Source organism: Bidens hawaiensis, unplaced genomic scaffold, assembly GCF_021521415.1.
Source record: "Bidens hawaiensis isolate Kalapana, Puna unplaced genomic scaffold, B.hawaiensis_p1.1 tig00027291_1, whole genome shotgun sequence".
NCBI lineage: Eukaryota > Viridiplantae > Streptophyta > Magnoliopsida > Asterales > Asteraceae > Bidens > Bidens hawaiensis.
This window is the reverse complement of record NW_027494402.1, coordinates 100,562-169,014: the sequence shown is the minus strand read 5'-3', so window position 1 is coordinate 169,014 and position 68,453 is coordinate 100,562. Positions and strand designations below refer to the sequence as shown.

At 36.9% G+C, this 68,453-nt stretch overlaps 6 protein-coding genes and 1 pseudogene across 6 annotated transcripts; 5 read left to right on the top strand and 2 right to left on the bottom strand.

Annotated features, from left to right (window-relative positions):
• Positions 1-4,207: 4,207 nt before the first annotated feature.
• Positions 4,208-5,828, top strand: LOC143575070 (protein RGF1 INDUCIBLE TRANSCRIPTION FACTOR 1-like). Its single transcript, XM_077059526.1, has 4 exons — positions 4,208-4,334; positions 4,622-4,819; positions 4,971-5,186; positions 5,278-5,828. Exons 1-4 carry the CDS (start codon positions 4,332-4,334, stop codon positions 5,497-5,499), a joined length of 639 nt encoding a protein of 212 aa, XP_076915641.1. The 5' UTR covers positions 4,208-4,331; the 3' UTR covers positions 5,500-5,828.
• Positions 5,829-20,806: 14,978 nt separating this feature from the next.
• On the top strand, positions 20,807-21,538 carry LOC143575062 (RING-H2 finger protein ATL52-like). The gene has a single exon (XM_077059521.1). The coding sequence runs from the start codon at positions 20,807-20,809 to the stop codon at positions 21,536-21,538; it is 732 nt and encodes a 243-aa protein (XP_076915636.1).
• A 752-nt stretch (positions 21,539-22,290) lies between these two features.
• Positions 22,291-24,016, bottom strand: LOC143575069 (zinc finger CCCH domain-containing protein 56-like). The gene is made up of 2 exons (XM_077059525.1): positions 23,861-24,016; positions 22,291-23,386 (listed from the first exon to the last, which is right to left on the bottom strand). Exons 1-2 carry the CDS (start codon positions 23,997-23,999, stop codon positions 23,136-23,138), a joined length of 390 nt encoding a protein of 129 aa, XP_076915640.1. The 5' UTR covers positions 24,000-24,016; the 3' UTR covers positions 22,291-23,135.
• A 4,216-nt stretch (positions 24,017-28,232) lies between these two features.
• On the top strand, positions 28,233-30,238 carry LOC143575068 (inositol-tetrakisphosphate 1-kinase 1 pseudogene; annotated as a pseudogene).
• A 7,905-nt stretch (positions 30,239-38,143) lies between these two features.
• LOC143575067 (putative membrane protein At4g09580) lies at positions 38,144-40,477 on the top strand. The gene is made up of 4 exons (XM_077059524.1): positions 38,144-38,591; positions 39,432-39,702; positions 39,787-39,957; positions 40,038-40,477. Exons 1-4 carry the CDS (start codon positions 38,362-38,364, stop codon positions 40,164-40,166), a joined length of 801 nt encoding a protein of 266 aa, XP_076915639.1. The 5' UTR covers positions 38,144-38,361; the 3' UTR covers positions 40,167-40,477.
• A 1,644-nt stretch (positions 40,478-42,121) lies between these two features.
• Positions 42,122-43,558, top strand: LOC143575050 (uncharacterized). Its single transcript, XM_077059513.1, has 4 exons — positions 42,122-42,496; positions 42,590-42,914; positions 43,005-43,171; positions 43,250-43,558. Exons 1-4 carry the CDS (start codon positions 42,392-42,394, stop codon positions 43,541-43,543), a joined length of 891 nt encoding a protein of 296 aa, XP_076915628.1. The 5' UTR covers positions 42,122-42,391; the 3' UTR covers positions 43,544-43,558.
• Positions 43,559-43,721: 163 nt separating this feature from the next.
• On the bottom strand, positions 43,722-50,113 carry LOC143575054 (beta-amyrin synthase 1-like). Its single transcript, XM_077059514.1, has 18 exons — positions 49,745-50,113; positions 47,600-47,785; positions 46,814-46,903; positions 46,540-46,728; positions 46,386-46,470; positions 46,139-46,305; positions 45,816-46,004; positions 45,643-45,756; positions 45,444-45,563; positions 45,246-45,368; positions 45,064-45,162; positions 44,907-44,963; positions 44,777-44,823; positions 44,559-44,690; positions 44,279-44,456; positions 44,124-44,201; positions 43,974-44,057; positions 43,722-43,893 (listed from the first exon to the last, which is right to left on the bottom strand). The coding sequence occupies exons 1-18, from the start codon at positions 49,943-49,945 to the stop codon at positions 43,771-43,773; spliced, it is 2,262 nt and encodes a 753-aa protein (XP_076915629.1). The 5' UTR covers positions 49,946-50,113; the 3' UTR covers positions 43,722-43,770.
• Between the last annotated feature and the right edge of the window lie 18,340 nt (positions 50,114-68,453).

Genomic DNA, 68,453 nt, shown 5'->3' with positions numbered 1-68,453 from the left:
AACGGTTAACCTAAAAACCGGTTATTAAAAAACCGGTTAATAAAAAACCGGTTTATAAACCGGTCCTAACCGGTTAGACCGGTTAGGGTTTTGAAAGACAAAAACCGGTTATTAACCGGTCCGGTTATTAACCGAACCGGTTTTTTTCCGGGCCAAAAAAAACCGGTCCGGTTAATAACCGAACCGGTTTTTTAAAAAAACCGATTTGTGCACCTCTACTAGTAAAAGTGAATAACCACACTTATCTATCTATTCTAATAAATGACTACTTATTATTGTCACTTGCACTTGTCACGGCCAAAAAAAACCGGTCCGGTTAATAACCGAACCGGTTTTTTTAAAAAAACCGATTTGTGCACCTCTACTAGTAAAAGTGAATAACCACACTTATCTATCTATTCTAATAAATGACTACTTATTATTGTCACTTGCACTTGTCACTCTTATAGCTCTCTTTATCTTTTTTTCAACTTTTCAATATTGATCATTATATTTTAAGTCATTTTAATATATGAATTGAAGTTTATTTTTCTTGAATGTAAATCATATTCAATTCATTCATTAACATTAATGGTGAAATATAATAAAGTAAGGAAATATCAAAACTGAAGTTGCAGACCTATTAAAATAAAATTTTAAAATCATAGGTAATTTAAATCAAGGTATATAACTTTTTTAAACTGAGATTTGAACAGCAATGCATAATTTTTTATATAAGATTGATTTCAAATTTGGATTCAAAATTTTCTCATATGTATTTGAACTCCGGAAAATGTGTATTTTCTTAATTTTCTCTAACCATTTTATATAAATATTGCAAACATGAAGAATACATTTTATATATATCTCGGTGTTTAGCATTAAATCATTGAAGTTGAATATTATAATTATAATCCATGTGAATAGCAATTTACTATATGAACTATTTATCATTTATTTATATGACTTTTTTGTGTGGTACAAAAGGTTAGCAACAAGAAGATCAATATTTGGTTTTCAACGTTTTCTTTCATAACTTAAGACAAAAATGCTCCAGAAACACATATTTTATGACTTGATTTATACTTTTTTATACATTCAAATATATTTAATTTAATATGCTTTATAATACAAATTACTTAATTAAAAGCATTCAAATTTTTTTAAAAAAATCTGTTTCAATCCATTTCCACTATTTTCGCTTTCCAAAAATCATTTAGGATATGAAAACCTACAATATCGTTTTCATCAGTTATTTCAATATTATATTAACTTAGTAATTTTATTTTTAGACAAATACAATGATTTGAGGTAATATTAGTGTTACCTGTTGGGTATTACATAATTAAAGTGTCTATTATAGTTTATATTCAAAATAATAAAGCTATATACAAATTAATATTTTTTTAAAAAATTTTATTGTTATTTGAACACGGCTTTAAGGTTAGTATGTCTTTATCATTTTTCATTCATATGAAATAAAACAAATCATTTTGTTATATTTAAATTTTGGGTTTTATATGTTTCTTGATTATATAATTGTTAATTTTAATATATAAAATTAATTAAAATTTGTCATATGCAGAATATTAATAACAACAAATAATTTATCATGATTAATCAATTTCAGATTTTAAGAATGATTATATCATCAAAGTTCAGGTAATTTTTTTAGGATAATCATTTTTTTATAAACATGAGCAAATGATCTCAAATGACATCATATATATTAATTGATCAAAAAGTATGTTATTTTATGTTTATGAATATTTTTTTATTAGTTTCATAGATATATATTATAATTTATCTAGGGTCGCGGTATGTGCTTGAATAACCTTATTTGTCACACAGACATCTATACATGGTTATATCAAGAGTTATAAGTAGACATATATAAAGATTTTGATTTTTGATAAACGATGTATATCAACCAATACAATCACAAATGTAGTGTGCAAGGAAAGTTTTACTCCCTCCGTTCAATTAAAAGTGTCAATGTTTCTTTTTTTGTTTGTCCTATTACAAATGTTCACTTTCAAAATTTATTAATCAATTTCTGAATTTACCCTTAAACACACACAATTAACATTAATAACCAATATTGATGGACCCAATTTCCAAGGGCATTATTATCATTTGGTAAGCAAGAAAAATAATCATTCAATCTACCTTAAACTTTATGTTTTTCAAACCATGACACTTATAATGGAATGAAAGTACTTATTTGTAACATATTTGTGTAATCTTAGTTATGTAATTTCTGTAATTTTCATATAAATTGTAATTGTATTAACAATATATGATTATTTTATTGGCTGTAATTCACTTAATGGTTAAAGTTTCAAATTTTCATTAATTACCCGTGTAATACACGGGCCTCAATCTAGTACACTATAAAGATGCGTGACTCGCCTATCAAGGCACAAGATAAACAAACACTTTATTATTGCAACATAAATCTACTCAAAACTTGTTACAATAGTTCTTTGCTGATCATGTACAACTAAGGCCTCTAAACAAGCCCTATATAATCAAAATGTATTAATCATATTATAATTAAGAAAACGAACCAACTCGGTCGATTTGTCAACTTAGGTCATTCCATATATATTCACTGGCTTGTGAATACGGTCCGGAATTATCAATCACCTATCCCGTACATTAAAGTTTAGATTCATGTATATCATTGATGTTTTTCGATTTTGTTTATGGATCAAATCATAAGTTTGATTTTCAATTTTTGAAGATAATTATCAGTAGGGATATTGTTGAATAATTTTGATGAAAATGAGAACTTTGCAATAGAAGAAACCCTAATTTGCAACATATATAATTGAACTTGATGTATGAAAGATTAATGCGCCTAACATCCATGGGTTAGTGGACCATTGATAAAAACAAAATCTTTAAACACCTTAGGTTGAGAGGGTTTTTAAAAAGTTAGATTCAAGTTCAATAAACGACCAAATTTAATTCTATGATTAAAAAAAAATATGCGTGACTAACAATATTCAAAAGGGGATGATAATGGCCAATAGAGGGGCATGAGATGCCACTTCAAATCATGCATACTTTTAAGTGGATGGCTATAAATATACCTTTTAACTATAATAAAATCCCATTACTTTAATTTGTATCTATGATAATTGTTAATCCCTTCCTTTAAAAATATGATACATTAATATATATATTTTTCTTTGATAACTAAAAATATAAAATTACTGACATGAAAGGGAATAAATGTTTAAACAGGAAAATCAGAAAGAATAATCTGCCAATTCGTCTTGTGGCACTACCATATCAATATGCCAATATGGAATGGTGATCTAAGGTAGGAAATAGTTATTGGAAAAATGCAATTTAACCACTTTCCTTAAAATAGAAAACTATATTTACTTTTTAAATACTGATTAAGTTGGTTCTGCATAACAAATGTTAACAAATATACATAGATATAATTACAGTTTTAACTATTAACTTTAATGACTATACTAACATACGTTTGTTTTAATGGTATTCAAGTGTGTAATAAATGTTTTCTTCCTTAAAGGTAGACTATAATGACATTATATAATCAAATCACCTCAATTATATATTTATTTATCCGATCATCAAAATTTGTTAACAAGTTTTTTCAAAACCACTCTTGTAGCTATTTAAACAACTTTCATTTAAACTAGTCGGGTTACTTGTCGAACTGTATATAAAAAAATTAACATATGTGTTTGCTTCTCTACTTCTAAAACCTCATTTACTTTTTTTATTTGCTTTTTCTTACTTCATATTTTATTTATATGTAAATCTACATAAAAAAATAAATATTTCACATGTTTACTTTAAACTTTTCAGTTACCTATAATGCCATCCCACTTTTAATCGGGTTCCTTGTTTCAACCAATAAACCAATTTGAATACATGTAAACTGAAAGTTAGTGATTACATTAATACAAAAGACAACCGGGTAATAAGCTGCGTCGTTATCTATTTTCGAATTGCAAAACCCATTTTTCATAAACTAACTAATATTGGAGTCATTACATGAAAAAAGAAAATATGAAAAGAATGAAGAAAAAGGTGCAAGAAAAAAGAATATGAAAAAGGAAAGAAGGAGGCTGGTTCCTTGCGCCGGACGTTCTCTTTAGGTTCGGTTTGTAATTAATATAGGTTCGTAAGTAGGTTCGGTTTTTGTCTACTCCAATATACATAACAAACTCACTTTGTGTGTGCACATAAGAACCCACCCACCTCCTCCCTCTCATTTTAACCCAAATTGCCCCGATCAACCGGTCACACTCACCTCCGCCTATAAACCGGCAATCGACAACGCCACCAGGCTTAAAAACAGTCGTCTTATGGTTCGTCTTATGCAATTTCATAGCAATTTAGACATCTAATCCCACACCGTTTCAAACAATCATTTGTATTGAGGTCAGACGACTGTTCTGACCAAATGTTTTTAAAGTTTTACCTTTTATAGTCAGAACGGCCGTCTGGATATTGCAGAAACCGCCGTTGTGATCAGAAAGTTTTGAAGTTTGACTTTTTGGTTAAAACGTTTGCGAACGGCTGTTTGATGGTGTGAAATTAAATGTAAATGGTGGAAGTATAACATGACACTGAATTTGGTTTTGTTGTAATGTAGGGTGCAGGAGGACTTGACGAAGAAGATAAGAAATGGCCGCAGTGGTTGAAGCCAATGCTCCGTGAAAGCTACTTTGGTCAATGCAAATTACACGCACATTCGCATAAGTCGGAATGTAATATGTACTGTTTGGATTGTACGAATGGTCCTCTCTGTTCTCTTTGTCTCAATCATCATAAGAACCACCGCATTATACAGGTTAATATTCATCTTTCAGCCATTGATTCTTACTTTTATATTATTCCAATTTCAGGTTTATTGGTGTATTGTTATCCCTCGTTCTGTGGGCTAATAATACAAATAATCATAATTCAAATATAATCCTCTAATATATTTTGAATGTTTACAGATTCGAAGATCATCATATCACGATGTAATTCGGGTTTCTGAAATCCAAAAACACCTAGACATAAGTTCAGTTCAAACGTACGTGATCAACAGTGCGAAGGTCGTGTTCTTAAACGAACGGCCTCAGCCGAGGCCAGGTAAAGGTGTGACAAACACATGTGAAGTATGCGAACGTACTCTTCTCGATTCCTTCCGGTTCTGCTCACTCGGATGTAAGGTAAACTATAAAAAGTATAAATATTATCAACACAACAAATAAAGATTATGTCATCTAGTTGGTAACTAATTTTGTTATTCCGAGTTCTCAGATAGTTGGAACATCTAAGAATTACAAGAGGAAGAATGATGATCATTTGATGAAGTCGGTATCGGATTCGGAGGATTCGTATAGTAGTAACAGAAATGTCCGGCAGATACATAGCTTTATTCCGGCAACTCTGTCGCCGCCGGCGGCCGGATTCCGGGCGGCAAAGAGGAGGAAAGGTATTCCTCATAGAGCACCAATGGGAGGACTAATCATAGAAGTTTAAACATCTATTGTTTAATTACTATTAAGTCCTTTTAGTTTCTAGTTTTATAAAATCCATCCATCTCCAACTTCATGTGTGAGAATTCGGAAATGACCTTATTACCCTTTACCAGTCTGTAAAAAAAGTTTATAGCATAAAGATGTGTAGTTTTAGTCTTTCAGAGGTAGGAAAAGAGGGGTAAATATGTCTTTTAATAAGAATTGTAATTATGGTGTCATGGTCTAAAGTTTGGAAAAATGTGATCCCTTTATAGTGATATATGGAATAATAAGTCTTGTAATATTATTGGGGTTTTATAAATGCATTATTAAATGATATTTTAGATATTCTGTTTTGATGTTAATGTGAGGGTCCATTTTTATTTAAAAAAAGCGGTTTTCATGTGACTTTCAAAATTGGCGACAAGTACAAAGGAATTGACCCGATGTTTAAAAATATCTAGATGTAAAATCATGACCCTTGTTATCGATTTTGGGCTACTTTTGTAGATTACCCTTGGTTTGTCTTATTGAGGTTTTGATTAGTTTTGGTTATTATAAGGTTTAAAAGGATTGATCTGGACATAGAACGGGTAATTGTCAAATAAATACGTTTGGAACATTAAACCTTTGAACCAACACCTACATAACGAACTAACAACGAGTCGTTGTCTCCATGGATGTGCCCGAAACCATCTGGCATGTGGTCGGTTGTGCTGCTAGCCTATGGCATGCATCACTAAGGCGACTTGTAGGTCGGACACATAATATATGATTAAACATATTATTGGTTTCAAGATCAGATGCAACGTTGGTAAAGAGTTCAATACCTTCTACTGTAGATGCTTACCTGTAAACTAATAAAAAACGCTTATCCGTTACTAATTTACTATTCTCGCTAATTACTCTTTAAAAACCAATATTTACTTCTACGTTGGAGTGAGCTAACAAGGAGAAATCCACATACATTGTGACAAAGCAAACGATTGCTTTCTCATACAACAATACAAGACAAAGATCTTTGATCAATGTTATGATGATTCATCACTGTTAAAAAAACTACCAATATTTACTATTTTGATCATATAATTTTTAAAATCTTGCATCATATTTACTAATTTATAGAGTAAGTATATTAAACATAATTTGTTTGGTATGTTAAAGGTTTTTTAAATCAAGTAAAAATGATTCTTGTGCTTAGCATGCATGTCCACGTTTATGCTTATTTTTTTAGACAGTGCCCAATAAAATAATAAAGAGAAAGATGAGAAACGAGAAGAATGTGTGATCCTTGTGTTTAGTATATTTTGGAAAGCCTTATCTAGAGGAACACATGTTTTTTTAATTGTTGGCAATCGTGTGAACGGACCCTGGTAAATATCGAAACGTGGGTTCTTTTCCTAAGGTATATGCATGACGGCCCTCTTTTTGTTCCTTTTCTTTTTCTCTCTTTTAATTGTCTTTTATATGATACAAATGAGGAGGTCGACCATATCTTTTTTTTTGTCGGGTATCAATGGTAGGGATGAGCTCGGGAAGATACCAGTATCAATCCTAAATTTTGAAAATATCTGGTATCGGTATCGAAATGTTTCAGTTCGTATATGTACCAATATTTTATGCAAAATTCGGGGAAGGTACCCAGGGCCGTCCCCGAGAATGATAAAAAAAATTAGGCCTCATGCGAGACAAAATTTGGGTCTTCTCATTATAATATAAACTCATCAGTTATATATCAAAAAACCACAATACGAGTGCTTGGAGATAGTTTTGAGAAAAAAAACTAGTGTCTACACGGCCCTTTAGCGACCTTTGTCTTCCCCCTCTAGCTACTTCTTTTTACGTTTTTGGGCGCTGAAGAGGTATTTGTATTTGAGAACGGGAAAACCAAAAATATTTAAAGTTTCAGTTATTGATGTTATGAAACCATTATTACATTTTGATTTGGCTTTTAAAACCAATATCAAGTTTATTCTACTTGTTTTTAGAAAAATCACGTACAACGTTCTTGGGGTTTTGAAAATTCCATCATTGGAGTTTTTTTCAATAATACCTATAGACAAAAGTTAAATGAAAAAGGAAAAAGAAACAGGTCTATTTGAATTAATTAGACAGAAGACGGTTATTTAATCAAATTGGATTTGGGTCTTATATATTAAACTAGACAAGTGTCCGCGCGCAGTGGCGGACCCAGGATTTTTTGCCAATGGGGTCCCATATTTTCGGTGTTCAAATTTTTCGGGTCGGTCGTTGTTCAGGTCGGGTCGAGGCGAAGAACATAATAAAAAACAATATCATAATAAAACTTTCTTTTCAATCATCACTACCTGAACGGGTCAAAATGGGTTGGGTTGACACATAAACACTTTGTTTTCCATTTCTTAAACATTTTTGAGATAGAACCTAGATCCACCCTTTCATAAGCATGTGTTGAAAACCATTAACTTAAACTAGTGAAAAATAAAACTGATATTTTAAAGTGTTTGAATGTTTCTAAAGAAAACCATGCATAAAGTTGAAAACAATGATATGTATTTTAGAGGTGTTTGAATGTTTCCAAAGTTATCATTGCAACATTAGCAATCAAATGATTGATTAACACTAAAAATTAACACAAAAAACCAAAAACTGAGCCTTGTAAGACTTGAACCCATGACCTTTCAAAGATAAAACAAGGGACTTTCCACCAGACCACATCAACATTAATAGTATGGGTTCCAAGTATTAAATCTTATGGGGTCCTCAAAAAATTTAATATACCGCTTCTAATAAATTTTTAAAAAACATTGGTGTCCCGGGACCCCGATCCACACTATGTGGGTCCGCCCCTGTCCGCGCGATGCAGCGGGAAACACATACATTTGTAATCATATAACAAGTTTATGGATGTTTGTTGTTCGCTTTGAAACCGAAAAACGTTCAAACCGGTCATTGGTTTGATTTCACCATTGATTTTTCCATTAACTTTTGGCCGGTCGTTTTCAATTTTCAAAGGTTTTTTTCCGGTTTTTGACGACAAAACCGGTTACTAACGGTTTGACCCACGGTTTAATTTAAAATCCATTAAAACCAGACAGCAAACGCCCCTACGTAAAATGATATTTATTAAATGAAAAAACTATAACAATATGTTACTCAAATTAAAGATAAAAACATGATCGTTTTTATGGTATAATTTCCTTAAAAAAATATTAGCACATGAAAAAGTTATTAATATTCAAAAATAATGAGAAGGGTTGAGTTAAAAATGAAAATAAAAATCATATAAGAGTGAAAGATTAAGGATCATAGTTGTAACTATTTTTAAAATTTATAAAAGTTAAGCAAAGTGAAGGGGTCAATGATGTAACTATTTAATAACCTCTTTTAATTGTTGACAAGTTTGCCCTTATCCTAGATGCATTAAAAGTTGTACGATATTTTAATTGATTTGTGAATCTCTTAAAACCAAATTGTCTTAATTTACCATTGTTTGGTGTATTATATATAGTATAGATAAAGTTACAACAAATCTTTGGGCCCTTAACATTTGGGCCTCGTGCAGTGGCATGCACTGCACTGCCCAAGAACCAGGCCTGAAGGTACTGTATCGATACCGAAAACTTAATCCGAATAGGTTGTAGTACCCTTTTGCTCATCCCTAATCGGTGGTTACTTGGAAATGGGATTGTTCTTCGGAAGATTGATTATATCTAAATGCCTTACCAAGTTTGCGCGCCTTAACATGCTCGCTTATATAGAAAGCAAGGATAATATACATGATATTTTCTTAAAACGGTGAATGATATCATACTTTCTTCGTTTAATTGATCTAAGATTTGCAACGCGGTGATACTATGCCGATTATTAAATATAAAAGGACGGTTAATATGTTAAAAGGAATATTTATAAGAAGAAAAAATCTTTATATAGTCATGTTAAATGAGTAACTAACTTCAAGTCACATGTACCCTTATCTTCTTCAAGGGTGAAACAATATTTTCCAATTAATACCTATATATCACGTTTGTGCAGTTATTTAAAATTCATCGAAATGGTATTGAAAGAGCTTTTGTAAGAGTCGATCGATAAAGCAGTACGTACTTAGCAGTTCATACAATTGTTAGACCAAGAGCGTCCTTTTTAGAATTCATGTTATAACGCTTATTTCATTTGATATGATTTATACACACATACTATAAAAAATACCTAGTTCAATTCATATAATCAAAATATTGTATGCTTTAGTTATAATTCTTTGTTCTTGTATTGTTAATGAAGGTTGGTTATTGACAAATTTTGGAGCGGATCTAGTAGTTGATGGGCTTGGACAATCGGTGAAATGGACCTTGGTGTAGAAGTTTGTTTTAAAGTCAATGTGGACGTTTATTTTTAGGTTAACCGTAGTAATGTGGCTGACTTGTTTTAATCTTGTCTCTGTCATTGTTTGCTCTTAATTTTTGTATACGTTCTTGGATCTTAAGTTCTAGATTCAGTATTTGTGACACATGCACATACATGAGACTTTATTTTTAATATAAATTATGATATCATATGTTGATTATATCAATCTTATGCATGCTTTCTAAGTTATACAGTAACTTGGCAACCCATAACCATCTCCAACCTAATTGTTTATGAGAGTTCCCACTAATAATTATATTACCAATAGACTTAGGTACAATATTGTTTGATCCATATATGCCTACTACTTTGATCCAAAACTAATTGTCATATCAAGAATAGACTTGTGGAATAATAGATAACTGATATCACAAAAGTTGACCCCAAACATGGCTAATGAGACGTATGGGATGTTAGAATAAATATATATTTTATATATGGCCCTTATAATTATTTATCTTATTATTGATCATTGACCTAAATAACCTTATGTTTATAACTGGTAAATCCTTGATGGACGGAATTACCCTTACTAACATTAATAGGGTTTCCCCTTGGGTGTATATATAGAGAGCTTATTAGAGAGGTTAATAACTAATGATGAATAATAACACCATAAGAATCATCCCCTACCTCTCTCTCTCAAATCGTGTTCATCAAGAACACCTAATCTCCATCCTAACCATACACCCTAAAGGGGAACTCGATCAGATTAAGAAGATGTCAATCTCAAACATCACTGGATTATCAGGTATTACATATTTCCTTGTTTACATTATATCATCGATTATAGAAACTGATCAACATGTGGTATCAAAGCATGATGTTGATTAATCAGTTTCTTCGATGTCCATAAAAACTGGAATTAAAATAGGAAACGAGTTTTTGATTAAAACCCTTATGTTTACGGTTTTGATCATCATCATAAAACTGATTGGATCTGATGTTCGTATTACTTCTAACGAATTGTTAGGTCTGATTAAAACCTGTTCATTATAAAAACCTGATTATTTTCGAAATCTGTTTTACAAAACTTTCAGATTTCGATTCCAGTATTAAATCTGATAATATAATCGAAAACAGTTTCGTAAAATTCTTGAAACTGTTCTTGTTTTTTTCGAAGATGTTCTTGAAGAACATCATAATTTTCGAAAACTAACCTTAATTAGGATTAACTTGGGAAAATGAAATCTGTTAAAGAGATAATATTATCTCTAAGTTTAATTTCAAAATCTTTTAAATAAAATAAAAGATATAATTTTGAAATCTTATTAAAATTAGAGATAATCTAAAACTTTAAAGAAATAATATTATCTCTAAGTTTAATTTCAAAATCTTTAATATAAAATAAAAGATATAATTTTGAAATCTTATTAAAATTAGAGATAATCTAAAACTTTAAAGAGATAATATTATCTCTAAGTTTAATTTCAAAATCTTTTAAATAAGATAAAAGATATAATTTTGAAATCTTATTAAATTTTGAGATAATCTAAAACTTTATAACAGAATCTCCCAAATCCCTTAAAATTAGGAAAAGGTTATCAGGTTGATTATTCTTTTCGAATTCTGCTAATGTTGCGAATCAAGGCATCTATTCACAACAACTGGACTCTAATCGCAACAAATGAAATGTTGCGAAATCGCATGATGTTGCGAGAATTACATATTATCTTGCGAGTAACATGTTGCGAATGTCCACTAATTATGTTGCGATCAGAACCTAGCATCACAGAATGTTGCGAAGGGACATATGTTGCGAAAAGTCACTAATGTTGCGAACCTTAAGATGTTGCGAGTATTACTTAAGATGTTGCGACGAGCTAATTTTGCAAGATGTTGCGAGTATTACCTATTGATGTTGCGATCAGCCCATAAAATCACAGGATGTTGCGAGTACTCTTAATCGCAACAATTATGTTGCGAGTGCTTTAAATCGCAACAATGCTGATTACATCACAACAACTCCATTCGCAACATCTCTCATAACAACATCATTCGCAACATCTCTTATAAAACATCAATCGCAACATTACTTATGACTGCACTGTTCGCAACATCTAAAATCCCCTAACCAAATTCGCAACATCACTTCGAAGAAATCGCAACTTTACTTATATCTTACATGTTGCGAAATGATCAGAAACCCTTATATATAACCTAACTGATTAAGGGGCCCTGCTCCGTTAAATTACTTAACTTAAATAACACTTATAGTTCACTTCTGCCCAACGGTGATGTGTAACCTAATATTGTTATTTAAGTCTAATTAAGTATGTCACTTAAAAGTGTATGTCCTAACATTATCAGACATTCGCATGACTTTAGTTTTGCTTAACTTAAACAACACTTCATGAGTTCACTTCTGCCCAATGGTGATGTGGTAGCTTAACAAAGTTGTTTTAGTCTAAGTAAGCATAGTCATCTAAAAGATGAGTATCCTAAAATTGCTAGATACTCAAATGACATTAACTTTGCCTTAAATACCTTAAATGTCTCAATTCTGCCCAACGGTGATTTGTTACATTTATGTATTGCAAACTTACCTTGTGCATAACAACTTGATTGTTCCAATTCTGCCCAACGGTGATTTGTTACAATTATTTTCGCACAAGAATTTTATACTTAAATAATACATTTTCTGCCCAACGGTGATCTATTTTATTTAAGTATAATAAAATTAATTTTGGTGTTATACTTAAAATTATCACATCTTCATAATGATCCTTACATTAATGATCCTTCATTAATGATCCTAATTTCAGTCTGCCTTATTAGATTACCCATAACATAAATCACTCTAAAATTCTTCTATAAAGTTTGAATCTCAAACCTAAATCATCCACTCTTATTACAAAACCTAAGAAGAGTTTTGCTTCTAAAAGGGTCTTATAAAATTTGCCCTTTTGAGTCTTGATTATCCTTAAAGACTTGAAATTCTTACTGCTCATTCTGATAAAAGTATTACAGAAAAACACTTGAGCATAATCAGTGGGATAAATAAATATGTCTCTTATGATAATCAAGAACTCCTTACATGATTTCTATCAGGTGAGCAATTACGGATTCTAAAATTCCTAAGACTAACGTTTTTTTTTTTTTTTCTATGGAAATAATAGAATCAAAACAATTCCTAAGATGCATGCAAAACACTCTAATTCTAAATAAAAAGGTTAATTGGCATTTGTGAATACATCCTAATATTTAATTCCATGACCCATAAACTGAGAGCTTATACATGGAACTTAATGAAGTCTTTTCAGTGTATTACTTTTCCACCAGTACAATTAGATGCCTTAAGAATCAACTATAACACTCAGAAGTACTAAAGGAAACTGAGTGTGTTGCTAGCAATATATGTACAGGAAAAGGAATGCCTAAAATTGAAAATCAAATGTTATTCACCTTACTACCACTAAACCTTAAAAGAGGATAGTTCTAAAGTCTTGAAACAAAATACAAGTACTGCTTCCAGCTCTAAGTTCTCAAAGGGAAAGTCTCACTGCAAAATCATGCCATTAGACTAGGCACGAGCAAAGAGACTATCCATACCTCAAGGGAACAGTTGGCTAAGAAAGGTAGTTACCAATTAATGATATTTAACTCCACTAATATTAATATCCCTATTAACACATGTTAGTTGAGTTTAGTTTTATACGTTTCCTTATCAGAAATCGATAATAATTAAGATGAGAGTCAGTGACTCATTTAGTGTTAAGGTTGTAAGAACCATAAAAGCTGTTTTGTATTAAGCTTTATGATACCTTAAACATTCTAGAGTTTACTCAGAATTTAGTATCAATACTAAAGCTACATTTTGACAGTTATAAGGTTTTAAATGACCAAAACAAAGTCACTACTAACTAAAACTATCATATTATCGGTCGTTATTATCTGAATAGAAACCTTATAAGATAAAACTAAGCGATGCTACAAATTTCACAACCTTTTGTTATCATAGAAATGAGAATTTAACAAAAGATAAATGAGACTTACGTACTTCATCCATTAAGACCAAAATTTTCATGAGAAATCATGACTCGGTTGACAAAGGATGAATTGCCATTAAATCTCATTCTTAGTGATTTGAAAGCATGTGTTAAATGCCCTAAATATAAACTGGATAAAGGGAGTAAGTGAGGTCCACCATAAGTTATAATTCACTGCTATTAGTGGAGCTTAGAAGAATATCAACTTGTATCTAATCTGTTTCCTACTGGACAAGTTCTTTAAAGAAATCAATTCATATATACTTATCAGTATTCCTTCTAAATATGTCCTTAAAATTTCTTATGAAATATGGACAATAAGGAAATCAAGTCTAAAATGTATGAAAGTTTCCTATGACATGAATCGCCAAAACTTGTATGGACTTTTAGAGGCCTAAAAGATCAGTGGGAGCACTGAGTGTCCTTATATGCAAGAGATGGGGGAGAAACAACTTAATCTACCTCATAAAACATCCCTTGTATAAGACACTGCTCCATTATATCTTGTCTCCTTAACATTTAATGCTACTCATAACAAATTTTGTTGGATACCTAAATATGGGAAAACTTAGATTTCTTACCAAGACTAATTAATATAATCCTCAATTAGAATTTTTTGGTCTTCTGATGTTGACCCTAAGCATGCTGAATTCTTACATATTTCTAAGGTCAGTAGGAGCAGTAAAAGTCATTATCATAACTTGGCTAAGTACAAGACGCGGGGGGAGAGATTGTCGCTTACTTTAACTCCGATTACACCTCTTGTACACCATACTGCACCAACTCTTACATACTTAGAAACTAATATTGCTCCTAATATACCTGAAAATATGAAACTCCTTATAAACCCAATAATCAACTCAGGAGGTCATCTAGGTCTCAAAGGCCTACTAACTTTGATGATTATGTACCCTACCTGACTAAAGATTAAATGGATTTTGGAAGGTTTAATGATCCTACCTCTTCTAATTAAACCATTAGTATCAATCAATCTTCTAAAATAGTATAACGTTTGGGATTTGGTTGAATTACCTAAAAGGTAGTCATTACTAAACTAAATCTGAATGAATAACGTTAATACACTAAAGGTATGATTGATTGATAAAGGTATACTCAAGAGGGAATAAATTATCAAAGAACCTAGTTCCTTGTCTTACAAAAGGTTACATTGAGGATCATCACTGTTCTAGTAGCTTATAATAATTTAGAGCTACATTACATGAACATTAAAACAACTTTCCCTAACACTGGCCTACATGTTCGTAAAATAACCTGTAAGTTCTAAACTGAAGGTTAAGAACACTTAGTTTGTAAGTCAATAAAATCCATGTATGGGTTGATGCAAGAATCAATAATGAAATCATAATGCAACTCTCTTCATCAAGAACTAAGTGGATTGATTTACCTACCTCAAGATGAGTGGGAGCAACTAATGTAAACTTGTCCTTATATAGATGACATTCTTTTGACAAGTATATGTTACATGAGTCAAAGTATTGTTAACGCATATCTTGACCTAATCAATCTCGGAGATACCTCTTATTTAATAGTTATCAAAATACACCGAGATAGACTCATTAGTTTTATATGTTTTACATGAAACGGGTCCTTACACTTGTAACATACAATATTGCTCTCCTTTAGAGGCTAATAGGATAAATGAGATTATTTCCTTATGCATCATTAATTAGATGCCTTAAGAAGGTTCAAATCTATACTCGTTTAGATATTGGTCACATTGCTAAACACTAGACTAATTATTTCTATTGTGAAGCATCTGATAAAATATCACAATATCTCTAAGAAACGAGACACAATAATTTAAAGAAGAAGAAGTGAGAACTAAAAAAAAAAAAAAAAAAAAAACGGTTGACTACTAATATTCTAACTTTGTCAACTTCTGGGTATATCCTTATGTCAGCAGACATTACTATCTCATGAATGAGTCCTAACTAACTGATAACAACGACCTAAGTTATAATGACATAATATGTTGCTGATCATAACGCAACGTGTCACTAAATGTTGTTGGAAAACTTTATCAGTTGACTCATAATTTATTAACTTCATATAAATCCAATATTGAAGACTTATTGTGATAAAGTCAGCTACCCTTATTTCTTGAACAGTAACAGTTCAAGCGGAGCTGCATTAGAATTCGATACAAGTCTAAATTATTGTTCGCTTATGACTTAAGAACAAATAGAGGAAACTAAACTTTTGTATCGAATGCATTCATGATATGCTTATGGATCCACTAATTAAAGGTCTGTCACCCATAAGTCTCCTAAATGGCCAATAATAGAGACGGGTTTTACCAATGACCAAGCGCAACTGCGTATCGTACTATGAATGATTAATTATTAATTTTTCCTCATACGTTGAAAATTTGTTTTGTCTCTAAATACGTTCATGCATGCCTAAAGACGTATAGACACTAATTATACAAATCAACGGTAAGGGCTTATTTGTCAATTTGATCCTAAAGTTAGGTTTTAAATTTGAGTTGTAGTATGATTAATGGGGGTCCTGAGTCGAATATTGATTCAACGACTGTATTTCTCTGCTGCAATTTGGGTTTAGAACTAAAATGAGTATTAACTTCTGATCAGACTAATCTAATGCCCATAATAAATAATTACTAGGCCAAGTGGGAGAATGTTAGAATAAATATATATTTTATATATATTTTATATATGACCCTTATAATTATTTATCTTATTATTGATCATTGACCTAAATAACCTTATGTTTATAACTGGTAAATCCTTGATGGACGGAATTACCCTTACTAACATTAATAGGGTTTCCCCTTGGGTGTATATATAGAGAGCTTATTAGAGAGGTTAATAACTAATGATGAATAATAACACCATAAGAATCATCCCCTACCTCTCTCTCTCAAATCGTGTTCATCAAGAACACCTAATCTCCATCCTAACCATACACCCTAAAGGGGAACTCGATCAGATTAAGAAGATGTCAATCTCAAACATCACTGGATTATCAGGTATTACATATTTCCTTGTTTACATTATATCATCGATTATAGAAACTGATCAACATGGGAGACAAACACTCCAATTAAGTGAAAGCACCCGATTTCTATCATAAAAGTATTTTTCTTACAATTTCTTAGATTTGATGATATACGACCTTGTTTGTTTTATTTTAAAATAAAATACGCTAACTAAATGTTTTCTATTCATTATAAAACTTATAAAGGCTCTATATATAGACTATAGAGAGTGAATTGATAATTTATTAACCAATTGAGTTGTGAGAACCGTTAAAATCAATATGAGCCATCCATTTTATTAATTGCGTGGTTGAGATTAAACCGTAATAACAAAATTGAGCTTACCAGTTTCGATATAAATAATATATTGGTTGCAAACCGCATCCAGAGTCGAGACGTCTATTACGTATCTATGAGTATCCCTCAAGTGAAATGATATCAACAAGTCTTACTCTTACTATTAAGTATTAACAACAAACATCTAAAAAATGCATACAGCTTCATACTTTCACAATTCGATTATATTCAAATTTTAAATACATAATATTACTCATTAAATACAAACAATAAATATAACACAATCGTAATAATTGTAATTAAAAGAAATAATCAGCCTATTTTTTCAATACTTTTCATCACTTTTCCTTTTGCTAGCCTTTACTTTTGCACTATTAGTTAGCCCACTCTCTCAAATGAATAAGCCCAGTTGTCAATCCAGCCCATTTATTATACTTTAAATCCATTGGATTAGAGGTGCACAAAAAACCGTACCCGGAACCGGACCCGAAAAAAATACCCGGAACCGGTTTTTTTAATACCCAGGTATTCTATACCCGAAACCGGAACCGACCCTACCCGTAGGGTATGGATAGCGTATGCATTTTGAGCTCAATACCCGTACCCGGAACCGTACCCGATTTATACCCGTAAATACCCAAAACCGGTCATACCCTATGCCCATACCCGGTTATACCCGATACCCGATACCAATTTTCTAATACCTAAAATAATACATGAGTTTTTATAGTATATTTTTATGTTTACTTCAAAACTTTTATGTTTAAGTTTTTAAAAAATGCATATTATTAAGTAAATAATTTGTACTTAAGAGGATTTATGATTTTTGTAATATAGTTTAAATTTTTATAAATTACAAAGCAAATTTAAATTTTAAACAAACTTAAAAATGTATAAAAAAATTATAAATTCAAAACCCGGTATTAATACCCGGTCGTACCCGGACACATACCCGGTTCCAATACCCGAACCCGATCATACCCTACCCGAGTACATATGGTTGAGTTTTTCTCCCCAATACCCTACCTGAACCCTACTCGATTTCTCTCAATACCCGATTTTCTAATACCCTATCATACCCGAATCTGTTTCATACCCGAACCCGGGTATTAGAAAAAACCCGATTTGTGCACCTCTACATTGGATCTTGGTTTATAACGAATAACGATGATGAAAAGATTTATACCAAGTTTAATCACTAAGGTCTGTTTATTTATTTATTTTACTCAATCCAATTATTCAAACTCTTCATCTTGAAACGTAGCCAGATTTAATTTATTTATTTTATAACAAGACCAATAGATTTATAGTTTTAACTAACATCTAATAACATGTATATAAAATGTATTGATCACAAAACTCGATGTTAATGATCTATTCGAGTAATGAATATTGTTGCAAACTTGCAATTAGGAATTTCTTCATTTGATAAAATTTGAATAACCAAGGAACTCAAAATTCGATTTGATGAACTCATGGTGGAGTGAGCAGAATTTAGTGGGTGTAAAAAACTATTGGAAAGCCTATGGTAAACACTATGTTATAAACACATGCGAAAAGCGAAATACTAGTGAGAATTTAAAAATAATCAAGCATGTAAATTAGAGATTTTCCTTGCTTTTACGGTCTCCTTGAACTTAAAATTCGAAGTTTAAAAAAGATGGTGCAATACTATGTTATTAACTTATTATTGTACTTTATTCTATCTCATCAAATATTTAAATTTTAATGGTTAAACTATTAGAGTATTAACTATTGGGTTACTTTAGCTGGTTAGTCTATACATCTTCTTAGTTTAACAAAGTTAGCCCATGTATATGTTTTTAGTTCACTAATTCACGTGAAGCAAAATTGAATAAGATCGAAATCTTACGTTCTATGGGCAAAATGAGAATTCTATGTTTGCAAAAAACCATATGAAAGTACTGTTGGGTCGTAGGCCTTGTTAGCCCGGTTTATTATTTGAAGTCCAAAGGGCAGTCGGGTGTAGTGTGGCCAGACCGAAGCCCGACCCGGTTTGGATTTCTTGTTCACTAATTTACAAACCCTAGACTAGTCTCTATTTAAACAACGTTATGTACTTGTAATCCTTTGTCACTCAATAAAAGAAATACCTAGTTGCCAACCGGTGGCATAGGTCAGTTTAGACCAAACCACGTTAAATCTCGTGTTCGTTTATTGCTTTCGTGTCTTGTGTTCGGTTCGTGTGTGTGTTTAATCCTAACAAGTTCAACACATTTTGAACTAATTGAAGTCAACCCATATCAAACTGGATCAAGATCTTATGATCCTAGGTTCAAGACAAAGTCCTATGCAAGATCATATGCTTGTAGAGATAATTAATAATTAACATGAAGGTTCTAACATGTTTTTACTGAATAAGATGGTAAAATCGTAAGATAAGTAAATCAAGATATACATCTTCACAACTGACTTGCCTTAAGTCATATAATGCTTAATTACTATTATTTCACTAGCTTCTTCACCTTGCATTAAGGCTCATGAGTTTTATAATCACCTAAAAAGGTTTTATCTTGAATTTATTCTAAAACCGTAAAGCGTCACAAAATCACTCCAAAACTTCAATTCATCTTGAAACAACCAAGTGAAAAGATAGTAGGATGTGGACCATAGTTGGTGATCTAGACAGGAGGTTGCGTAATCGAGACATACAGTTGTGTTCTTGTGGAACAACATTGGTCTAGATGATGGTTCCCAATGTGGGTCCGAATAATGGTTTCGGACTAGGGGTTTGTCCGGAAAGTAACAAACACAATATAACTTAATATGTCTACAAATACAACTTAAAAAATTTGGTACCTTCCAACTACTACTATTAATGTATTTGTTGCACCTATATGTTTATATAATATGATTTTCCTGAGAAATAAATTGTTCTTTTTATAAAAGGTTTAAGAAACCTAAATGAGTGATCTGTGATCATTCTTTTTTGTTTTAATAACTTTGTTTAATTCTACAAGTTTGAATTGTTCAGACTTGCAATCCACTTAATTCATGGGTCCATGAAAGCTACTTCAGTCCCAAATTTAATACAACCCAATTGATTGTAGTTTTGACCCTGGAAAACTGTTAGTATAGGTTGGTCAAGTTCATTAAAAAAAAAATTTAAAACCAAAGTGAATTGTCAAATTTAAATTATATATACATTCTTATATTTAGCTCTCTCAGAAATTTTGGTTTGCTTACTTGGATTGGATAAAGACTTATCTTCCATGGTTTTATATTATTTGTAGATATATGAAGTTATATACTTTTATTGTTTTTGTTAATTTTCTTCATTTACTTTTTCTAAAAGTTGTTAGTTGACAAGTTAATCTGACCAATTTATAAATTTCACTAAAAATTTTATTTAATAAATTAATAAATTGTTTATTTCCATAAAACTATTTGTCACAATTATTAAAAAAATTGGGGCCTTCCAACTACTACTACCCTTCTACAAATAATAAAGAACATTGATTGCTTGCATAACTTCCTACCAAACCAAAAGAAATTGAAAGGTGAAGTAACAAATACTAGAAACAAATGATCAAGAAAAAAACAACAACAAAGCTTCCTAGTTTAATTTTCTTTTCCAACCAAGATCTTCTGTTTTTTGCTGAAATTAAGGTTTTGGTGTTATGGGATATTTAAAGGATCCAAAAACATGGATTCCAAATATACTCCCTAACAATTGCTCTCAAAACATTTGTTCAATATACTGCCCAAAGTGGTGTAAATACATCATCCTCCCTCCGCCTCCACCGCCACTGCCACTAGTAATCGGTGATATAGGCGGTACCACCACCCTCTCACCGGTGGTGATAGTGATCATTACTCTCATAGGAAGTATTTTTCTAGTGATGGCTTACTACTTTATGATCTATATATGTTGTTCAAGAAACAATCAGTCATCATCTATGATGTTAACAAGAGAGGTTAGTTATAATCTTGAAACTCATGAACCCGAAGGATTGGAAGCAAGAGTGGATGTTCATGATCAAGACAATGATCATTTGAATTATGTGCCGTGGCTTGTTATGGGTAAAGGTTTGGATGAAGAAATTATTAAGTCGATAACGGTTTGTAAGTACAAGAAAGAAGATGGTTTGTTTACATGCACGGATTGTTCGGTTTGTTTAGGGGAGTTTCAAGAAGATGAGAGTATTAAGATTTTGCCAAAATGTTGTCATGTCTTTCATGTTTATTGTATTGATACTTGGCTTAAAACGCACTTGAATTGCCCGCTATGCAGAGCGAATGTGTGTTGTAATATTGTTAAATCATCACAGCCTGTCTCACCACCACCGTTGCAGCTGCCAGTGATGACGGCTGAATCGAACACAAGCAATGAATCGACAAACTCGGGGTGATTTCGAATAGTCGGGGAATGCTTTGGAGGGGAACATTAAACTTTGTTCATGCGAGCCATTTTGGTGTGACAAAATCATATTCAAATTGTATATATTGATTTTTTTTTAAAATAGGTAGTTTGGAAATACATGTTTGTTTGTTTGTTTTTAAGTATTCCGCAAATATTGCTTTGGAGCCGATGTCTCCTTGTAAGCAATCTTTCTTTCTTCTGGGATAGAGCCATAGAGTTATAGTTTGCTTACATCTCATCATTCCCGTAACCCAACAATAGCTATGCAATGGATAAAAAACTTGGTTGCTGTATCTTCACAGTTCACATAGTTCTTCGTGCCTAGGGGTGTAAACAATCCCATCCGAGGCCGTGCTTGACAACGCTTGAGCTCGGCTCGTTTAACTAATGAATTTTATCTAAGTGGAAAAAGTGAACGAATTTTATCACCAAAAGTCAAGGGTGACTGGTTGGTTAAATACTTTATACCTACTGTTTCAAGTAGTTTATGCAATAAATATTATACGATAATGTTGAATTTTGTATATTTAGGTAGAAACATAGCATTCATTCTAGATGTTCAAAATGATATGTGTGACATACTAAAAGTGTACTAGGGTCATTTTAAAGGGTAATTTAAAATGATGAACCTGCAGCCATTTTATTATTTGGAATCAATAGCTTCTTCTTCAGTAAGTCCAGGCGTCTGGTGGAGGACCGCACTTGCTAGTTGCTATCTCATCTGCTGAATTTAGTCAGCGTTCTTCTTCTACCTTCACTAAAAACGCGGCTATAAACACTTGTATATCATGCATTAAGAATAATATGTTACAAAGGAGTCCACAATAAAACATGCTTATTGTAGGTGCTGAAATGAATGAATTGATTGACGGGTTAAATAAGTTAAGGTCACAATAGTACGCTTTTACCGAAGGCTAAAAGGTCAAAACTAAAGCTAAAAAACTATGCAACAAAGGTTGTACCATTTACATCTATCTTCACATAAAGTACTTGTACATACCTTCAGACTGATGTATCGATAGGTGACACAATTGCAAGAAAACAAGGTGAGTTAGCCGCTTTCGCAATAGGATCTGCAGATTGGCATGTGTTTGGACCAAATTGACTTCAATATCAATCATTGATGGCTTACTATTTGAAGTGTAAATCCCAATCAAAACACACCTAGTGTACTCAATTCATCATATCCCTATAAGTACAAAATTTGCTATCCTGAGCTAACTGGTTAACCCACTTAATCAACTTAGTTAAGTTAGTTAAACATTCATAAAACTAACCCCTTGTTACTAAACCATGTCATAAAACTAGTAATTGCGATCAGCATGCAACAGTTTTCGACACCAACCTCCACACACAAATCTGACTTCATCTGTACCATTAATTTGGTAATGGATTCAACCGATTTGCTGAGGTCTTTCTAGAATTCAGGTGCATTTAACCAAAAATAAAAATAAAAAAAAATCCTTTAAATCCCAAACTTTAAATCAAGTTTAACATCCAATTTGAATCAAGTCAAACTTCAAAGTCAACAAAGGCGAAGAACTGAAATAAGATAAGCCATAACAAACTACTGCAAGGTAAAAGGACTAGTCAATATCATGACCATCAATCCAGTCGCCATAAATCCCGTTAATCTTTTTAGGAACCTTCCATGCGTTCCTGCTCGGGATAGGTCCCTGCACTGCATTTGCCACCTGTCTGGACCGACCGGCATTAGCAGGAGCTGCTGCTGTGACAGCAGAAGCTGGGAGTGGCTTGTATGCTGCTGGGAGGCTTGGAACCACGGCCCGTTGGTTGTTAAGGTTAACCTCGCTCTCAATCGGTTCTATTCGCAGCTCTGCCAAAAAGAAGCACTGGTTTCAATATAACCAAATATGAACTAATGAAATGCTCTGTATCAGTTGTCAAACTTGCATAAGCTAAAATGATAACTTGCTAGACATTGCATGGTCAAAAACTCAAAAGTATGACAAGTAACTGTGAGAGCAACCAATTCATGATCATATAAAAGCTATTCAGATTTAATTGTGTCATTATTTATATGAATTTATTTGACTTTAAATGCCACACTTCTATTTCCTAGATTTGTTGTTAACATTGATATGCATTGACTTTAAGCAAGGGAGTATCTAAGTTGATTAGTTGAATTCTCAGTTACAAGAGCATTAAGAATAACTGCACTTTGCAAACAAATTAACAATCACAGTATCTAAATCTTAATCAAGAACTCAAGATAGATATTTAAACTATTTTACAGTAGACAAGTATTATTGGGAAATAATCGAGTCAATTTAAGATTATTAGTTTATACCTGCTTCCCCATGAGCAAAATAGCACTTGCTTTCATAATTGCAAAAACCATTTAGTTGCCACTTTCTACAAATCTTCGTTTTATAAGACAACGGCCTCACAGTCCCACTAGACACTGTTTGTACTACCAGCGGCGGCATTGCTGTTCCATCCGCTAGTGGGTGTGGCGTTGGCGCTGCTGCACCAGTTGCTGCTCCCCACGAATACACACCAGGAGATCCAGGAACCAGAACTACTGCCAAACTTTCTCGGGTTGTGACTCTCTCGTCATGAATATAAATGCAGTTATCCCCATAAGGACAGCCCGCTGCAGAGTTGAATAGCTTGCAGTGTGGGACTTTGGATGGTCTAACAAATGTACCATCATCTACCATCACAAAGCTAGAGGACCCAGATTTCAGAATTTGAGATGGTTCACTTGCCAAAGCCTCGTATCCACCGTAGGCTGGATTAGGAGTAGCAGAACCAGATCCCTTCCTATAATAATCCTGGTTATTAGCTTTATCTCCCCCGAAGATGTGAACCATACCATTTTGATGATTGCTCATTTTGGTGGCGGCGGAAACCCTCGAGAGGTTTTTTTTAAAGTTTTACGCTAAAGAAGTAGGTAAAACCCTAGAAAACACGGATATATATAGGTGGTACAGCTCCAAAAAGGACTGCGTAGAATAGATTTGTTTCTCACCATAATAAAAAGGTCTCAGATCGGTTAAAAGATAGGATTTAGGCTTATATATTTTGATTAATCATTTGGATTAATGCAAACACAAAATCCAAACATTCAAGTATTACTTGCGTTTTAATGTAGAATTAAGACGGGTACCGATAAATGTACAATGTGTGATGCAAATCGAGAAACTGAAGTATCACTGACATTTGATTGTATATACACCCCAAGAAAGGATATACTAAAAATAATAATATCGTTGTAACTGGAAAAAATCCAGATAGCAGAATTCACTTTAAAGAACTAAGAGCATTTATTATAATATTACACAGGAAAAAGAGATGAAAATAGTTGTAATCTAATGATTTTAATGTATTACAGCTAGATTAAAGAACTAATAGTAGTAAAGACAGCGAGAAAAAAGAAATTAACAAAGAAAACAGCTACTATAGAATGTTTGTGGTAAAAGTAAAACTAAGATAAAAGCTCAAATTAGACCCAAAAGTTAAAATTTGGAACATATATCGCTTGAATCCATAGTTAGGAAAAGCCCTCGCTTCAGCGCCTAGGCCCATTTTCCAGGTGTGGCCCAACATACGCGCTTCTAGTTTCTAGGCCCTCGCCTCTTGAAGTTGACGATGCCTCTATTGATAGTGATGATGGATTAAGAACAATGATCATTTGAACTGTTACTATTTATTAGTTTTTGAACTTTTGGTTTTCATGTTTTGAGCATTTTGGCATTTGAACTTTTGGTACTTTTCTTTGAACATTTTGTTATTCAAGTTTTGGAATTACATTTGAATCTCGACTCTTTTAGAGCTTTTGGTACTAATTAGATGATACTAAATGTAATATAACAGCTTTTGCTTATTTTATAAGAAGAATAGTATTGATTTTCTAATACATAGTATATTATTTAAGTGTGGTTTTAATTTTTTTAGGCACTCACTTTTTTGCGCTTTGCACATAGGCCCTAGGCAAGGTCTATGCGCCTTGAGTGTGTCTAGCGTCTTTAATAACTATGCCTGTATCAAAGAGTTTATCAGCATGTTGCCATTTTACATGAAAAGAGTGAGAAAGTGCAAATGTCGTAATTAAGAACCACTGAACCAGAGGATTGCAGATTACATGTTAACTAAAGACTAATACCAGTTGGGATCAGGAAGACTTGACATTGTTTACTGATATCATAGTTGACAGTTCATCATTAACTAATTCTTTATGTTAAAGCTTTATAACACCATATGTTAAAGCATACACTCCTTCCTTTCTCACAAGGCTCGTCATAACAATGGCTAAAGATTCTACAAAAGTCTAGAACCAAACCCTTTCAAGGGACTGTGTATTCAGAAATATGTAAATAGACAGAGAGCCTGTAGTATCTTTAGTGAAAATGTTTAAACGCGACACAAAAACGTTACTACAACAAAGAAACTATATAATCCGTTACAAAATCCAGAGTAGATACAGCACAAGAAAACACAAATTATCTTACGAACAACACAATCTTTCTCACCGGAAATGATCAACCGATAAAAAACAGAACCGTGTAAAATAACCGCACTTCAAAGAACTAACGGCATTTACTAAATATGAAAATTACTCCATTAAAACAGTTATTATTATCTAATGAGTTTGGTAAAACAGTTATGATAAGCTGTTAGCAGTAAACAGTTAGTTATAACTGATCCAGTTAATCTGGTAGCTGTAAATAATCTCTGATGCGTTTACATTTAAATACAATTCTGAATCATATTGACAGTTTACAGAGTACGAACCCTAAAATTAGAAATAGTAGCAGTTTAAACTAAGATGATCGATCTAACAGAAATAATAATAAACAAATCAATTATTATTATTATTATCAGTAGTAGTAGCCAGGGTATGATCAATTAGAAGAAGAGATCATAATAATATAATATACCTCAGTTTCAGTCCAGTAAACTTTAAATTATGTTGACATTAACTCATACTCCGAACATCTTTGCCGTCTGCCGCAGACAGCAGCTACGGCGGTGGCCTTCCGTCATCTTCGCCGCCGGCGGTTTGCTCGACCTGCATATTGCTATTTGAGTCCATTGTAAATCAAACATAAGATAGGATTGATAAGAAGCTCGAAGCAAGTAGCCTCAGTTAAAACTGGTTTTAGTAACCGAGCTAGAGCCTTGTATTACAAGTTTGTTTTGTTTAGGTTTATCGTGCCTTAACGAGTGTAGTTTATTTTTAAGATTTAACTCATTTAAACTTCTATTCTATAGAGCCGAACTTTGACTCGTTTAAGGTATCGTACACAGTCTCAAGCCGAGCTTACGCTTTAAAAGTTTTTTTTTAAATAATTAAAAATGTATATAAATGAATTAATAAATAATAAACGAGTTGAGTTTGACATTAAAACAATGACTTGTGACTACCGCCCTCATAAAACACACGTACAAATTTTAATAAAATAGGGACTAGATTACTTGAATGCTAATTGTGATAGTATCATATTACAGTTTTGACTCATTTTTATAATTTATGATTTTGATCTTAACTATTAATTTATATGCAACACATTTGATATTTGAGGCTAACATATTGTAATTTTTGAAGACACTCATATGCACCTTTAGTTACATGAATTCCGCCTCTTTATATTCTCTATTTCATTTTTGTTGTTTCTATGATCGTTCTAATTATCGTTGAATTCTTCGACACCTCACCGCAACTTTACATTAACTCATCTTTAAAGCTAATACTTTGACCCCCCGCTTCCTAATTAAACTATCACCATGGCAAAAGTTAAAGCATATTTTCCAAAGTGATTTTTGTCATTATTTGTTCCCACTCATCCATACATAGCATGCATCATTCGTCCTTAAGAAGCGAATTTGGCCTAAGTCTCGTCCTAGGCATCTCTTTATCCCCCTTCCCCCCACCCACCCCCACTCTCGCCCCTGCCTGACACATCGATGGGACACATGACTGAAGTTCTTATGTGATTAACTGGTAGCTCTAATTAGACTTGACTTGTATGACGTTTTTGCTAACCTATCTCTTTGACGTGTTATACATGTCATGTGATAAGAAGAAACCGACACATAAGTCGTATGAGACTCATAAAATAATAATATTTCCTGTTAATAAGAAAAAAACCAATATACCATTTTCTAAAAGGTAATCTCATATTAAATGAGCAACACCTTTGACAACCAAAACTACGTGTCACAATCCACATCCCTTCATTCATCCAAAGCATAGTCACCAACGGCCACCATAAGGCTGAGGGGTGTGGAGCGCGAGAAAGGGCGCGTGAGGCCATCCGCTCGCGCCCCGGGGCGCGAGCACCACACCACCGAGGCGCGAGAGGGGCGCGAGAGGGGCGCGAGCGCGGATTTCCAGGCGGGCGCAAGAATGGTAGCGGCTGGGAAGAGCGCGAGAAAGAGCTTGGGAATGTTAAATATAGCCGTTGGGAATGTTAAAAAAATCCGCTCGCGCCCCCTGCTCGCGCCCCTCCACACCAGGGCCAGGGGCGCGAGCGGGGGCTCCAACACCCATCTTATCAAGTTTCTCTCTCTGCCACACGTCACAATATTATTGGCTCGCGCCCCCTCTCACGCCCCCCACACCCCTCAGCCTAACACATTCCCACTTTTAGCAAAAACTAATTTTTTATTTTTTTTTATTATTAAGCCCCGACACTCAGTCACTCACTACTTCACTAGTGCGGCGGAATCCGTATATTTTCCAAAAGAATATGCCACGTGGTCTCCCCAACCTCTTAACCATAGTTAACCCCATCCACCAAAATCAACCCCCCTTCTCAAACCCCTATAAATACCCACACACTCTCCGTTAACTCCGTTAACTTCAAAACCAAAACCTCTGTTGTTATGAGTTTGTATTTGGATTAAATGACGACGAAGCGATTCAGTATAGGCTACGCACTGTTACTGAAGAAACAAAAGAGTTTTATTCAGGACTCGTTGGTCAATTTAGCCAACCAACGCGGTATCGATCTCGTTCAAATCGATACTGACAAGCCGTTACTGGATCAAGGTCCGTTTGATTGCGTGCTGCACAAGTTACACGGTGACGAATGGCGCCAACAGCTCCGTCAGTACTCCGTTTCTAACCCTAACGCCGTTGTTATTGATTTCCCGGATCAAATTGAACGCTTACACAATCGGATTTCAATGCTGGATGTTGTTGAAGAGATTGAGGATTTAAAAGATGGTGAAACGGCGTCGTTTGGGATTCCGAAGCAGGTTGCGGTGTACGAACCGGAGAGATTGAAAGAAAACGGTGTGAATTTGGGTTTGGATATGAATTTGAAGTTTCCGGTGATTGCGAAGCCGTTGGTGGCGGACGGGAGTGCGAAATCGCATAAGATGTTGTTGGTTTTCGATACCGAGGGTTTCGAAACGCTTAAAAGCCCGACGGTGGTGCAGGAGTTTGTGAACCATGGTGGGGTGATTTTCAAAGTGTATGTGGTTGGGCAGTATGTGAAATGTGTAAAGCGGAAGTCGTTGCCCGATATTAGTGAGGAGAAGTTGAGGGGTTTGAGTGGTTCGTTGTCGTTTTCGCAGGTGTCGAATGTGACGTCGGATGAGAGGAGTGATGATAGGTATTATAAGATGTTGGATTTGGAATTGGAGGATGTTGTGATGCCGCCGATGAGTTTGGTGATTAATATCGCGAGTGGGCTGCGGAAGGCGATGAAGCTGCATCTTTTTAATTTTGATATGATTAGGGATGTTAAGGTTGGGAATAGGTACTTGGTTATTGATATTAACTACTTCCCGGGGTATGCGAAGATGCCCGGTTATGAGTCGGTGATGACGGATTTCTTTTGGGATGTGTTGAACAAGAAAGAGGATAGATTGTTTAACTGTGAAAAAGAATTGATGAAATTGGTGGATAGTAGTAATAACAGTAATAATAATAATGGTGGATTTGGTGAGGATGCAGTGTGTCATGATGTTCCGTCTGGTTAGAAGAAAGGCGAACCCGAAAGGAGGGTCTGGTAGCGCGTGTGGGGATGGAATATCGCGGTCGGGTTTGCTTAAACGAAAGCAGATTCTTGATCGTTGGTCGAAGGGACGCATTGCTGTTAGTACAAGGGGTTTTGAATAGGGCTCTTTACTTTCGCTTTCTCCCCTGATGGCGATTTACTTTGGAGACAGATGATTTTCGGTTTCTCCTAAAGTCTGTAGGAAGGTATAAGTTTCTTTATAGGGCATATTATATTTTCAGTTAGACAGCTTTGATCAATGAATTTTGTTGCTTATTGAATGATGATAGATTGTTATTTTGCCCCATACTGTAGTGTGTTTGTTCAATTCGTTTCTGTTGTTTGTAACTGATGGGCTTATACTTGCTAATATTACTACTAATTAGGGGGATTAATCCAAGTGTGAATGTATGTTAGGTATTGGTTTGTGATTGTCTTTGTAAACTGACAGCATAGTTGTCATGTGAATACTCAGACAGATCACCTGAGTGGATGGTTGTAGACAGACAGTACACATATCCTGTTATGTTTTTCTGTTTACATGCATATGTTGCAGTATGCTTTGTTAATATATACCTTAAGTATGGTTGTTAATTGTTAGACATTGATTGTGTTAGTCCTGGATTTGATAGATGGGTTTGCGACTAGACTGTTTACGACATTTTTTCGACGCCTTGCATTTTACAAAATTGCCACCGTATTGGTTTTGCGACCGCGTGCCATTTATAAACCGGGTGTGCAAATGACCTGAGTTTTTTCGTGCTCGAGCCTAGTACTGCACGAGCTCGAGCCCGAGTTGAGTCAAGTCAAGCTTAGGCTTGTTGAAGGCTTTTCTCAAAATATACAAAAAGTAATTGAAATCGTATATTAATTAATTAATAAATGAGCCAAACGTGAGCTTGAAAAAACAACTCGCGAGCTGAGTTCGAGCTTTAGAAAAAGAACTCGTAACGAGTCGAGCTCGAGCACTCGTAAGTCAAAACGAGCCGAGCTCCTCGAGCTCGGCCTTGACTCGGCTCGTTTTCACTCTATTTATGACCTGTGACCGTTTTGCGGCCAATATATTTATTTTTATTTTTTATGTTTAAGCCATTTTCTATTTTAAATTTTCTAATAGTGTTCATACTTTATAAATTTAAGCATTTATTGATATTTCAAAATAATATAAAACATTCAATTTAAAATGTCAAATACCCAAGTTATCTTCACTTGAGTAAATATACAAACATTGATAGGTGTTTATAGCCTAACTCGATTATTGGACATTTTGACTTTTGAGACAAGCTCGTTATGATTTCCATCAGGTATATGTTCATTCTTCACCTTCTCAAATCTTACTACAGTGACTCCATTAAGCAGTTCATTCTTCACCTTCTCAAATCTTACTACAGTGACTCCATTAAGCAGGGCCGGCTCCGAAAAGACGAAAAAATTTTTGGGCCAAAGGCAAACTTTTTTTTTGAGCCTTAAGTAAAAGAAACATTTTGTTGGGTTTAAACAATTTAATTATAAATGAGCTTATTTGATTATGATTTAAGTTGTGTGGAAAACTTTTGTATAAAAATAAGCTTAAATTGTCTCAAATAAGACTAGAACCTACAACATTTTGGTTAGATGTTATACCCATTTACCATTAGACCAAGATAGTGGTTATATAATTGTGTTGAAACATTGATTATACACATGTTTTTGATAAAAATACATATATTTTTTTTTGAAAAAAAAAATTTCAGGCCTAGCAAGGTGTTGGGCCAGTGGCCGTCGACCACCCTGCCATGCCTCAAAGACGGCCCTGCCATTAAGCATATCAATTTTCCTCACATATAGATAAAAAAAATCATCAAATTAGGAAACAGAACCAAAGTTTTACTTGATAAGAAAAAACTCCAATAAAGATCATTTAAAGATTAAATACAATCACAAAACCAAACACTTGAAATGCTACACATTAGCAAGATGACATTGTACCTTGCAGCCCATTAATTAGATGAATATTAACAATCACAGGCAAAACATAAACAAACTAGTCTTATAAAGTGACAAAATAACAAGTATGAAATAGTTTTCTAGTCGATATCGGGTGATGGTGATTTTGAAGAAATGGGTCACACACTTTTGAAAGTGTTGGTAGTGATGTATGAATACCGGTAGGTGATGCATGAAAACTAAGTGAAGAAACACTAGATGACCCCGACAGATTAAGGATAATCTTAGGGTTAAGTAGATGTTTCCCACGAGGGTTAGGTCCGGCAAAGATGGCTATTCTTCTCAACCTACAAAACAGACACCGTAAGCTCGTCACTGAGAAGGGGGGGGGTTCATCCTTGTGACCACCCTCCGGCGTGAGAATCAGACTAGGTTGCTCTAAATATAAGTGTATATAGAGAGAAATAGCTAGAGAGAAGATAATGATACCGTTCCAAGGTGTTGGAGTATTTATAGCCGAAGGTAGGTTTCCAAGCAGGTACGGCCAGCTGTATATAATATTCCTTTTTCACCAACTATGGGCTACGTTCGTGCCATGATGGGAGTTGGTGGGTAGGCAGCGGCTGATAGTGACATTTTGTACTGGAGCGTGCTCCTCCTCGTACTATTGTCAGTGAGCTGTCACCCTGTGATTGGTTCATGGGTTGCTTTTGTCAGATCTTGTCTATTTGTCCATATCTTAGTAGGTATAATACAAAAGATCTTCTAGAAGCGTACAGACTGGCTCTTTTGGGCGGGAATATTCCCGCCCTACTCATTCCTTCTTCAGGTGACGTTACTGAAGTATAAGAGTTAGTGCCTTATACGTGTAGCCTTACTGTTAGTGCGGGTAGCCTTCCTTCTTGGCTTGTACCCACAGCTGCGGGGACAGGCAGGGTACTGTACCAAGGGAGGCTTTCCTGCGGGGACAGCTGGCTTACTGCGTGTAAGGTCTTCATCTCTCTGAGCATGGTGGGTCCTGCGGATCCAGTTGGTCTTTGCGTAGACGTACCTCTTCAAGGTGAGTCTTGTGGGTCCAACTGGGCTTTGCGGGAACCTACCTCTTCAAGTCCCCCCAGTCCATTGTTCTTCTCATGAATTGTTAATAAGTGAGGGGAACTTTTGGACTTTAAGCAAGGGGCTTTAAAAAGGGGTTTTCGTTTTTTAAGGTTCTCCGTGGGGATTCTTCCCGCAGTTTTCCTAATGTCACTTGCAGAAAATTCCCGACTTTTCTGCCTGATCTTTGGGTATGATGCGGGTAGGTGTGTAACCTCTTCGCAAGTCGGGAGCGTTGAGTTTCACTTGTGTAGATTCTCCACGAGGTTTTGGTAGTTTTAGACATAGTGATCAGTTATGTTAAACAACCAATTCCACCTTGAAGCTTCAAACAATCTAGTTCTCAACGTTCCCGCCATGCGGGGGTGTTATTTCTCTTTCCGCAAGCATGGCCCATAAGATCGATCTTCTTGGCTTCAATTCCCTGCAAGTGCTAAGTATGTGAAGGGTTTCGCCTTTACACTGTACCCGCACTTGTCTTATGGTTTCTTGCTTTCCAAGGTAAGGGGGTATATTCCCTCTTATTTTTGAATCTTTTTGAATCTTTTTGAAATTCGGAGGGTTGGTGAAAGGATAAGGACAGTCCAATCGGTTGAAAGGACGTTGGCGTCTTCTGACGGTTTCAGGATGTGCAGGAAGTTGTGACGACGTGACAGTATGTGGTCAATCTGAACGCTTTTTCAGGCGCGTGGGCGCGAGTTTCATGGCACGCGCCATTCTGACATCTGTTGCCAGCTTGCTTTATCCACACGTGTCGCCGTGTCATTGCTCCTACGCTTTCTCTCTCATTCGCGTTAAATTCATCGCATTCATTGCGATGAGTATATAAGGTGGAGAGGGTGTATTTCGTCCATTATCTTCACTTCACTCTTCCTTTTCTTTTAAGCGATTTCCGGCGAATTCTCATCTTTTCCGGCGAGCATTCTCCTGAAACCGCTTTCTTTCATCCTTAACATTAAAAAATGTCTTCTTCTTCTCATGACCCAGAGGTTAACGTCGAAGAGTCCGACGTTTTCCCCGAGAACCCGACGTCAACGTCCGATAAGGACGATAAGAGTACTGCTGGTGAGTGTCAGTGTACTCTTTCTCTCGATGTATACAATTACATCGTCAAGAAATTCATGCTGGAGCCCTATGAGCCGGAGTTGCCGGAGACCAACCAGACGGTATACGACGCCCCTAAGGGCAAGATAGGGGTTTACGCTTCGTTCTTCATATATGGGAATCTAAGATTCCCATTAACGAAGTTCGTATACCGTGTTTTGGAGAAACACGGTGTTCATTTGACAGAGGTGCACCCAATGGCAATTGCTAAAGTTCGCCATTTCGAATGGGTGTGCCGTATTTTGGATATCGAGCCTCGAGTCGACCGCCTGATGACCTTCTATACTTGGAGGTGCATCCAGGGTTGGTATACCCTTGTCACTCGGATCAAGGGTTTGAAGATCTGTACTACTGAGCGTAGTCTTCGTTCTTGGAAGCGTGAATTTTTCTATATTTCCGCTCGTGTCGTTCCCATTGCGATGACGTTCAAGAATGGGAGGGCACTTCCTAATCTTCCGGCTTCCAATTACCAGGAGACGGAGTGGTTCACCAAGATTTCCCAGATTCAGACTCCTGTTTATCGCTTCTCGGAATCTGGGATGGTCATGCTTGGGATGAGTCGCGTGTGGAAGGACGCCGGGTCTGGGACGCCGCAAATACCCATCGTTCTTGAATACTTTTTGAACTATATTCCTTATGGTACGCCCCGTCTTTCGTGTTGGTTTAGGGTTTTCCTTCTAACATTGTTATCATTTTTATTTCAGAAGGGAACGACTTACAGTCGCTTTTGCACCCGCGAGAGACTGGTGGTCCAACGCAGTTGGGTACTCGTGATCTTGATGAGAACGAGTTGCCCGTTTTGGAGAAAACTGCGGATAGGTTCATAGAGGTCTACCCGCCAGGCCATGAGATTTTAAGCGCCACTCGGCCAGGTAATGAGTTCTTTAATCCTCGTCCTCTTCATGCTCACACTTCTGCTGGAATTCTTCTGATCTTGTCATCTTCTGATGAGGGATCCGCAGATGGGCCTTTTGTTGTAAGGAAAAAGAAGGCGGCTAGCGTGAAGGGCAAAACGAAGGTTGCTACCTTCGTTGACTTGGGGATCAGTCTGATTCCGAGACTGAGAGTGAGGAGGCGGCGAGGAACCTTGGTGGTGGTGACGAGACCATTGTCTCAGAGGTTGAGACAACGACTGTCACTTCCGAGCCGCTAAGCATTGCGAAGGTAACTGGCGTGAAGAGGCCATTTTCATCGGGTCCATCTCCGCCTAACAGGGCTTTCAAGATCAAGAAAACCAGTAAGTGTACTTTTTGTGTACCTTTTCCGCATCTCCTTCCGCCTTTATTTTTGATATCTTAAGGTTTTTCTTTATGCAGAAGTAGACTTATCTGTTTTTGAGGAGAGTGGTGCGGGAGGAGTTGGTTCAGGACACACGACGATAGGTTTGGTCAACCTATCCGAGGCGATGACCCAGGCGGCTGCGTCTGTTTCTGGTACTGGTTCTGTTGCTTTTACTGTTGAAGCAACTGTTCCGGTTATGACGTCGTCTGTCATGGCTGCTGTGCCGACGAAGGCGTCCACTTTCGTTGCTGCGTTGAGCAATTCAACTTCTTCGCCAACCATCAGTGCCATATTTACCACGTCATTCACCGGACCGGCGGTGACTTTTTCCATGAGCTCATTTGCGATGAGCTCATCTGCAGCGACTGCAACGGTTATGAGTTCATCTCAAATGAGTTCATCTCCAATGGTCTCTACCTCTGTGACTTCTACGGTGTCACATTCGGCGTCAACGACTACTTCGTCCTTGGCCAGTTCTTCAGGTATGTTTAGAGTTGGGACCTCTAGACTTACCTCTGTTGATGAAGGGGTCCGATCTTTGCCTCCTTCCCATCTCCTTGACCTCTTGGATGGATATCTTTTAGGTTCGGGTGATGGGTTTAGCGGCTATCGGCCTGTTATCGACCCTACAGGTGCGTGGGGTTACTTTGGCCTGTTATCCATCCTTAGTCATTTTTTCTTGACTGTTTTTTGTTGTTGCAGTTTCGGATTCCAATGAGGTTTATGCCCCAAGGTGGAATATCCGCCGAGGAACAACTCTCAGGACGGCTGCAGAGTGCGTCGATTGGACGCGCCATGCCGCTCCAAGTGGTGCATTGGGGGAGGCAATGGTTAGTTACCAGGAAGGCAGTTTGTCCACCGAGCTCCGAATTCTACTCGCCCGGATGCAGCCGCGTGTCGAATTACTTTGTCGTGAAAACGATAAGTTAAGGACTGCGCGTAGCTTGGAGGGGTCTCAGGTGCGATCGCTGAGGGAAGAAAACAAGAAGCTTGCCGCCACCGCTACTGAGAGAGAAAAGGCCTTCAAGGATCTTGAGGCCGAAATGCAAGCTAGGCATGAGGCCCGTTCCAAGGCTTCTCAAGTTGTTAATGAACAACTTAGGTTGGCTAAGGAAACTGCGCGTAATGCGACTGAAAGGGCCACAAAAGCTGAAGCTGTTGCTGAGCCTCTACGCACTGAGAATGAAGAACTGAAAGCTAAACTGGAGAAGCTTCAGCAGGCTCATGAGGCTTTGGCTTTGGAGGACGCCAAGAAGCTACAGGAGCTCTTGGATCAGAGGGGTGTGCTTGATCGCACTGAGCGTAAGCTTAAAAGCGTTGAGGAGGCTACTGCCAAGGAAGTGTTGCTTGCCAACCTAAATAAGAATGAGGCCGAACGTGCACGCGATCAAGCTCAAGCTACCCTTCAAGAGGCTCTGTCCAATAAGGATTGGCTTCTACGAGAAGCGTTGCCGCAGGTACGCATAGCTCAATTATTCTTTGCCTTTTGCTTTTTATACTTAGAAAAGTTTTTTTTTTTTGTAGGTTGTGCATCGGATTTTCGCGAACACATCCTATGATGATGCCATGAGCATAGCCCTCAACGCTTATCATGAGGATGGAGAGAAAGTTGGTTTCTTACTTGGCCTAGGATTTGCAGAGAAAGGTATCTCGCCTTCCAGATTTCCTCTACACGATGTTGATACTGAGGCTGCCTATGACCAAGCCGTGAACCAATATGCTGCTTTCTCTCATCCGGTCGTGGAAAAGGTGAATGAAGTTGCTGCTGCTGATGACGGGCTAGCTGTTCTCAAAGCTTTCCTTGAACAGCCGCAGCCAATTGATGGTGCGGGTTCAAGTGGGTTTGGAGGGAGTGGTCCCGAATCCTGAATCTTGAGATTCCTCCAAGCCGTTAGGATAGATTTGCACTTTTTGTAGGCGGGTAGATACCTAGCCATTTTGTAATGTTTAAACAGCTTTTATCGTGAATATAAATGTTTTGTTAATGCCTTGCCTTATAAACATTATATGATTTGCTCATGCATATTTTAGTTTATCTTAGCAATTTTCTAAGTGTTTTGAATAAGTTAACCTTTCGACGCGTGTCAGATAATAGGTTAATGTTCTGTTTCCTCTATCATGATTGTGTGGGTAGGACCGTCACTTTCACTTAGTAGATGACCAAACTTCATCTATATCTGACCTGCGTGAAGGTTTTCCTCATCTTTTCCTTAGAAATTTTTACTGTTTATTTGTGTTTATGCGGGTTGTGTCGCTTTCCACACGCAACGACTTACTTCCTCCCTCACTTATTTATGCGGTGAATACCGACATATCAGTGTGGTCAGATCATAAGTATAAAGGTAAGGCTATCAGCATCAATGTGATAAGGAGAATCATTTCCATTAGAAGTGGCTCTAGGCCTGTTCGTTACAAGTTTGGAATTGATCTACATGTAGCATCTGCGTAATTGAGCTCCATTCCATGTTCTTGGGATGGGGGTGCCATCGAGCCTTTCGAGCCGGTATGCGCCCTTTCCCGGAACTTCTTTAATAATGTATGGCCCTTCCCAGACCGGGGCCAGCTTTCCTGGGCGCTCCTGGTTCGAAGCCTCGTTGTTACGCAGTATGTAGTCTCCGACATTGAAGTTGCAGAGTTTCACCCGCGTGTTGTAGTGCTTTTGCATTTGTCTCTTGTAGTTCTCTTCACGCGCTGCGGCTAAGTCTCTGCGCTCTTCGGTTAGCATAAGGTCTAACCGTCTTTCCGCATTATTGTCTTCTGGTTGAGTTATGACTCTTGGTGAGGGTAGACCGATCTCGACTGGAACCATGGCTTCGGGTGATGGTGATTTTGAAGAAATGGGTCACACACTTTTGAAAGTGTTGGTAGTGATGTATGAATACCGGTAGGTGATGCATGAAAACTAAGTGACACTAAGTTCATGAAATTAACTAGGAAGTGCGGCACTCCTAATTATTGTTAACCACATTAACTTTTCAAAGTTACAAAAATTTCAAACCTTACCTATTAACTTCAGAGTAACAAAATTTACTTTCGTGCTAAATACTATTTAACCCAAGCGTGATAACTTTTTTACATTTATCATTTTGTGGTAAAAAAATTTTCATTATCAAAATATAGTTAGTCCAATCCAATCGCTACCTATAAATAATTAATTATTCAAATAACTACATTTTATTATCCACATTATTTAATTTCAAAATTCAAAAACAGTTGATTAAACGGATATACTCAAGCAATATACACACCAATGTCAACTCAAAACACTAATAATAATTAGCACCCAATATAATAATCTATTCCAACTCATCACCACCATAATTATCATCATCATGAACACCAATTAACGTATTAGGGTTTCTTCTTCTTCTCTATAAAAGCCACCAATTTGTCACCTGAAACCCTCAAATTGATCAAACAAGAACTCAATTAGATGGATCAAGAACCAACTTCAATGCAAAGCCACGATTATAATGGCGAAATGAAGGTTAATTCATCATCATCATCGTCAAAGTTTCCGTTAACGTTTAGGGAGGTTGCGTGTGCATCTGGTGTTGTATTGAGTTTTGCCGTTGGTTTAATCGGAGTTTATCTTACCTTGCCGGAATCTGATTACAGCTTTCTTAAACTTCCAACAACACTTGAAGATCTTCATATTCTTAGGTATGTGTATGTTGTATGTATGCTTATGTTTTAAGAAACTGGATCTGTTATGTGTTACAAGTTTTGTTTTTTGTTTATTTTAGATTGAATTTTAAATTGTTTATTATTTAATTTGTAACATTTATGTCTGTGTTGTATAATAAAATAATAGGAGAAAAACACATAACCCAAGAATAAAGTTAGCCTTCATTGAGAAAAATCTAATGTACAAAAAGATATTCATGGAATTGAATCAACAACTATGTTAGTAAACATTAGTGGTGTATACGAGCCAAGCCTGAGTTTAGATCATTTTGACTTACGAGCTACGAGTGCTCGAGTTCTCAAGCTCCCTTTTTAAAGCTCGAGTCATCATTTCAAGCTCGGGCTTGACTTAATTGTTATTGGTTAATGTATGTGTTTTTATTTAAATTTTATATATTTTGAGAAAACCCTTAAACGAGCCAAAGCTCAGCTCGAGCTTGGTTGTGTAGTGTGAATTAATACATAGAAGTCCTAAAGAGTTAAAAACTTACAATTACACAAGGGTTGTTAAGGGGTGACGGGCCGAATGATCTTTCCATACTATGCTTGAGCTCGATAACATAAGGAGCTTTATTTGAGGATTGGGATCGGCTTGGCTCGTTTAAAACTTTTAATTGATCCGTTCTCGAGTAGCTCGCAAAGAGGCTTATTAGCTCATTTGCACCCCTACTAAGCATATGCTTTTGTATCTTGTATTTTATATATTAATCTTGTAGTTCAGTTTTTTGTACATTTTAATTTGAAAAGGCCTAGCTTAATTTATTTTCTATATTTAATCTTGTAAAATCCTGTAATTCATATTCTTGATTTTCTTAGAGATAATCTTGAGAGATATACAAGTGACTATACTATCCAAGTCTTGGTGGGATATTGCACGGTTTACATATTCATGCAAACGTTTATGATCCCGGGAACTGTTTTCATGTCACTACTCGCGGGGTCTCTCTTTGGGGTCTTACGAGGTGTAGCCCTCGTTGTCTTTGCTGCTACTGCTGGTGCATCGTCTTGCTACTTTTTATCTAATTTGATCGGCCGCCCCCTCATCTCGTCTCTGTGGCCCGATAAGTTGGTTTTCTTCCAAGCCCAGGTAAGGCCCAAATGCCCGACTCGTTAATTATTATTATTGTTATCCGTATCTGATGAAGTGATGAATTTTGTTTTGGTTACTTAGGTGGCTAAAAGGCGAGAAGGGTTGTTGAATTACATGCTGTTTTTAAGGTTGACACCGACACTACCCAATATGTTTATTAACGTTGCTTCGCCTATAGTTAACGTGCCATATCATATATTCTTGCTGGCAACTAGCATTGGGCTCATTCCAGCTGCTTACGTAACCGTCAAGGTATTATTCTAAAGTTTTCATTAATTTCTTTTTTTTTTAGTTTTAGTTTTGTGGTTTAATGTTTATTTATAATTCGACAGGCGGGAATAACGCTTGGGGAATTGCAATCAATTGGAGACTTGTATGACATCACATCAATCGGAACCTTGTTTCTCATCGGGCTGGCGTCTGTCACCCCTACACTTATAAGCAAGAAAATACCATCATAGTAATTTGTTCAAGATTTGATTATATTGTTTCTAACCAACCCCTATTGAGATTTGGAATCCGTAACAAATTACAAGTCTACCCTCAATAAAGCCTCGGGTTGAAACTTAGAGGTTCGTGCTGCGGGCGTTGGAGAGGAAAAATGGTCCGGCACTATTGTTTACAACTTGTTCTCTTCTGTAGAAGGGCAAATTGGTAAAATGTAATTTAGTCTATGTTGAAAAATAGATATGTCAGTGTAAAGATTTAAGAAGTATATGGAAAAGATTGATTCTTGCTATGATTTTATAGTGTGTAATGTGAGACTGGTACTGCTGAAGTAAAGATGTAAACTTTTATATATTGAATAATAACTTATTATTTGGTATGCCATTGTTTGCTTTTGTATAACTGCCATGGTTCTTAGAGGCAACAAGTGATGTCTTTAAGGTATTCATTATTCGAATCGGACTTGAAAACAAAACTTCAAACCAAACCAAACTGACTTTGAATTACAAGATCGAATATCGTTTTCTGTTTTTTGAACCGAGTTAGCTGCTGACTCAATTTTATAATGTTCATCTCTAACTAACTTGAATATTCGAATTTGAATATATATTTCTATTTGTTAATTATCTGTCTTGTAAAAATCCTTTTTCTTTTCTCAAAATGAGAGTTAACTTCGTATTAACCCCAATTCAAATAATTTGTTTTTAGTTTTGTTTGAATTCGCTTGTCCAAATTTAAGGAATCCAATTCGAATAACCCAAAAGACGAAAAACTAATTCGATGATATAACAAGAGCAAACCTGGCGCATGAGGCTTCCGCATGTGTGGGTTCTGGTTTTCAGGACAAAACCTGGTGGACGTATGGCCTTATTAGATAAACATTAGTTAGTTTTAGAGACGTAAGTTTCAAAACCTTATTAGATAAACACCGATGTATAAAATTGTACAAAAATGTTTGGAATCATCTTGGACTAATCGTTATCATAAGACTAGGCATTATAGGCTAACGTTCATTGCCACATCAGCTTTTATCACCTTGAACATCACGCCACAAACACTAAAAAGGGCCGCTAAACATGAGGGAGCCACCCGTTTAATGGGCATTAGAGAGGAGGGGTGGGCCCCATGTAACCTCAACAAATCAATGTTGTTAACACCGGACCGGACTGGCCGGTCGGACCGGTCCGACCGGGATTCGGTTCACTGACCGTCCGGTTCTATGCAATTAGCTAGGTTTCCAGAAAACCGGCCGGTCTGAACCGGTTGACCGGTCCAACCGGAAAACCGGACCTGTTGAACCGGTTTTTATATTAAAAAAATAATTTTTTTTTGATAAATCTTTTTTTCACCCTTTTAAAGCCAAATTGGTTTGGCCGGTCTGATCGGTTGAACCGGCTGCCTGGCCGGTTCAGTGCCCGATCCGGTTATGAAAACATTGCAACAAATCACCATCGTTTCTTCCTTTTTTGCTTATTTATATATTTTAGTTAAACCCCAATGTGTGATGGATAAAGTAAAAGTTAGATAAAGCATATGACCTACATGACAATGACGTGACATGATGCTAGTACATTTTTTAATTTAAACCACAACATATAGCATAATCATTTTTCACTATAAAAAAGAAACTATGTATACTTTACATACATTCATATATTAATTAAGTTGAACATTATTTTTTGTGAATTTAACGCAATTCGTTTGGTGAGCAATAGCAGGCAAAAAAAAACGAATCAAAATTATCCAAAAGCTAAATTAATCGGAAATCAATTATCAGCTACTTTTTTTTACCTTTAATTAACCGAACCGTATCATTCATATTTCATATATTTTTAGCTTTTTTGATCATTCATGTTTTGCCTAAATTTTAATTTTTGTTATTACCCAAACTAAAAAATTAATCAAATAGACCGAACTGAAACCGATGAGTGATTGATTATTAATTTAGTCGAACTGTGCTGCGCAGAGAAGGATCCTTTCTTCTTTCCACATCTTGATCTTCATCTACCAGGCAACATCAACATATTATCAGATGCTTGATTGATTATAAATCTCCGTTTGTTAAAAGCTTTACAATTTACACCTCACAGATCAATTGCTGATTCTTTCTGGTTCTGAAATACAGTTAACTTCCTTTGTAGCGAGCTATGCACACCAGGTGTTCGACTAAATGCCTCTTCACTAATCATTATTAAATTCACTGTATATCACTAACACTGCATAATTTTCCAGTTGTTTCATGGAATATCAACTCCTGCTTCACCTGAGACTGGGTATCATATTGTCTGTTCTTGCTGGTATTACCTATTGCAAGCACGCGCCTGCATCGTTATTTTCCGAGCTGGTATAAACTATAAACTATAAAGTTTGTTCCTTTTTATTAATCTTGGTCATATATAACAATTGTAACTTATAAGATTTGTAATTATCTCTTCAGTTTGGGAGCCATACATATATCACAGAGGCATATTTTCAGAAACATGATACTTTAATCGACCGCGTTTTCCAAGATTTTATATCGAGCGAGCTTTCGCATGCCTTCTGTGACAAAGAGAGTTTTATGCCGAAACTGTCGGTTATGCAGCGACGGTTAGTTGGTGAAGGTTCTCACCGGCGGTTAACTTCGTCTGTTGAAATTGGATTCCAGCCAGAAGTTATATCTAAGTTTCACACATTCTCCTGTGAGGCTTTAGTTATTGAGAGACTGCCATCTGGAGTGTTCGCTGACCCGTTTGAGCTACAACATCTTACTGAACGTGGTGGTAAGTAAACGGGCATGTCCTTGAAGCAGTTTTACTAGCATGGCTAATTTATATTTTTTGAGTTATGTTGTTTTCATTTGACTCTTGCAGTGTTTAGTGGTGCTTCTGCATTTGGGGACACGGATTTAGAGTTGCCTACCGTGCGGGCAAATCGATCTGTTGTTGAGGTTCATGTGGATTTAAGCTCTGACTCATTGTCTAGAATCAAGAACGGTTGGGAGCTTAACATTGAGATTCCATTGCATGCACGCTATGCGGTATGCGAATGATTCAACAGTTGTTTGTTTTCTATTGGACCTTTGTCTTGTTTGACTTGTTTATATTTATTTCTGCAGCCACTGGGAAACCACGGTTACACAAGAGTTGAATTTGCATCTCCTGACTTGTTTGTACATTGCATTGTTAAAGCAGACCCGCTTAACCAAAGCTGTATATTTTCATCAACCAATGAGGGTGTTAGATCCAGTTCACCTGTTATCGTTTGGGAAGTACCTTCTGGCATTGTGAAACACACAAAAGTCGTGTCTGTGGTTACTTTTATTACAGCAGTTCTAGGTGCTTTATCAATTTTCATAGCATGTGTATGTTATTCAAAAATTTCAGTTTACAGCGGTTCAAAACAATCTTAGTATGTTTAAGGTTTTTGAGTTCTCTTGACTATGTTTATTCGCCACTTAACTGGGATATTATATTGTTCTTTTGAACCTTTATTCTACAAATATTGTCAGTAATTACATGCTGTCTTCATTCCAAGCACACAGCAACACCATAATATTTGGAACAACTTTTTGTTTATTACTTTGGGTTTTGGACCTTCACATAATTAAAATAAAAATTGGTTACTGGCATGATGCTTCTAGATTCCTTTGAGTTGTGGCAGCACGTGCTTGCGATAATCAGCCAGGGCCCACATTGGGAATATATTTCTGTAGAGCGCATAGTGTAGCAAGCAGTTCTCCTTGAATACTCCAGCCATTTCCTGCATTAGGTATTTTGTCATCATCTAAGTTACTAGCATATGTTTTTCATTTATTTGAATTTCTTTTGTTATCTAGTTACCTGTTGTGGAAAATCACCATTTTCTAGCTGAGAGTTGATCAACAACTTGGCTGCTTTGTGTAGAGGTGTTGCATCTCGCTCCATCTGTTCATTTTAACAGATTAAATGTAATATTATAATTTATAAGATACCTTAAACTATAAAACTAACCCGTTGAGAATGAATCAGTCCCATCATTGCCCATGCGGTGTGCACCAGATTGGACCGACCTTCCAAGGGTATGTATTTCTGTTTTTCTAAACATTATGTGATTTGTTTATTATTGCTTCTTAAACACTTAAAAAGTATTTATGTTGTGGTGTTACCTTTTCTGTGCAGGATTTGTAGCTTTCTCCCCACCCACCATCTTCCAGCTGTGTTCCCAACAGAAATTCGACACCTTTTTGAACTGTCGGACAGTTTTCATATGTCTTTCCAACTGCTGCTAGTCCTCCAAGGGCAAACCAGGTACCGTATATAAAACACACGCCCCAGTTTTCATACCTAATTTGGACAGCTTCTTATGTTAAAAACATAACAAGAAAAACTGGTTCCAACAAAACTAGGTATGCACTTGCACTTGTAAGTTTAAAAACAGAAACAAACCATGAACCATCTTTCTCTAGGCATGCACTTGCACCTGTAAGAAAATTTTCTATCTCTTTTCTCCTATGCGTGGGGTATAACTTCTTAAACAAAACTAGGGCCTGCATTGTTGTTGATTTGCACTCAACATACCTGGTCAATAAGTTTTTGTCCGAAGTTTAACTTATATTACATATCATATCCAATATGGAAACACCAAAATTATATTAAAGTCTTACTCATGCTCAATGACGATGTCAACAAAAAATTCTGTAGGATTCAGAATCTATAATTTTAGAAATAAATTTAGAATATACATATCATATTTGTGCATCTTAATGACAATTTTTTAATGACTTAGACATATACCTCCAGCCAGTCTGATGATCCTGCTGGTTCCCATGCGGGTACTCCACCATTTTTGCTCTATATTATCATCGCGGTTGAATAAATCAATTTTGAGACCACATATGATGATATAGAATGCGTGTTTAAGAAATATGAACTTTTTTTAATCTAAACTGGCCTGGAAGGAAAGTATTATGTTGACAGCATCATACAGTTGTTCAGGTTTCATTTTCTCACCTACGATTTCTGGTGGCATGGTTGAAAATAGGAGGCAACACTGAGGATATTAATATAGAATATCAGTAAGTAAATCATAAGAATATGCCTTTTAAATTTTCTATATAGAAATTGTTAGTATACCTTTAATCCTTCAGCAGTACAGTCTGAAACTTGCCATCCATGATCTTGATCTGAAAAGGTCCATGATCCTTTAGAAATATGTCTGTGCATGCTTTTAAAATCACCAGAAGGATTATCATTAACCTACAAAACAGTATGTAATAAATAATTAGCATTATTCCAGTAAAGTAGAGCCAATTTCTACTGAGTTTTTGAGACCTGTGAAGCTTTAATGAATTCATGCCCTTTCATTAAAGTAGAGCCAATTTCTTCAGTAATATCACTAGCCAATAGAGCTTGAATTGCAAAAGAAGTATCCCACGCTTGACTGCCAAAACTCTGTACATTTATTAACAATCAAAACATTTATTGAAATACATTTTAAAAAATAATGTTTTTTAAAAGCATGCACAGTGACCTGCATTTTCATTCCATCTTCAGCAACCCAGAGATAATCTGGCACTCGAGCAAGGTGCTTTTTGAAACAAACACCATTTGGATCCTCAACCCAGCATGCAAGCATACACAGTGCCTGATCATCAAATGTCAAAACCGTGAGTAACTTTAAGATAATTTAGTTAAGTTATGCACCTTTTCTACTGAACCAATTGTGATATATCTGCTGTTCTCGTCTTCATAATGGATATGCTTCATTGTTGTTTGGAGTGCTTTCTCGCGCAGTTTGTTAAATGGCCAGCGATTTAACAGAGGTTCAGTCAGAAAATAGAGACCGTCCCACATTAGGTCTTGTAATAAAGGATGTGGATAATATAAATCTTCCTGAAGTCATAAGTTGGGTAGGCAAATTATTGTTCAAATCAAATGTTCATGAGTTTTAAACACTGATGGTTTATGTAATAAGGTATTCGTTCACTGAAACGTAACACTTTTTGTAAAAATAGTAAAAAGTTAACCTTTGCACATAAATGTCTTATGCTTCTCCATTTGATTTCCTTGTAGGGCTGTGCATAGAGTTCATCTCTAAGTTGCAGAATCAATGGAGTAATAGGACCCACAAATCTTGTACCATATAGGTATGACATTGGCATGTATGTTAACCGACAATAGCACCACATTTTTGCTGCATTTAGATTCAGATTTAAATTAAAAAAACAGTACTTCATATTATTTTTAGTATACATTTAGTACTAGAGAAATAACCTGGATGCATAGGTAGGAATGAAGGAAGGATCCAGAACTCAGGGGGCATCGGGTTGCTTCCAGCCCATTCACATACCCCCAGTATCTAAAAAAAGAACCATGTTTTGCTTATTTTAATTTCTTAAATGATAATAAGATTATAAAATGGTCTTACAGAAAGCCATGTTTTGCCCCATGATGGAATGTATGTAACACTGCCATGATCAAGAATCCATTTCCGGGCTTTGGTGCATGCGCCGTTCTCAGGCCTTTCTCCTAAAAGACGCATACAAATGTAACTGAGAGCGGTGCCAAACATTGTGCTATGACCCTCTATGTGAAATCCCCACCCACCGTCTTCGTTCTGTTCATTCCGCATGACTGTCTGTTAATGTCACTCTTCACACAGGTTGGTTTTAAATACGTATATTGATTATAATAGTACGTACCTGATGACAATATAAATACCGTAGAATTTCATTTCGATATTCTGCTGGGAAAACGCTTTTAAGGTGCCCTGTAATATACAAGCACATCACCTGCAATATCTTATTTGTCAAACACGTGAGTTCTGTTGATAAGGATTATCTTTATATATTTTATAACAGATCAAGTGGTAAAATGAGAAACCAACTATAATAGATATATATTTTTTTGGATAGTTCAAAACCGAGTAAGGTTGTTTTTGCGTAGGGGGGGGGGGGTTCTAGGAGAGATTTACTCTCATTGAGACCCCGACTTAACAAAAAAGATATAATAAATAAATTTAAATTTAATAAAATATGATAGATTGTAATATAATATAGTGTTAAGCACAGATGGTTCAAATGTATTTACCCATTGTTCCAAAGACTACACGTGTTACGTTTGAGTGAACAATAAAAACCATCCATGCAATTTTTTGAAATTAGGGTCTAAACTTGTAATATGGGTAAATCACAAGGTTCATCCATGTAATTTGCTCTAGTATATGTATATATTTCAGATTTTCAGTTACATGTTTACCACAACCAAGTTTTAACTCACTCTTTTGGTTCCTCATTTTGTTTGGCATAGATCGCCTGTTATTGTTAAGGTAAAAATGTACTTTGGTTGCGCTACATAAATGCCAAAACTGTGTCACTGGTTAACCGCTGGCCCAAAATAGAAGGGTATAAAAGTACCGAAGCAGCTTAGGGTCCATTTCCATTCTTGTCTTGGTTTCAAAAATAATATAAGGAACCATGAAAGCTTACCAATGGCTGCATAAAATACAAGGGAGCAGCATTTTCAGCTGGCCAATGACCATCTTCGGCTAACAAGGCTGCAAAGAAACTAACCGATCTCCTCAATGTGGTTGTTGCTTTTTCATACGATATTTTTTCACCATCCTCTACTTTCACTTGCGGTATCGTTTGTTCAAATTTCTTCTCTCTTGAAAACTGCATATTATTATCTGACATATCATACGTTAATATATTATAACCATTAATCAATGAATAATAATTTGTATGAAATGAAACAGGACCTGCATCCGCCAAAGAACATCACTGCAAGTCTTAACTACATCTTTATGTTTCCAGAAATCAGCACGCACTTGTTCCACCTCAGCACGCTCTTCTGAACTCCCATAATTTGGATCGAACTCCCATATTTGCCTCCCAACAAAGTTGTTTGTGCTATTCAGGTATGGTTTATTGCCTCCTGCTATTTTCAATCTCCACATCTTTCTGTAAGTAGATACACACTGCAAAACTCTTGATTTATGATGTATTCATGCCTCACATTTATATCGACACCCTAATAATGCCAGATTTAATAGATGTCAAAATCTTTCAACATCTATTTTGAAAACACGTACTCCCATGGTGCCATAAATTTGTATGTCCTACCATAATTCACTTCTTTTGGAAATGGGTTTTATGTAATCAATTTCCGCTGAATTTTGGCCTTTGTGTTTACTATTTAGTAGTGCATGCGACCATATAGCATAGAAGGACCAACGCTGTAAAATTTGTTGTAGGGCTGTAAATGAACATCAATACCTACAGAGCTAATGAACACAAAGAACGAGTTTTTTGTTTGTGCGTGTTCGTTATGAAAATATGTTTGTTCATTCAATAACGCTAACGTATAAGAAAAATGATTAAAAATTACCTATATAAATATTTAAGTTCAAATATATAAATATTGCATATTAAGCATTTTGGTGTATACTTTAAGCATTTGCAATTTACAAATATTTATAATAAAACAGAATATACGTTTAAAAATAAAATATGATATTTTGTAATATAATGCAGAGTTAAGAGTTAAATGCACATATGGTTCAGATGGATTTATCTAGATGGCTATGTTGTATGTGTCCCAACATATCAGGAGACACAGAAGGCCCCCATTGTTCACTTGGCTGGTCTTTTCTTTAAATGACACTGAGTTTTCTATTAGTTTCATTATAAATTACAGATTTACAGATATACCCTTAACATAAAAAAAATAAAAAAAAATTTATCATCCTTTTTATTATAAATAAAGGGTGTTTTAGTCATTTCCCCTCTCAAGTCAACGAGACTGGTTGGGCCGACTCATTGAGCCTATGATGGGTTGGTGTTTTGTTTATCAAGTTGAGCCTCTAACTTGGTTTGCATGGAATAAATTACATGGTGAACAAGTCAAGCCAACTTGTAAAACAAGGAATTTATTTGTTAATTATTATTTAGATTTGTTTTTACTAATTAGTATTTGAATATGATATGGTTTTTGTATTCTTGTCTAGTTGGGTTTTCAAATCTAAATTAGTATATATACCTGAGCTTGTGGGTTATATAATTAAGAATTGTGAATTGTAATTTTGGAGTTAATGAAAATTATAGAGATCACGCTTATGATCTAAATTTCGTTTTTGTGGTCATCGATTCTGGTTGCCAAACTTCACCAGACTACCCGTGTTATGTTTGAGTGAACGATAAGAACCATCCATGCAATTTTTTGAAATTAGGGTCTAAAGTCTAAACTTGTATTATGGGTAAATCACAAGGATCATCCGTGTAATTAGCTCTATAGTATATGTACATATTTCAGATTTTCAGTTACATGTTTACCACAACCAAGTTTTAACTCACTCCTTTGGTTCTTCAGTTTGTTTGGCACACACCGGCTGTTAAGGTAATGTACTTTGGTTGCGCTACATAAACGGCAATACCGTGTCACTGGTTTAACCGTCAGCCTAAAATGGAACGTTATAAAAGTACCGAACTAGCTTAGGGTCCGTTTCCAGTCTTGTCTTTGGATCTATATTCCATTCGTTATGATTTTATTAATATATGACGTATAACATATCATACTTTGTGTATTTATAACCATTACCAATAAATAATGACTTGTATGAAATGAAACCGGACCTGCATCCGCCAAAGAACATCACTGCAAGGCTTAACTACATCTTTATGTTTCCAGAAATGATCGCGCGCTTGTTCCACTTCAGCACGTTCTTCTGAACTTCCATAATTTGGATCAAACTCCCATATTTGTCTTCCAACAAAGTTGTTTGTGCTAAACAGAAATGGATTATTGCCACCTTCTGCTATTTTCAATCTCCACATCTTTCTGCAGGTGGATGCAGTCGACAAGGCACCTCATGTGCAGCATGCATATTTATGGTTGTTAAACCATAGATTTTAGATTTTTAGGTCTCATGTTTTTATGAGAATATAATAATGTCAGCTTTAGCGTAGATGTCAAAATCTTTCATCATTACTACACTTGGTTGGAAAAAAAAGGATTTTTCCTGCTTCTTTAATAGCTTTTAAATACATGCAGCAGCCAGCAAGGTGCCATAAGTTTTAATGTAAATGCATAATAATTATCTGTTTGAAATGGGTTTACATTAATTATGCTATAAATTACTAAATTTCCACAAATCATTTCGGATCTATATGCAAATTTTATGATTTCATTTTATGGTTAATCTTGGCTTCATTTCCCTAGAATGTGTGTTAATCCTTCTTATTGCATAGGACCCGACCCCTGCTGTAAACTTTTTTATTGGGTTTTCGTTCCTTAAAGTGGAACGTTTACGAACACTTAAAACAAACATGTTGTCTTGTTTGTGTTCGTTCATTATGAAAATATGTTTGTTTGTTTGTTTAATAGCTAAACAAGCATATACAAAAGTGACTAAAATAGCATAGAATAAGTTCAGGGCCGACTCTAGGAAGGTAAACTAAAGCTAGGGCTTTAGGCCCCTACTTGGATAGGGCCTCCAGTTTAAACCAAAGTTAAACAAAAAACATAACAAATGATGAAAATGACCCTTAAGTTATTTAAAAGGACAACATATTCGTGGTTAGGTGCTTTGATTTGTAACAATAAAATTTGAAAAAGGCCCCGAATTCTCGTTTCGTCTTAGGCATCCAAAAGGGTCGTCCTTGAGTACATTCATAACTAATTATAACTAACTTGTATGAAAGTGCGTTAATAACAAGTAATAACATCACTGCTAGTCTAACTCTCATATTGCCTCCCAACAAAGTTGTTTGTACGATACAGGTACTACGCACACTATAGAATACTGAATGCAAGTGAAGTTTGCATAATTATTACTTTTTATGGTTGTAATGCAACATTGCAACTGTTTTAGACCTTACATTTTTCTGATACAGACTTTAGCAGATGTCAAATTCTTGCTTCTTTATTACATTTAAAAGATCTTTTCTTGCTTCTTTTATATGAGCATCTTCTGTTTTGAAAATATATACAGCAAGTGCCATAAGTTTATATCTACAACATGACATCATGTTGAAGGCCACATGGCCAACACAAGTCGTGCTTTACTTGATCAGATTGGTTAGTCGCTATTGACGGGTTTTCTGATTACAGGTTCTCATAGTAATAATGAAAAATGTTGCAACAATTAAATGATAAGCATGCATGTACTCTTTCTGATTTCATCGCTAATATTGGCCTCGCTTAATCTTTTTGAGTCTTTTTGGGTTAAAACTTACACCTCTTAGCGGCTTCGGATAATTTCATATTCAAAGTTATGAAAATTTAGCTATACCAAATATAACAATATTCTTAAATCTAACAATATTTGCAAATATATGTATGATATAAAATGTACACAAAAATTCATTTCTTAGTGTAAAATCAGCCAAACCAGGAGGCGTTGCAACTTGAGCAATTTGTAAACATGAGAGAGAACCTGCTTCTATCTGTAAACTTATATTTCGTATAAGTTTGTCACGAATATCGGGGGTCGACAAGTGACGCCCACGATGGAAAAATATTATGCAAGTGTCATCATTTATTACCGCCAATTGTCAACCACAACTGAAGCGTCCTGGGAAACTCCCGTATAAAGAAAATCATCTGGACTGTTTTGACACACCATAAGTTCCATACTTTGTGTTCACGTAAACAAACGTCTCGTTCTAAAAAATATACTTTTCCATCTTATCCGAGTATTGATTTCGTTTGACAATGAAATACCTTCATATTCTATGTGATTTAGAAAGTAATTATGGAATCCAAAACCTTACCATCTATATGTCCGCATGCCAGATAGAATGTGTGGTACGCCGATTAAAAAACCCCAAAATAGGACCTTTAAATTAAGGAACATGGAAGTTTATCAGGAAAAAACTTTAGTAATTAGAGAACTAAAGAAACAACTCTCCAAGTTTTTTTGTTATAAATAATTTGAAGATGATGATGAACTTACATGTTTTTTCTGGTGTTCCCATTTGCAATTAATTCAACTAGTTATGATTTCTTTAGGTCATACGCAATGGTTAGTGCTTCTTAAGAGACGTTTTCTGCAACATCCTCAATTTTTTAGTCAAAAGCAAATAGTTAATGCTCTTTAATCATTGTCACTTCAAGCCACATAGGGCTGTATTGTAGAAACGCCCATGCACCCGGCCCATAATGCCCGGGAATATGTAGGTGTTTTATCCTCCTTATAATGCCCTGTTAGGCATCTACCATCTGAGCTAGTTGTCCACCAATAGCTGGCATCACGTTACCAAAATAGCCCTAGTCCATTTCTATTTTTTTTATTGGGTTTAAACAATTAAAATTTTAAATTGGCCTATGGCTTATGATTTAGGTTGTGCAAAAAAATGTTTTTATAAAAATGAGCTTGAATGAATTGGATAACTGGGTTTAAACATTAAGAATATATGTTTTTTCTCAAAAAAAAGATATACATATAAAAATTTCAGGTCTACCAGAGTGATCGGACCGGGAGCAGACGCCCTCCCCCCATCAAAGTTGACATGGATGATATAAATCTCCAGAACTCATACTACGGTTTTGGTCCCATGATTTTAAAAAATTACTCTTTCTGCTAGAGTTGTTTGTGTGTATATGATTGATTGATTGATTGATTGCTTCCACTAGACCACCTATGATACGAAACCTAACATGGTTCGCTTTAAGTCAAAGTTCGAGAACCAAGCAAACAATTTTAACCCTTCATATACTTTATACTAGAGGTGGCAATCTTGACCCAAAACATTTCAGATGAGTCAATTTTGGTTGATTTGAAAATTATGTGTTTGTTTGGGTCAAATATTTTAACTAAAAGGGTCAAAATGAGTAACATGAAATTTCATATTCTTATTTTCGGGTCAAAATAGGTCGATGTGAGCTATTGTAGATGAAGAAATGGAAATGTGGCATGTTCGAATCAAAACAGGTTTTGAAGTGACACATATTTCCACACGAGATAGATTATCCGTTTATGCGGATGATGGTGGCGGGTCATCTTCGGTGTAGATGAAGAATAGGGCTGTAAGGTTTGTAATAATTTGCACGTTTATTCATGATGTTGTGGTCCAATCCCGACAATGGCCACTAGCCATACACATTTTTAGTAAATGTGTTCGAGATTTTTCTTTTTTTTTTTGTCAAATTGATTTTGAGTAGTCCTTGTCACTTTTTTTTTTTGTCTACTGCATGAATATAGTGTAGACTAATGTTTGTAAGATCGTCCGTAGTGGCACGTTGTGCCATACGTTATGGGCTATAACGCGGGGGTACACCCCCCCCCCGCGTTATGTTGAAATTTTTTTTTGTGCGTTGTATCTAAAACGCGAGAATGGCACGCAGATCAAAAAAAGTTACCGTTGGTTTGGAGCCGTTGGGGTTTTTAAAAAAAAAATTAATTATATTTATACTATATAAACAAACCAAACTCATATTTTTTAACACATTCCTTCCAATCTACCAATTTACACAAATATTTATATCTTTTACACTAATATTTCTACCATCATCTTTCCAAACAACAACCAAAATATTCTCGGTTTCGGTCAATATGCCCGTCAAGCCAACCAAAATCCACAACCGAACCAATCTACCGCTCCGACGCCAACCGTACCCGTCCCGCAAATGTATGACCCGCAAATGGCCGCGTACTTTGCACTTCTACAAAACTCTATGCCAAATGCGGTGCCCGGTTTCCAAAACCCAATGACAAACATTTTTGCGGGTTCGGGTTCCCAACCCGCCCCGGAGACCCAACCCGAGGTCGATTTCGTGCCGGAGACACAACCCGAGGGCGGTTCGAGCCAACGCGGACGTTCGAAAAAACACGTAAAGAAGCCCGCCGGCGAACCTCGGGTTAAAAAGACGGTGATATCGTGGAGTATCGACGAGTGCGTACTATGTGCTCGTGCTTGGTGCCAAATATCGGAAGATGCCAAATGCGGTAGATTTTTAAAATGCATATATATATTTTTTTAATTTCTTATAACAAACATTAAACTTGTAATGTTTTTATTTTTTTAGCGAACTATCAAAAAACGGGGGTATTTTGGCACAAAATTATAGAGAGGTTTCACAACCTTGGCGGGGATTCGCGTCAAGAAAAAGATTCGTTACTGTCGAAATGGGGCGACATAAACACCAAATGCATGGCTTTCCATACGGTTTTCTCTCGGATGAATCGAACTAGGAGTAGCGGTGTCTCGGACTCGGAAGTCATGGATAACGCGTTGGTTGAGTTTCAACATAAGGTCGGCGGGACCTTCAACTACTTTGGCATTTGGAAAGACCTCTTGAGGTTTCACCCAAAATGGGGCTTGGTGTTGGATGCCGAAGCCGAAGCCAAAGCCGAAGGTGGCCCGCGTAAAAAAAAAGTCTAAAACATCATCTTCGGTTGATCCAGACACGTCCCGTTCCGACGCTCGAAACTTCAACTTAAGCGATAATGACCCCGTGAATACTACCGACATGCCTCGGCCGGGGGGTAGAAGAACCAAAGGCAAAGGAAAGGGGAAGGGGCCGGTTCGTCGTCGGCAACGGGTTCGAATCCCGAATTGGAAAGCCAATTCCAATTAATGAACTCTCGACTCCAAGATTTACACCAACTTGGAACCCAACGACTTCAAGTAAATTTGGACGCCGTCGACCTACTTCGAAGGAATGAGATGGACAAAGACATCGAGATTTTATCAAACGAGCTATCCGAAGACGACCTGATAGTCCAATCTCTAAAAGCCAATCGACGAGCGAAAATTTTAGAAAAATATAAATGAGTTTTAGTTTTATTAGTATTATTTATGTTTTTTTATTTTAATTTGATGTATTTTTTTAATTTAGTTTAATGTATTTTTTATTTGGAAGTTTAATGTAATTTTTAATTTTATGTTAATTTATTTAAATGAATTATTATTTAAAAAAACAAATAAAATTATAATGACTGGGCGCCACGTGGCGCATAACCCCTGGATGTGGAGAGTTATGACTACAGCCTATTTTTGTACAAAACCATAACTCTAACTGGGCGCCACGTGACGCATAACCCCTGGATGTGAAGCTTTATGGCTACACATGGTCTAAAGCTTGTGCAGTGAAGGGGCTATATTGAAGAAAGATTTTTGACACGTAACTATAGGGGACGATTTTCATTTTAAGATGTACTGGTATGTTACACACATGTCAATAAAATAATATTATTTTCAATTTGAAACCTGACAACAAATGCATTCCCCCTCCCCCTCCCCACACCAAACACAAAATCACCCGGGGGGTTGTTCATGGCGACAAAGGGGCAATTTTGACCCACTACACATGGTCTAATTCTTCGAGTTCATTGTCTTATCTTGGATTTATGTATTGATATTGTTAAACTTTATAAAAATAATTCGCATAAAACTACAAATAGTGAAAACAAAATATATTAAGCGGTGTGCAAGAAAAAAATATATTTGCTTTTAATGTAATTTAATTATACGAAAAGTTAAAACATTTAATGCTTCAGAGTATTTCATATATATTATATTTTCACCATTGGCCCTCTCCAGAGGAGAGCATAATATCAAGAGCCAATTATTTAAAGATTGAATTGCTTGATTGTGTTTAACGCCTGTGTTTGCTGGGCTCGTCTAAGACTTTATCAGGCACGAACTCAGCGAGAAAGGAGGCGTACATGTCTAGTTGTGCTTGCATGACGAATACGTAGTTGGTAGTGGCTGTTGCCGCTCGCCTGACGAGTTCAAAGCAGAACAAAACTAGTAGACCCTCATCATAAGCAGACGTTTGGCTGGCCTTCAAGCACCACACAGAGTCTTATAGGATTGTCCCGTGACAATAAGCTCCAAAATGAGTATTCCTGTATTACTGGATTCAAATAAAAATATGTAAAAATACACATGGACATATAAAAAAAAGTTAAATGTGACAAAAAAAATGGTTAAAGATTGGTAACATATAAAAAGATGAAAAAAATAAAAATATAAAAACTTAGTATTTAAAAGTGGGTTTCATGAATTATCAAATAAAAAAAAGGTATTTGGAGAGTGCGGTAGCCTAAATACAAGCCATCATTCTAATTAAAGTGGTTTTCACGAATTATCAAATAAAAAGAATTACACATGACAAAAAAAACAAAAACAAAATTGTTAGGCATGGTTTGGGTTTTTTTTAACTCGAATGAGTTTAAGTGAACGATATGCATGGACATAAATAAACGAACATAAAGTATGGTTCAAGTTTGTCCATTTAACAAATACACAAACGTTCCATCTAAAAATTCACTTTACTAAACATTTAAATTTAATCCTACCAGGTTCCTAATAAGATTTCATTTGATCTATATGACTTCATGAAAAGGAAATGTTATACATAATCTTATTTTATTAATGTTAAAAAACTAACAAGGTTACCCGCATGTTGCGGCGATGTATTTGTTCTTAGTTATTAATATTATTTTTATTTAATGATACTTATGCGTTTCATTCAAATTAAGTAGCATGATGTAGGTTGTAATATATTCTATCTTGCATATAATAGTTATATTAATTGACAAAACTCAAGAAATTAATATTAAATTATACTATATAGATAAATAGCAAATGCCGGTGCCACAAGCCCACAACTACTTTTAAGGATATTGATATTTAAGAAATAAACTAGTAAATATGACCCGCGCATTGCAGCGGGATAATTAATACAATGATCTGTTTTTTTTTCAACGGTATATGTATATTTTTCTAAAACACTTATACTAATATTATTATAACATAATATCATTATTATAGATATCAATAACTAAAATGATCTTTAGTAATGATAATTCATATGCCTTGAAATTCGTAAAGTATGTATGAACTATTCTTTTTAAAATGTATAACTTTATAACGAAACTTTAATAGCTTGAATTATTTTAACCTTATGAAAACATTAATAAGTAAATAGAAAGATTTTAACCAAATAAATTGTGTAATATGTGAACGCTATGCACACTACAATTCAGTTTATTATATAAAAATAACTATTTATTTTATATTTATTTTCTTTTTATGTAAGGTGATAATACTACATGCTTTAGTAATAAGAAGGGGAAAAACGGAATGTAAAAGTCAAAGTAATAACCAATCAAATGATAGAAATTAAATAGTAGAATGGGTGGTGGTATTATAAATCAAGAGGATGCATCAAAAGCTTGTAAACTATGTATAAAAAGTCCTAACATAATTGAATAGTAAAATATAGACACAATGATAAGTCTACTTTTCTAATATATATATTAATTTGGTAAGAATTCAAGCTTTACATACACAGACTGATGGCTTAAGTTGGGTGGGTTAAGTCTTTGTGATTGGTGTTACTTACTACTCTGGTTCAAATCCCACTCACTGCCGGGTTTTCTTTTTGGCATTCCTTTTTTTCCCAACTGTTTTTTAATTATTTTCGGGTTTTCTTTTTGGCATTCCTTTTTTTCCCAACTGTTTTTTAATTATTTTCGTTATGCTAAAGAGACCGCAGACTGATTTTGTTTATTTGTTTAGATTCCACATTTTCGCGTCTCTCTCCCTTTGAATTTGTGCCCGAATGTCGCCACAACACTCGAGTAAACCGACCGAATAAACGTAGTTTTAAATATGTTATGCTTTTATATTAGGTTTAACTGACCACCAATGCCTGAGTTTTACCAACACACAGGTTTTATTGACAACACTCAGGGCTTACCAACGCCTGAGTTTTACTGATTGATTAAACGTTGTTTTAGATATTTTAATTTATTTTATACGATAATTTAACGAATTTATTTTTTAATTTGATTATGAGACTGCAACTAACGTAATTGATACCGACCGAATCTATATGTTCAACCTACCCGGGTTCGAATCTATGCATCTTTGTTAATGGTTTTAATTTTGATGGGTTGTCTTGCATCTCTATTAATTGTTTTAATTCTGATGGGCTGTTTTAACTTGAGGTTCTTTTTTGGAAATATTTTTTTTTGTTTTACGTATAATAATTTGAGCGCCATTCGGCCAGATAATAAGTTCTTCAATCCTCGTTCTCTTCATGCTCAAACTTCTGCTAGAATTCCTCTGATTTTGTCATCTTCTGATGAGGAATCCGCAGATGGGCCCTTCTTTGTGAGGAAGAAGAAGGCTGCTGGCGGGAAGGGCAAGGCGAAGGTCGCTTCCGTCGTCGACCTGGGGAATCAGTCGGATTCCGAGACTGAGAGTGAGGAGGCGGCGGGGGACCTTGGTGGTGGCGAGACCATTGTCTCGGAGGTTGAGACGGCTGTCACTTCTGAGCAACCAAGCGTTGCGACGGTGGCTGGCGTGAAGAGGCCAGTTCCATCGGGTTCGTCTCCGCCCGTCAGGTCTTTCAAAATTAAGAAAACCCGTAAGTATAATTTTTGTTTACATTTTCCGCATATCCTTCCGCCATTGTTTTTAATCTTTTGTTGTCTTCATGTAGGAGTGGACGTATCCGCTTTCCAGAGCGGTGTGGGAGGAAGCAGTTCAGGACCCACGACGATAGGTTTGGTCAACCTATCCGAGGCGATGACCCAGGCGGCTGCGCCTGTTTCCGGTGCTGGTTCAGTTGCCCATACTGTTGAGGCAACTGTTCCAGTTATGACTTCATCTCCGCCGGCCGTCAGTGCCATCTTCACCGCATCCTTCACTGGGCCGGCGGTGACTTTTTCTGCGAGCTCGTCTGCAGCGGCAACCACGGTTGTGAGTTCATCTCCAATGAGTTCACCACCGATGGTCACTACCACGGTGGCTTCTACCATGCCCCCTCCGGTGTCAGCGACTACTTCGCCCATGGCCGGTTCTTCAGGTATGTTTGGGGTTTACCTCTGTTGATGAGGGGGTCCATTCTTTGCCTCCTTCCCATCTCCTTGACCTTTTGGATGGATATCCTCTAGGTTCGGGTGATGGGTTTGGCGGCTACTGGCTTGTTACCGACCCTACAGGTGCGTGGGGTTGTTTTGGCCTATTACCCATTTTTGTCATTTTTTTCCTAACTGTTTTTTGTTTTTGCAGTTTCAGATTCCAATGAGGTGTACGCTCCACGGTGGAATATCAGCCGGGGAACGACCCTCCGAACGGCTGCGGACTGCGTCGACTGGGCACGCCATGCCGCTCCAAGTGGTGCGTTGGGGGAGGCAATGGCCAGCTACCAGGAGGGTAGGCTGTCCAATGAGCTCCGAATCCTCCTTGCCCGAATGCAGCCGCGCGTCGAGCTACTTTGTCGTGAAAACGACAAGTTAAAGACGGCGCGTAGCCTGGAAGTGGCTCAGGCGCGAGCATTGCGGGAGGAGAACAAGAGGCTCGCTGCCACCGCTGCGGAGAAGGAGAAGGCCTTCAAGGACCTCGAGGTCGAGATTCAGGCCAGGCATGAGGCCCGTTCCAAGGCTACCCAAGCTGTTAACGAACAGCTTAGGTTGGCCATGGAAACCGCGCGTAATGCGACCGAGAGAGCCACCAAAGCTGAAGTCGTTGCTGAGCCTCTGCGCACTGAAAACGAAGAGCTCAAAGCCAAACTAGAGAAGCTTCAGCAGGCTCATGATGCTTTGGCTTTGGAAGATGCCTAGAAGCTCCAAGAGCTCTTGGATCAGAAGGGTATGCTTGATCGCACTGAGCGCAAGCTTAGGGGCGTTGAAGAGGCTGCTGCTAAGGATGTGTTGCTTGCCAACCTCAACAAAAATGAAGCCGAACGTGCCCGCGATCAAGCTCAAGCTACCCTCCAAGAAGCTCTGATCACTAAGGAGTGGCTTCTACGAGAAGCGTTGCCGCAGGTACGCGTAGCTCCATAATTTCTTTACGCTTTTCTTTATACTTAGAAAAGTTCTTTTATATATATATATATATATATATATATATATATATATATATATATATATATATATATATATATATATATATATATTTTTGTAGGTTGTGCATCGGATTTTTGCGAACACATCTTATGACGATGCCATGAGTGCAGCCCTCAACGCTTCTCACGAGGTTGGGGAGAAGGCTGGTTTCCTGCTTGGTCTAGGATTTGCAGAGAAGGGCATCCCGCCTTCCAACTTTCCTTTACATGATGTAGACACTGAAGCTGCATACGACCAAGCTGTGAACCAGTATGCTGCCTTTCCGCATCCGGTTGTGGAGAAGGTGAACGAAATTGCGGCTGCTGATGACGGGCTAGCTGTTCTCAAGGCTTTCCTCGAACCGCCGCAGACAAATGATGGTGCGGGTTCGAGTGGGTTTGGAGGGAGTGGTCCTGAAGCTTGAACCTTGAGATCCCTTCCAACCGTTAGGATAGATTTGTATTTTTGTAGGCGGGTAGATACCTAGCCATTCTTGTAATGTTTGAATTTTTATTGTGAATATAAATATTTTGTTAACGCCTTGCCTTGTAAACATTATATGTTTTGCTCATGCATATTTTAGTTTAACTTAGCAATTTTCTAAGTGTTTTGAATAAGTTGACTTTTCGACGCGTGTCGGATAATAAGTTAATGTTCTGTTTCCTCTATCATGATTGTGCGGGTAGAACCGTCACTTTCACTAAGTAGGATGACCAAACTTCGCCTATATCTAACTTGCGTGAAGGTTTTCCTCATCTTCCCCTTAGAAATATTTACTGTTTTTGTGTTTATGCGGGTTGTGCCGCTTTCCACACGCAACGACTTACTTCCTCCCACACTTATTTATGCGGTGAATACCGGCATATCAGTATGGTCAGTTCATAAGTATAAAGGTAAGGCTATCAACACAATGTGATAAAAGAGAATCATTTCCATTGGAAGTGGCTCTAGGCCTTTTCTTTACAAGTTTGGAATTGATCTACATGTAACATCTGCGTAATTGAGCTCCATTCCATGTTCTTGGGATGGGGGTGCCATCAAGCCTTTCGAGCCGGTATGCGCCCTTTCCCAAAACTTCTTTAATGATGTATGGCCCTTCCCAGACCGGGGCCAGCTTTCCTGGGCGTTCTTGGTTCGAAGCCTCGTTGTTACGCAGTATGTAGTCTCCGACATTGAAGTTGCAGAGTTTTACCCGCGTGTTGTAGTACTTTTGCATTTGTCGCTTGTAGTTCTCTTCACGCGCTGCGGCTAAGTCTCTGCGTTCTTCGGTTAGCATAAGGTCTAACCGTCTTTCCGCATCATTGTCTTCTGGTTGAGTTATGACTCTTGGTGAGGGTAGACCAATCTCGACTTGTAAGGCCCCGTCACCGGTAACCCTACTTTCGTGTTGGATTTACTCATAAACACAGTTCTAAATATCAGAGTTAATTAAAAACTTTACGCGGAATATAAAACTTTCATAAAACATTACATATCAATTCATAATCATGTCTTAAAACATTCCTCTTGTCTTTCAAAATCAAAACATAACTTATAAAACATATCAGATCTTCAGATGCCAGGCTTTAGTCTTCTGCCATGTGTCCTCCACTCAAGCCAGCTGTCTCATCCTACTCACCTGCGTGCATACTAAAAGTCAGCTACGCTGAGTGAGTTCTAGTTAATCATACAATACCATACAATACCTTATTACATACATACGTACTTAACCTCATAACTTTCTTTCATACACACATAAGTACTCATACCTTCATTCTTACTTACATACTTTCTTTACATTCATAATCATACGTTTTAAAGAGCCTTTCGCCCTATAACCTCACAGATATTATAAGGGTCTGGTCCCTAACATCACAGATATTATAAGGGTCTGGTCCCTAACATCACAGATATTATGAGGGTCTGGTCCCTATCCTCACAGATATTGTAAGGGTCTGGTCCCTAACATCACAGATATTATAAGGGTCTGGTCCCTAACATCACAGATATTATAAGGGTCTGGTCCCTTGTTTTCGAATATTAGTAGGGTTCGATTCTCTCTTCGTTACCATACAACCATACATCATACCTCGAGTATTATTAGGGCTCGGTACCCTTTTCGTAACCATACAACCATACAACCGTCATTTCCTTCTTTTATTAACTTCATTACGTTCATACACATAAACATACATATCATACTTACCATATTTATAACGTTACAACCTGACAGTACGTGCAATATCCGAAGATCGTTCACGTACCATCAAGCAATCATTCGTACATATCACATATATCACATATGGCATACACTTATCACTTAGGATAAATGTATTAACAACACATCAAGTATGCACACAGCCCCGAAAACATAACAAGGAATGGGGCTAGAAACTCACCTGGATCCTGTTACGCTCGCCGTTGATCGTAATTCCTTTCTTTAACTGGGCTCGGCTAACTGTATAATATTTACACATATCAATTAACTACTACTACTCGTTTTGTATTTCTATCTATATATGACCCACAACGAACGGGGGTCCGGGGGCAGCGCCCCTGGCAGCGGGGTTCTAGGGGCGGCAGCCCCTAGCGGGGTCCAAGGGGCAGAGCCCCTGGCTGGGGTTAAGCTGCCAGGTCAGCTTGGAAAAATTTTATTTTCGATAACTGCCTTAACACATTTTCCATTAGGTTTTTAATTTATTTTCTAAACGAACTTCACTTCAGGCGAAGTTAAACCTCGGGTGAACTTGGCTTCAGGCGAAGTTAAACCTTAGGCGAACTTGGCTTCAGGCGAAGTTAAACCTTAGGCGAACTTGGCTTCAGGCGAAGTTAAACCTTAGGCGAACTTGGCCGTAGGCGAAGTTATCCTTAGGCGAAGTTACGCTTGAAGGCGAAGTTACGCTTGAAGGCGAAGTTCATCAGGCGAACTTAATCTTGCAGGCGAAGTTATCGCGCTGCAGATCTGTTTGCCCATAAATCCTTCGTTTCTTAGCCAAATAACTCGATTTTGGTACCCACGGAATCGTATGATCGGCGCCTACAAATCCCAACCATCAAATCGGCCTAAAATCGACGTTTTAGGGGTCCGATTTGGGCAGTTTGGGTTTCGGGTCCGGTTAACCCATCCAATCCTAACCATTTTCAGTAATATTAGCTTTGTTGGATTTGTTCTTACCTTACCAACTCAGATCTATCAACAAAATCTCGGGTCTCGGCTTCGAATCTTGATCGGTTAGAATGTGTGTGCTTTGAGTGTGTGAAGAAATAGGTGTAAATGAAGATATTTTGGGGTTTTGGGGGTATTTATATCCCTGAAATCCCATTCTCATTTAACCCAAATCCATAACCAACGTCCATTACCCGACACTAGCCCGACCCATACCAACTCCTACTCTTTTATTTATTTCCTGATAACCCGAGTAAACTTTCCCTCTATTATTAAGTAATATAATAAATATTATCTTGAAATTTCGGGATGTTACACGACTGGAACCATGGCTTCAGTGCCATAGGTTAGGCTGAACGGAGTTTCGCCCGTGCTTGGTTTTTTCAACGTTCTGTTTGCCCAAAGGATATGTGGAACTTCGTCCACCCAGCCGGATCTATGCTCCAAGAGTCTTTTCTTTATACCGTCGACGATGCTCTTGTTTGCTCTTTCCACCTCACCATTACCCTGCGGGTGTGCCACTGAGGTAAAGGTGTGGGTGATTTGAAGCTCTTTCAGCCACTTTTGTAGCTTCTGGTCAACAAAGTTGGTGCCGTTATCGCTCACCAAATTCTGTGAAAGTCCAAAACGACAAATAATAAATTCCCAAATAAATTTTTTGATATGTTTTGCGATTGTTTGGGCTAAGGGTTTTGCTTTTATCCACTTGGTGAAGTAGTCGATGGCTACCACTAGGAACTGAACGTTCCCTGCTGCTATGGGAAATGGGCCTGTCACATCGATGGCCACTTCTGGAATGGCCATGAAGATGTGACTGGAACAAGTTCGTTCTTCGGGCGATGCGTGTTAGGTGCGTAAAGCTGGAAGGATTTACATTTTCTGATGTAGGCCAGCGCATCCGTGTGCATCCCCGGCCAAAAGTATCCCGCGTTGTTTATGTAACATCCTAAAATTTTAATGATGAATAAAGGAAGTTATGTTTAGTGATTTCGCGTAATTAATTAATATCGGGTAAGGAGCGGGTCTTGGACTTGGATTAATTGAGATGGGTTAAATGAGAATGGGATTTCAGGGATATAAATACCCCCAAAATCCCAAAATATCTTCATTTTTATCATACTCTCTAACACTTCCAAAACACACACACCACACACCTCAACCGCCGGCGGCCGGAAGAGAGAGGCGAGATCCGAGAGTGTGAGAGAGAGAGACTAGTTGTGATTAAGCAAATAAACAAGACCCAAACAAGCTCAAAAAGGTATGATTCTTGATCTTTGAAGTTTAAAGATCCGAGCTTTTAGTGTATAAACGACCGAAAATGGTCGGGAAGCGTAGTGGTGATGTTGAACCGTAACAAGGGTGTTAAAATCGCTCGAAATGTTGGACAGAAACCGAAACTGCGGCTATCTGGGCAACTTCGCCTTCATCTGGGCAACTTCGCCTTCAAAGCGATGAACTTCGCCTGCAAGCCAAGTTCGCCTGATGAACTTCGCCTGCAAGCTAAGTTCGCCTGATGGTAACTTCGCTGTAAAGCTAAGTTCGCCTAACTGGCAACTTCGCCTGAAGCTAAGTTCGCCTGATGACAACTTCGCCTGAAGCTAAGTTCGCCTGATGGCAACTTCGCTGTAAAGCTAAGTTCGCCTGATAACTTCGCCTAGAGCTAAGTTCGCCTGAGGTTTAACTTCGCCTAAAGCCAAGTTCGCCTGATGAACTTCGCCTGCAAGCTAAGTTCGCCTGATGGTAACTTCGCTGTAAAGCTAAGTTCGCCTAACTGGCAACTTCGCCTGAAGCTAAGTTCGCCTGATGACAACTTCGCCTGAAGCTAAGTTCGCCTGATGGCAACTTCGCTGTAAAGCTAAGTTCGCCTGATAACTTCGCCTAGAGCTAAGTTCGCCTGAGGTTTAACTTCGCCTAAAGCCAAGTTCGCCTGATAACTTCGCCTAAAGCTAAGTTCGCCTAAGGTTTAACTTCGCTTAAAGTCAAGTTCGATTAGAAAATAAATTAAAAATCTAATGAAAAATGTGTTAAGACAGTTAATGGAAATAAAATTTTTCCAAGCTGACCTGGCAGCTCGACCCCAGCCAGGGGCTCTGCCCCTTGGACCCTGCTAGGGGCTGCCGCCCCTAGACCCCGCTGCCAGGGGCGCTGCCCCCGGACCCCCGTTCGTTGTGGGTCATATAAAGATAGAAATACATTATGAGAAGTGATAGTTAATTGATACGTATACTTGTTATACAGTCAGCCGTGCACAACTGAAGAAAGGGATTACGATTAACGGTGAACGTAACCGTGTTCAGGTGAGTTTCTAGCCCCATTAATGTGTTATGTTTTCGGGGCTGTGTGCATACTCAATATGTTTGTTAATACGCTTATCCTAAGAGATAAGTGTATGCTTATGTGGATAATGTGAAATGTATGAATGATTGCTTGATGATACGTGAACGATCTTCGGATATTGCACGTACTGTCAGGTTGTAACGCTATGTATAAGGTAAGTATGATATGTATGCTTATGTGTATGAACGTAAAAAGTTAATAAAAGAAGGAAATGATGGTTGTATGGTTGTATGGTTACGAAAAGGGTACCGAGCCCTAATAATACTCGAGGTATGATGTATGGTTGTATGGTAACGAAGAGGGAATCGAACCCTACTAATATTCGAGAACTAGGGAACCGAACCCTACTAATATTCGAGGAAAGAGGGAAAACGAGCCCTAATAATACTCGTGGAAAGAGGGAAACCGAGCCCTAATAATACTCGTGGCAAGAGGGTACCGAGCCCTAATAATACTCGAGGAAGGAGGGTACCGAGCCCTAATAATACTCGAGGAAAGAGGGTACCGAGCCCTAATAATACTCGAGGAATGTAGGGCGTAATGCTCTTTATAACGTAAGATATGAAAGTAAGTTAATACAAAAGAAAGTAAGAAAGTATGAAAGTAAGAAAGTATGAAAGTAAGAAAGTAAGAAAGTATGAAAGTATAAAAGTATGAATATGAAAGAATATAAGTTTATGTGTATTGTATAGTGTATGATTAACTAGAACTCACTCAGCGTAGCTGACTTTTAGTATGCACGCAGGTGAGTAGGATGAGGCAGCTCGCTTGAGGAGACGCGTGGCACTGAACAAGAGTCTGGCATCTGAAGACTTATGATGTTTTAATTTTAATGTTTTAATGTGAAAGACAAAGGATGTTTTGAGACAAGTTATGAAATATTGTAATGTTTTATGAAAGTTTTATATTCCGCGTAAATGTTTTAATTAACTCTGATATTTAGAACTGTGTTTATGAGTAAATCCAACACGAAAGTAGGGTTACTGGTAACGGGGCCTTACAGTTTAGCTTAGCTACAACTGCGCGTGGACCTGCGTGTACTCCACAGATGCCTTCGTGTACTTCCCTTAGGAGGTAGTCGGCATCTTGGTCGTCCACGCATCTGAGGAGTGGGCCCAGAAAGTTACGCCTGTAAAGTATATCATCAACAAGTTGATAGTTCAGTGATTTACAGTGTATCTTTCTTGCATGTGTCTTCGACTCTGGTTGTATACCCGCTGTAAGGTAATTTATGATTGGTGTCATCCATGTTTCCATGCCGGTTTGGATGACACAAATTTCCTTGTGCGGGACTGATGGTGCTCCAAGAAGTTCAACGCGGATGTCCTTTCCCAAGTGGGTGAAGGCTAACGATGCAAGCTTGCTTAACGCATCCGCAGATTTGTTTTCGCTTCGCTTGATGTGCATAACTTTGCAATCGTTAAAATCGCGCATAAGGGTTTTTGCTTGTGCGAGGTACAGGGCCATTGTGTCATTCACGGCCGTGTACGTCCCGTTTATCTGGTTGGCTACTAACATGGAATCCACGTGGGCTTCCAAGTTTTTCACCCCCATTTTACGCGCAATTCTTAATTCCGCCAAGAATGCTTCATACTCCGCTTCGTTATTCGTACTTGGGAAATCCAGCCGAATAGCGTAAGTGTACTCTTGGCCTGCTGGGTTAGTTAGTTTCAACCCTGCGCCTGAACCCTCGTGATTAGCTGCTCCATCAGTATAGAGTCGCCAGACATCATCAATGTCTTGTGCTGGAGAGGGTTGAGCCTCTTCCTGGCACTCTTTTTCCCGTGAAGCGGGGACTTCTGCAATAAAGTCGGCCAAGACCTGGCCTTTTATGGCTGGTCTTGGCTTGTACTTTATCGCGTATTCTCCCAATTCAATTGCCCATTTGGCTAGGCGTCCTGACAACTCGGGTTTGCCTAGAACGTTTGCAAGTTTGAAGTTGGTGAGAATGGTGATTGGGTGGCCTTGGAAATATCGTCTTAGCCTTCGTGAAGCCTGTACAAGCGCTAAGACTAATTTTTCCAGGGTGGAGTACCGGGTTTCCACGTCTGTTAAGACGCGGCTTACATAGTAGATGGGCATCTGGACGCCCTTTCGTTCTACTAGTAAGACTGCCCCAGTTGCTCTATCTGTGGCGGAGAGGTAGAGAATTAATTCCTCCCCCACTTCTGGTGCTGTGAGTGTTGGGAGTTCGATCAAGCGTGACCGAATCTCTTGAAAAGCTGCTTCCGCTTCTGGTGTCCAGCGAAAGTGCGTTTTCTTCAAGCAATTTCTCAATGTTGACACGAATGGGAACGACCTATCCGCATGGTTTGCCAAAAAGCGGTTAAGCGAGACTAGTCGTCCATTCAGTGTCTGAGCCTGTTTGATGGTAGCAGGTGATTCCAATTTCATAATGGCTTCGACCTTTTCTGGGTTCACTCTGAAGCCATCTTTGGTAACGATGACTCCTAAGAACTTCTCTTCTTCCATCCCAAAGGAACACTTGCTCGGGTTGAGCTTCATGTTTAACTTTCTGAGCGTGTTGAAAGTTTCTTCGATGTCTTTCAACATCGCTTCTGGCTCGAGGCTTTTGATGACCAAGTCATCCATATAAACTTCCAAGTTCCTCCCAATTTGGGCATGAAACTCTTTGTCCATCAGGCGTTGGTATGTGGACCCGGCATTCTTAAGTCCGAATGGCATCATTTGGTAACAAAATGTGCCATCGGGTGTCCGAAATGCGGTTTTATCCTGATCGTCAACAGCCATGTGGATTTGATGGTACCCTTTATACGCATCAAGGAAGCATTTAAGGCGAAACGGTGCTAATGAATCTACCTTAAGGTCAATTTCGGGTAACGGGTAACAATCCTTGGGGCATGCTTTGTTTAAGTCTTTAAAATCTATGCACATGCGCCATTGTTTGTTGGATTTTGGTACCATGACGGGATTTGCAACCCATGTTTGATATTTACTAACGCGTACGATGCCTGCGTCAAGGAGTTCCTTGACTTGGGTTCTACACGCGTTAGCC

Excerpts from the sequence above, each read along its gene's own strand:
- LOC143575070 (XM_077059526.1), top strand. Across the intron at positions 4,820-4,970 it reads AGAACCACCGCATTATACAG|ATTCGAAGATCATCATATCA; the intron begins GTTAATATTCAT and ends GAATGTTTACAG. Across the intron at positions 5,187-5,277 it reads TCTGCTCACTCGGATGTAAG|ATAGTTGGAACATCTAAGAA; the intron begins GTAAACTATAAA and ends CCGAGTTCTCAG.
- LOC143575062 (XM_077059521.1), top strand. The coding sequence starts at position 20,807 with ATGGGATATTTAAAGGATCCAAAAACATGGATTCCAAATATACTCCCT.
- LOC143575069 (XM_077059525.1), bottom strand. The coding sequence starts at position 23,999 with ATGCCGCCGCTGGTAGTACAAACAGTGTCTAGTGGGACTGTGAGGCCG. Across the intron at positions 23,387-23,860 it reads TTTTGCTCATGGGGAAGCAG|AGCTGCGAATAGAACCGATT; the intron begins GTATAAACTAAT and ends TCTTTTTGGCAG.
- LOC143575067 (XM_077059524.1), top strand. The coding sequence starts at position 38,362 with ATGGATCAAGAACCAACTTCAATGCAAAGCCACGATTATAATGGCGAA. Across the intron at positions 39,703-39,786 it reads TGGTTTTCTTCCAAGCCCAG|GTGGCTAAAAGGCGAGAAGG; the intron begins GTAAGGCCCAAA and ends TTGGTTACTTAG. Across the intron at positions 39,958-40,037 it reads CTGCTTACGTAACCGTCAAG|GCGGGAATAACGCTTGGGGA; the intron begins GTATTATTCTAA and ends ATAATTCGACAG.
- LOC143575050 (XM_077059513.1), top strand. The coding sequence starts at position 42,392 with ATGGAATATCAACTCCTGCTTCACCTGAGACTGGGTATCATATTGTCT. Across the intron at positions 42,497-42,589 it reads CATCGTTATTTTCCGAGCTG|TTTGGGAGCCATACATATAT; the intron begins GTATAAACTATA and ends TTATCTCTTCAG. Across the intron at positions 42,915-43,004 it reads ACATCTTACTGAACGTGGTG|TGTTTAGTGGTGCTTCTGCA; the intron begins GTAAGTAAACGG and ends TGACTCTTGCAG.
- LOC143575054 (XM_077059514.1), bottom strand. The coding sequence starts at position 49,945 with ATGTGGAGATTGAAAATAGCAGAAGGTGGCAATAATCCATTTCTGTTT. Across the intron at positions 46,306-46,385 it reads ATTCCTACCTATGCATCCAG|CAAAAATGTGGTGCTATTGT; the intron begins GTTATTTCTCTA and ends ATCTAAATGCAG. Across the intron at positions 44,058-44,123 it reads GACTGATTCATTCTCAACGG|ATGGAGCGAGATGCAACACC; the intron begins GTTAGTTTTATA and ends TAAAATGAACAG.